This window comes from Haliotis cracherodii, unplaced genomic scaffold (genome assembly GCF_022045235.1).
Source record: "Haliotis cracherodii isolate W230 unplaced genomic scaffold, xgHalCrac1.p SCAF_2, whole genome shotgun sequence".
Lineage (NCBI taxonomy): Eukaryota > Metazoa > Mollusca > Gastropoda > Lepetellida > Haliotidae > Haliotis > Haliotis cracherodii.
Genome location: NW_027266275.1, coordinates 43,565,736 through 43,626,683, shown reverse-complemented (window position 1 = coordinate 43,626,683; position 60,948 = coordinate 43,565,736). Strand labels below are relative to the sequence as shown.

The window sequence follows — 60,948 nt, the reverse complement described above, 5'->3', positions numbered from 1 at the left end:
AGTCGATAAGTCCAATTTTTCTGATATGCCCTTCAGTAGTATTATTGTATATCTCTAGAGAGAGGTTTACATTGTAGTTCTCATTATTTGTGGATAATTCAAAAAGCAACATAGAAAATATATATTCTACCATTACGAAAGAATACAGAGTGTACAATAACTCGCAATTCTCCAAAAGAGATTTCAAATCACAATAACATATCTGATATAAAGAGAGGTGGTAATGATTTATTCTCTACATTGTGTCCTTGTTCGCGAGCCCTTGTTCTATTCAGAAAACAGCCCAAACCCGAAACTCCACAACATATCCGATTACGCTAACCCAGGCTGTCCCAGTTCTCCATGCGATACTGACGCCTTTATACGTCTCCCAGACCATAGAGAATAAATTTAAAATGAACCCAGCTCAAGTCTAGAACGATTTGGCAAGCCTAGATTGCCTCAATTCTATCCATGAAAGTATGCATTAATAAAAGAAATATTGTTCTTGGCTGCTTCAGATCATATTTTGTAGATACATATTTTTAACTACGAAAATTTTACTGACACCGGCGCTGTCCCTATTGAAGCTATTTATAAGAATTTCGAATTGTCGTCCATTGTCCGATGTCCAAACATCGATGACAAGTGAGGATGTCATTTAGTAATCGTTGATGCCGCGCTACACTATAATAAAAATTATAATCAAGTTGATTGGTATGTACATTACTACAGTGAACATGTACAAGACCAGGCCCTTCGTAATATCAAATACTGATATATTATTGTGTGATGAATTTAACTGGATAAGTGGTAACATGTGATATTAATATTCCATAAATTTCTTTCCTGGTTGGTCCATCCATGTCTACAAAATGAACATAATACAATTAGAATGGAGCACAGAACAATCTAGACTTTCCCAATCATTATAGACTTGAGTTGGTCTCATTTTTACATTATTCTCATGGGTCAACGTCACAGTTCACACCATACACTATCAAGACCAGTTTGCCCCCCGCCGGAGCTCCTGGATTTTCGTTATATAATCTAACATGGCCAACTCTGCTCTTAAGTAGACAAGAACCTAATCAGCGAGGGGTACTTTATCATCCCTATGTGACTGCATATAACAATCTGATATCTTTTCCCAAAGACCTGGTTAATAATATATTTTCTGCTGAATATTCGAAACAGAGTGAGTGAATTGGTACTACATATTATACGGTTCTATCTTAAATGACTGCAGCGCCCCATTATGAAAACAAATTGTTTTAACGCTGCTCTCGGCATTATTCCAGTGATATATGACGGCGGTCTGTTGTATAAGAAATAAATGCAAATAGAATCTTGAATCTTGAAAGTTGTAATATTTCCGCAAAAAAGTAACAGTATACAGTATATCACCTGCAATATACTGTATAAAACATGCAGTATACAGTGTGTCGCGAGCTCTGCGCTGGGCTGGAGCACACATTTCCTACCCCTCTTCCTTCGGCAAACACCTCATGGGGGTTGTAACGAGGTTACAGGTCAGGCGTGCACTCGTCAGTTGTCTTACACGGACAAGAGTAAGATCTTCCGGAAGACCACTGCACTAGAGGTATGTGGACTGTTGATGAGGTACTACGTGTTTGGAACTGAGAGTTGAACACTAAGCACTTTTAGAGAAGAGCTCACAATAAAACTTTATGGACTCGCGGACGGACTTGTTTTCATTTCAAGACGTACATGTATCAGGTTGGACTTCTACGACCGATCTAACTTGGATACCGCTTCCTAACTGTAACATTAACTGAACGTTACGCCTCTTATACACATTTGTGATGGGGCGATAATGCGACGAGATATATTTGGCCTTGAAAACGTCGCGTTACGGCATCGTCGCCCTTTTGTAAAATAAAGAAGAGGATTATTCAAAGAGCGACAATGCGACCACGCGACAATGCGACAAATGGCCAATTGTCGCACTTTTGTTAATTTTGACACGTTTTGCTTGTTTTTGTAATGCAAATGCAAATAAAACTGAGTTATGAAATAGAAGTCTGACATACCAATTAAAAGATAAAGTGTTGCAGCTTCTGATTTCATAGATCTTCAAGAAGGATTATCAATAATGGGATGGGTGATGAGGTCAACTGCATGCCGAGTCAAAACGCTGTGATTAACAATAATGCTCTGAGTCAGAACATTTTGTCAAATGTATGACATGTATTGTTTATATTATCGTCAATGTTTTTGACGGACAATATAATTTACATGCTCGGTAAAAGTGAGGACGAGCATCATTGTTTGTTTCCGTGCTTTGTTCAGGTGAACAATTGACTTGCCTTTGCATGTGTTTGTGACGGGTGCCACTTGTGTGACAGGATACGCTCACCCTTTCCCGACCACCCGTTGGATGGCCTGAACCACTTCGGATTTTTATCCCACATCAGTCTGATACACCGTGATATAACTAAAATACTGTAACAGTTGAAAATAGTGTTTAATGCGATAACCGTAGTGTGTTACTGCAACTGTTCAAATTTTGTGCAGTGATGTTATGTAATATTAACAGAAAGCATATTCAGTTATCCAATTGATTTGATTAGAATATACTTGCGTCAGTGTATTTTATTAACGCCCAAAACCGTAATTTAAACACATAAGTAGTATATAGTGAGGGCGCAGGAACCTTTTTTGGTTGATCCGGTTGATCCAGGCGGATGCGAAGGTGATTGGCTGATCCAAGTCACGTGATCGAATAGGATGACTCATGCATCAACAGCGCGTCACAGGTGAGGGGGAATGAAAGGTGTGTGTTTATAAGGCAGAAAAGAATTCATAAGAAAACAAAAGTAAAGGGTTATGAATAGAGCTATGCGTATAGCGTGCTGCCCTAAATAGACAGACCGTACCCGTCAGCCCAGTTTGAATTGAGCGCGCTTGACAACTCACGTGGCCTCGTCGTTTAACCCGCGCTCGCTAGAGCGTGCGACCTGGTTTTATGAATGCAGGGTGTGTGTTGAAAGTACATCATACCACCATAGAGATGGGTTGTGTCAACACGATATACGCCGGATAATGTAGGGAAAAAAATGTACGTCTAGCTGCATCAAATTCATCTTGTACGGTCTACACGTTGTACACCACGAACGTTAGACAACCTGTATAGAAAAAATATATAGACAAAATAGATAAGACTACGCAATCAGCAAGCTAGCGGTGTCGTTTAATTACATTTAGCGCGCAAGAACGAGATCGTCACGTCACCCTGCATTGACTATAACGCTGAAGGCAGCCGGATTTCGATTCACCCCGCGCTGCGTACTATTATGAACCATTTGTAAAGAAATATTCAGCCCTGTCCCGACTTGCATAGTTGATGTTTCAACGCTAGCGTTTCCATTTAACGCGATGACAAATAAGCCCTACGGTTTGAGTTTTAACCGTGTAACATGATGTGCACAGTTTTTACTTCAGAACGTGCTATTTTGAAAAAAGATAGACAACTTATAAGTGCCAAGACAATCCAGTGATCAACAGCATGAGCAGCGTTCTGTGCAACTAGGAACCGATGGCACGTGTCATCCGAGTCGGCGAGACTGACCAATGGATCCCCGTCGTCAGTCGCCGATAAGCATGGGTTACTGAAGGTCGATTCTATAACCCGGGACCTTCACGGGTGTAGTATGACGAAGACTATATACTAATATGCAAAAAAAAAACTGAGAAAAACCAAACCAATTCATTCGTATCATTTATTGATTCGAGTCACTTGGTTCCATACAAAGCTGTGATATACGAATGGACAATAGTATTCACTCTGGAACATTATTTAGTCACTCATATACACATGCTGCTGCTGCTGAAGGCCCTATTGTTTAAACAGCCAGTCCATGTTTTGAAACACATTTCGCACTGTTGAATGTTTTAAGGTTGAATGGTTGTCTATAGTTTATGCTTTATCCATTGCTTGTAACGATTTCCGTCCAGGGGGTCCCAGTTTCACAATTCCTCTCACGTAGAGGGAAATTCGGCGTTTCTTATCGTTCAAACGCCTCAGTTTACGAGGTGTTTTCAAAATATGAATCAAACTAGACGCGTGGCGTTGACTCGGCATTCTCTTCAGACTGTTAGACTGATACAGTAGTGATGGGTATTTATGCCTAATCGTTCTGCTCACGATCGTCATCCTCCTCCTCGTCATCACCGTCGTTATCCTCTGCAACGCTATCAGATTCAGTCTCACTTTCTATTTCCGGCATATCCATCAAAGGCAGGATCTCTTTCATCTTGGGTTTTAGGAGGAGTTTGATTTTATTTTTGAGAACGGATTGTTCCGTGGAAGGATTCATGTCTCCCAGGTTGTATAGCATGTTTTGAAACAGAGGTGCCTCTTTAAAGTACGTGGTATATTCCATAGCATAGTTGAGAGTACTACGCACTAGATCCTCCCACCTCAGTTTCATTCTTCTCTCAATCCATTCTTGCGTTCGTCCCTGTCGCTTGTACTGTTTTTTCTGCAGTTTCATCTTGTCATGAAACGTATCGTACACCTGCTTCCAGATGCGTTGTAAGCCTACATTTTGCCACTCCTCGGCTTCCATATTAGTGAATGTTGTTTTCCCACGTGGAGGTTTGACGGCAAGACCACTGCCTTTCTGGGAAGAGGCTAGGTCGTCAAAGTCACTGTCATCGTCATCACTCTCGAGTCTGGCACGCTTTCTCTTAGGTTGAAGGCTATTGGCCGGACACCAGTGTTTGATATGTCGCTGCAGATCGTGCATGTTATCTATCAGCACCCCGCAATCTGCGCAAGCCGTGGCCATAGTCAATGATGTCTCACTACTCGTGTCTGAATCGGTTTCAATTGGCGTGAGCTGATGTTGGGGCAATCTCTCTTCTTGTGTCAGAGGACTATCCAGAGATTCTGTTGTAGTCAACTTCTCCCTACGCAGATCAGGTTCAGACTGTGCTGCTGTTCTCCTGTTTTCCTCATTTATGAGGTTAACATGCAGTCGATCCTTATCTTTGGTGGTAGGTTTTAGATCGATGGTGAGTTGTCCATAGGGTGTTTCAGCAACCTTTTCATACATAGCCATAAAGTGATCCATATGTTCGGGGAAAATTCTACGAGCGAAGAGTTTGATTTGCTGTTTATCTATTGGGGAATGAAACAGGGTGACATAATGCGCGTTCAAAGCAATGTCTCTCGATTCCTTACCTCTCGGAAACAGATTTTGTATCAAGAGAAAGATCAATACATTCTTGTGATGTGAGGTTTGAGTAAACAGCCGCGAAATACGCTTGTCGTGCTTTGCTTCGGCCAGGAAATCATCCAGGACCAACACGTTCTGTTGACGAGCATCAAAGTAATCCTCGTCCAAGATATCGTAGGGAATTCCTTTTACAAAGGTCAGCTGAGGCAGCTGCTCACGGAGGTCCTGATATAATGGCTGCCATTGAGTATAACACCAAACGATGCGGGTAGGTTGGGGTTGGATCAGGCCATGCCGGAGTACATGAGAGGTAAACACAGACTTTCCACAACCACTGGGTCCCACAACGAGGGCATTTGAGGGAATCAGGAACTTGAATTGTTCTCGAAGATCAGATATACATGGTAAATGAGGCAGCCACGAGTGGACTTGCGATGGCGGCGGCGGCGGCGGCGGATGTGCTTGTAACGGCGGGTTGGCTTGACGCAGCGGCGGCGGTGGGTGGACTTGCGGCGGCGGCGGCGGCGGCGGCGTTAGCGAGTGGGCTTGTAATGGCGGGTGGATTTGCGGCGGCGGTAGCGGATGGGCTTGCGGCGGCGGCGTTAGCGGGTGGGCTTGTAATGGCGAGTGGACTTGCGGCGGCGGGTGGGCTTGTAACGGCGGCGGTATGCTATGTTTATTTCTCCTGTGTCGTAACATGACATCTCTCCTTGAAAACATTTTTTCACAGTCCGGACAGGTGGCAACCCCCATGGTGATCCAAATACGGTGTGCGATTAGAGGGTATGAAGCTTTCTTTTATACCCTTGACTCTGTTGACGCTTCAAGGCAGCAAGTGCCCGTTCCACCACAGCCTTCACCTCCGACACATGTTGTATTTTCACGGGTTGGGGTGTCATCGTTTTCATTTTAGGTGTTAACTGTGTCTTCTTTGTCTTCAGCGTCGACTTCTTGGCTGCTTGTGGTTTCTTTCTCTGTTGTGATTTTCTCAACGTAGTCTTCCTAAATATATCTCTAGGGTCAGGTCTAATCTCTGATGCTTTCTTCATGTTGTTCACGTCCAATCCCTTTGCTGGCGAGAGTAAAACTGTTTATCGGGCTACACTACTGTAGAGTTTATACTGTCTTACACGTGCAGGGAATCTTGGAAGACACTCTTTTCTTCACAGCACACTTGTGAGTATGTTAAAAAAGTGATCATATTAGTATATAGTCTTCGTCATACTACACCCGTGCAGGTCCCGGGTTATAGAATCGACCTTCAGTAACCCATGCTTATCGGCGACTGACGACGGGGATCCATTGGTCAGTCTCGCCGACTCGGATGACACGTGCCATCGGTTCCTAGTTGCACAGATCGCTGCTCATGCTGTTGATCACTGGATTGTCTTGGCACTTATAAGTTGTCTATCTTTTTTCAAAATAGCACGTTCTGAAGTAAAAACTGTGCACATCATGTTACACGGTTAAAACTCAAACCGTAGGGCTTATTTGTCATCGCGTTAAATGGAAACGCTAGCGTTGAAACATCAACTATGCAAGTCGGGACAGGGCTGAATATTTCTTTACAAATGGTTCATAATAGTACGCAGCGCGGGGTGAATCGAAATCCGGCTGCCTTCAGCGTTATAGTCAATGCAGGGTGACGTGACGATCTCGTTCTTGCGCGCTAAATGTAATTAAACGACACCGCTAGCTTGCTGATTGCGTAGTCTTATCTATTTTGTCTATATATTTTTTCTATACAGGTTGTCTAACGTTCGTGGTGTACAACGTGTAGACCGTACAAGATGAATTTGATGCAGCTAGACGTACATTTTTTTCCCTACATTATCCGGCGTATATCGTGTTGACACAACCCATCTCTATGGTGGTATGATGTACTTTCAACACACACCCTGCATTCATAAAACCAGGTCGCACGCTCTAGCGAGCGCGGGTTAAACGACGAGGCCACGTGAGTTGTCAAGCGCGCTCAATTCAAACTGGGCTGACGGGTACGGTCTGTCTATTTAGGGCAGCACGCTATACGCATAGCTCTATTCATAACCCTTTACTTTTGTTTTCTTATGAATTCTTTTCTGCCTTATAAACACACACCTTTCATTCCCCCTCACCTGTGACGCGCTGTTGATGCATGAGTCATCCTATTCGATCACGTGACTTGGATCAGCCAATCACCTTCGCATCCGCCTGGATCAACCGGATCAACCAAAAAAGGTTCCTGCGCCCTCACTATATACTACTCACATATAATAACAGATCATATACACACATGGTGCCTTGACTTGCTACTAGCTTTAATGGGCCATCCCGGAATAAAATAGTTCCCCCAAAAGCAAGGAACATATGTTTCATTATGTTTACAAGAAATATATTCCAAACAATATCCTCATTAGATGAGAAGATCATTTACAGAATTACCTCAGTAAGTCAATATGGCCGACACGATAAACGTGACGGGAGATATTTCAGAAGTTGTTAATTAACCTGTGGCTATTTCAAGCCTTTGTCATCACTGATCAATTGGCCGATGATTGATCATGATCATTATTTTTGCTCTGGGACGTGTTGTAGCGAGGGTATCCTTGATCGGGCATGCAATCACACTCTCTGACTTATCCCAGAGTAAGCTAAGATGCTAAATTCAAAATTAAAGGGTCTACATGATGAGTGACAACGCTTCTGTATGAATTCGTACCAGGGAATTCCAAGGGTTTTCCCCAAGAATGTGGAAGTAGTCAATGTTTACGCCATTTCAAGAATACAGTCACGTGAAGAACGTCATGTGACCGGCCTCTCGTCCAATCGAAAAGTCGTATATCTTGTATTAAAAAATTAGTTATTGTTATAACCAAATGAAACACAACCCAGTATCCGATAGAGGTAACTGTGCAGAGAGATATGTTACCACAATAACCTTGGTAAAATTGTTTGGTTTGACTTCTTGGCGCGTGTCTGAATTCCATTAACTTGTTACATATCCTAAAACTGGCTTATCAGCAAATCTCGCTGCACTGCACGCGACAGATACTACAGCAAGGCATGCCAGAAATAGGAAACCTAATGCTTCCGAAAGGAAGCCTTAGGAATCACGTGCGTCGGGGGACAAGCGCCTTCTGATTGGCCGTTAACAGTTGTACAAGGCGGAGCAAAAGGCATCGTTTTTCCGTCCATTTTACGCTTGAAAAACTCGACCCTTTTCTGGACACTTTCTAGACGCTCGCCAATTAATCAATTTTAATGAATTTTTAGTCGTTTTTCCGTCGAATGACCATATACGGGAAAAAAACGACGTTTTCGTGTTTGCAGTGTGTGGTTGTTGTAGAACACGACGATCCATCCCAGAGGTGTTCTATGGGGGACATGTCGGGTGAGCGCGCAGGCCACGAAAGGACGTTGACGTTGTTGGCTGCGAGGAAGTTAGTGACAATTCTGGCTGTATGGGCTCTAGCGTTGTCATGCTGATAAATGACACCAATTGGCTGCTGTTGGAGAAATGGTAGGACAACTGGACGAAGAATGTTATCCATGTAACGCTGAGCTGTCAAGTTTCCGTCAACGATGACCAGCGGTGTCCTCTCCTGCCCACAGATCCCTCCCCACACCATGACACTCCCTCCACCATATGGTACGACCTCCTGCACGCAACACGCCGCCGTTCGTTCACCCCTTCGGCGGTAAACACGTTGTCTTCCATCAGCCCTAAACATACAGAATCGACTTTCGTCAGTAAAGACAACCCTCTGCCAGTCACGTCGTTGCCAACGTCGGACAGTCCGAGCCCATCTCAATCGCAGGCGACGAGGTTGCGCTGTCAATAGCTGTCCTCTGTATGGTCTAAAAGCCCTGATTCCTTGAGCCCTGAGTCTCCTGGCCACTGTCTGTCGACTAACCCTGTGACCTAAGGCATTTGTCGCCGATGACGTCACTGTCAGGAAGCGATTTCGGAGGTGCAAGGTACGCAAGTACCGGTCATCATGGGGCGTGGTCACCCTGGGTCTGCCTGTTCTTGGCCTGTCAGCGGTCCGCCCTGTCTGTCTGTAAAGTTGCATCAAGTTGGTAACGGAAACACGGGAGCAACCGAAGGTTCGTGCAATATGGGCGTGGGTGGCTCCCATCTGTACCATACCCAAGGCTCGTTCAAGTTGTTCGACTGTGAGTCGTGGCATTTCTTTTGTGTTTTTTTTATCACTGTGGATGTCTGACTTGCCGTTGCAATCGTTTTATACCCTTACCCGCACGTGAATTTGCAGTTGTCCGTGGTGCACGTGTTTTACACTTTTTCGCGTGTACTCAAACATGTAACAGACGAATAACATTTTCTGCATACACTATTGTTGTATTTAGGTTATGTGTTTTAGATAGACTTCATCGAAAAAAATTTATACTTTGTCTGAAATTTATATTTTTCAGTTTGTAAAGTTTCTTTTGGACGTCAGTTTAGTAGTTAGGAATGTCAGGCTGTCTAACAATATTTTCAACGTAAATAAAATAATTCTTTCCATATCTTGTATTTGTTTAGTGACTTGTTTAATATCGTTATGGTTTGTTTCAATACCAGTGAGAGCGGATGACATGCGTTCATTTGTTTTAGCCAATAAGGACGACTTCTGTTGAACGTACTTGCAGCATGCAACAACAATTTTTTTGCATACTGTACCAGTCTTTCTACATCTTCAACTGGTGCAGTGACAAACACATAACTCTTTTTGTGCGAGGATCCTGGTGAAAAAAATTAAAATGAGGAATTAACATTTTAATGTCTTTATCGACATTTTTCCAATACGCGAGAAACTCTCGTGCGGCTTGCTTTATATATCCACCTTTCACCGAGACGGTATAACAATGCAATGTTAGACCTATTGCCTATTTCAGACAATTCGGGCAATTCATGTTGAAATACATGTATGTGAACTCATTTGTTTTGTGAAATGTCAATACGCGACGTATGTACAAATATACTGAACAAGAAAAGTTCCTGTGACATTGAATAGAATTTAATGCAAAGTTATGTTTTTTACCAGATCTGAAACAATTTGGTTTGCAACAGATAAAAGACTCCTGTAGGTGTTCAAATGGTTTAATTTGCCATAATGACTTCAGAAAATGCGTGATTTCATATAAAAAAAACCATATGAACATGCCAAAATGTCAATTTACAAGAATAGCTTGTGTGTCCACCTCTGGTTGCGATGCAAGGAACACATCTTCGTCTCATGGAATGGACCAAGCGTCGCACAAAGTCCAATAGGATATCTGTCCATATCTGCTGGAGCATGTTTCGAAATTCCTGGCGTGTCTGGTGGAACAAGTGGTTGGCGTCGAAGGCGCCGATCCATCTCATCCCACGTGTGCTCGATTGGTGAGAAATCAGGGGAGCGAGCCGGCCAGGGGGATGACATTAACGTTGTTTTGTTGAAGAGAATCCTGAACAAGTCGAGTAATATGAGGCCGGGCGTTGTCATGATGAAAGGTAATGCCTGGGCTATGACGACGCAAAAAGGGTAGAACAACGGGGCCGATGATCTTGTGGCGGTAGCGCTGTCCATTGAGATTTCCCTCTACCACTATCAAACGGGTCCTCTGTCTTGCTGTAATCACACCCCATACCATAACGCTGCCGCCCCCGAACCGATCTTCTTCCATGACACAATGATTGACGTAACGTTCATTTCGACGTCGGTACACTCGAATTCGCCCATCGCTGTGGCTGAGGTGAAAACGAGACTCGTCAGTGAATAGAACTTGTCCCCACTGCATGGCCGTCCAGCGTTAGACGCTGTCTGCACCACTGTTGTCTTGCTTGGCGATGGTTTCCTGGGACGTCTGGTGGGTCTTCTTGCGACAATCCATGCACATGTGAGGCGACGACGTACGGTTTGTGAAGATAGTCGTCGAAGGCTTGGGATGCTTCTTGCAGTCACTGTTGCTGGCTGGAATCGGTTTCGTAGGTGTATTGTTCGAATCCAGTTGTCTTGTCGATTATTGGTTACGCGTGGCCTGCCACTCCGAGGATGGTCTCTGACTGCATTCGTCTGTTGCAAACGTTGCCATAAACACCAAATGGTGTTTCTGTGGACGTTAGATTCTCTTGCAACATCACGTTGACTCGATCCTGCTTCAAGTATACCAATGGCTCGCAAACGCTCATTTTCGGATAGGCGTGGCATTTCGTAATGTTGAATAATTCCGTAATTTTGTTGTTTTTCTGAGTTGTTGTTGTCAGCACGATGCTAAACAATGCATATGGAATCCCGTTAACGCACATGTTCAATACCCATTCTTGGGTCGTGAAATGCATGGGGCTTGCATAAAAGTCAACTTTTGCATGGAATGCATGCTTTTCTGTAGCAGTTGCGTTTTTGTAACTTGATTCCATTAATGAACTACAATATTGAAAACCATACTTTACTTTGAAAATACACTAAAATAGGGGTGTCACTGAGGAACTTTTGTCTCCCCATGGGAGAACTAATTCCGCATCCACAGAATGAACTTGCTTCTGGACATCAGCATAAATAAAACACATACTTGTCGAAGAAGGCTCCTGGATTCTAGAATTCAAAGAAATACTTACATAATTATGAATATTAACTTGAAATGTATGTCTCTCCATTGACTAGTTTATGGGCTAGACTTTGTTTTTCTATGAACACGTCATCCTTCTGCGTACAGTACAGTATGCACTCGTGTTTTTGCCCACTAGGCGACTTTCATCATGCATCAGTCTCACCTTGCCATTGGCTTTAGATTTAGCCCCTATTGCACTGGTGAACAGCTTTGGCTGATCACATACCACATGGTATAATCTCCTCAATAATTTGAGCTTCCACTTTGTCGTCCTGTTCAAAGGCTGACTTGTAATTGTCAACCTCAACCCTATCCACTTGTTGGACACTCGTTATATCTACATTATGGAATCCCTCTTTTATTCCTGACAAAATCAAATCTTTATCCATGTCCTCCTCGGAAAAAAACTCCGACCAATTATCATAGTTCAAGTTAAAATGATCTCCGTGAATCTGTTTTTAAAATGTTAGAGGCTCCTTGTTAGCAAATGGCGCAATTTTGAGCTAGGCTGCAACTACATTCTTCGGTGTTGAAACGGCGACATCTGTCTCCCATCTGGTAGGAAAGGACCCCGAGCACCAGTAGCACCAGGTGTCGGCCTTGTTCCTCGGCCTGCCCAATTGTTCGTGTTAGGCACTATTTAGGGTTCAACTGAAAGTCATGAAGGTCTGGGGGATATGTGCCCCATTTGAAGCCCTCCTTAGACCGACTCTCCATGTACTCTCGGTCATATGCAAGGACACTTTGCCATGTGTCTTTGACAGTAAGGCGAAAACTATCAGTACAATATTTCACATATTCCTTAGTTTCTTCACTGCGCATTCTTCTCCTTCTCCCCCTTAACACAACAAAATACAAAACTACAACATATTGGATACGGTACGGTGCACTGACTGACCGCAGTTTATTCTTCAACACATATCATCAACATCGACCGCATCACGAACATCAACAGCATCATGACCATCAACCCACCGTAACTTACACAACGGGAGTGTTCGAGATTTCAACTATGGATACCGATCCATCTCACAACGTATTATCGTATCCAACACAACTTGCAAACAAGGCATAACATCCTGACATCATATGGACAGCAGCCTCTATTGGCTGCCACTTTGGCTCCCCCTGACCTCACACTAAGCAGACCGTAGCATTTTATATCAGGTACATAAGGCTTAAAGGCTTCAAGTCCCCATGATCCTCAGTGAGGTGGTCTAACTTTGGTTGCTATTCTATGTATTTACTGAAGTTTTTAATTTGATATGGTTTGTTTTATTGTTTAATTGTGATATTTACCCTACCGTTTTACTGTCCTTTGTTGACAGGAATATCGAAATTATTATCTTGTTCTCATCGCGATATGGCTGCAATATTGCCGATGCGATGTAAAATTTAACTCACTCACTTAAAGGCTTCAATAAATAACTCCCACAACCGAGTATAAGATATCGGTTTGTTTTCGGCTCTAAAAATATAGCCATCACTGGTCTCGGACAGATTTCTGAAAAGACAAGTTTCAGAATTAGTTTCTTCCTTTAATCCAGATTTTTCCAAGAAACATTCCATACACTTCACCGGAGACATCTTTGTCCCTGTTCTACCAATAATCAACCAAGCTCCATCTCTGTATACATCGGTCTTGGACCTTTCTATAAATACAGTCATGTGAGAATAAAAAACAAAACAAATCACCATGCTTAATATTATGCAACTCAGCAGACGGCATAAAACCTGCGAATGCAAGAAAACACATAGACACAGTTCTAAAAAAATATACATTTTGGTTTTGCGTTTTGCAATCAAACATTCTTTTAAGTACTTCAACCGTAATAGGCTCTTTCTTCTTAAATGGTTTAACTAACTTCCGTTTGGCGGCTCAAACAAATTTATCACGAATGTGTTGTCCGTGAGAGTGGGTAAACAAACAATAACATGAAAGTGTCGAATACTATAAAACGCTGACTGCACGGGCGAGAAAGAGCCCGACCGTTGAATAACTGACAGCAAATAAAGCGCGCAATGTAAGAGAGATAACGGTAACCCTACAGGCATACCGTTAGAAACAGCCCACTTTCTCCAAGCACGGAAACCATACTTGTACTTTCTGCACGTGGAAGTCGCTCTGGCATGATTAAGCAGTCCCGGTATTGCTTTGGCTAACTCCATCACACGCGGCGGTTGCTCTGCTATCTCCTCACCAAACACATGATCAAAAACACCTGTAACAGGAAATTCAAAACTTGACCCGAATCGCCATCATGTTAAAATTTAAATCCTAAACACCAAACAGACCATTGCTTTGTCTGCTTGGGACATATGCATCTTTGTAAATAGGCAAACAAACTATTTCCTTCACCTGTGAAACAAACTCTCCCCCAGGGCAATGCAATGGCCAAAAAGTAGCTGAATACCAAACAGGAACTATCAACGTAGCCCTGCCATGACACATGCTCAAATGTCGTCATGACGTAGATACCAAATATACTGGTGGCACTATCCAATTGTTGCCTTCAGACCAACTCATGGTAAATGCATCCACTCCACGTGATCCAGGATTCCAATATCTGGAATAAAACCTAGAACCTCGTTATTATAACACGAGGCAAATACATCTAAACTGACGTCCAAAAGAAACTTTACCAACTGAAAATATAAATTTCAGACAAAGTATAATTTTTTTTTCGATGAAGTCTATCTAAAACACATAACAGAAATACAACAATAGTGTATACAGAAAATGTTAATCGTCTGTTACATGTTTGCGAGATAACACGCGAAAAAATAAAAAAACACGTGCACCACGGACAACTGCAAATTCACGTACGGGTAAGGGTATAAAACGATTGCAACGGCAAGTCACACATCCACAGTGATAAAAAACACAAAAGAAATGCAACGACTCACAGTCGAACAACGTGAACGAGCCCTGGGTATGGTACAGATGGAAGCCACTCACGCCCATATTTCACGAACCTTCGTTTGCTCCCTTGTAGGGCTGATGGAAGACAACGTATTTACCGCCGAAGGGGTGAACGAACGGCGGCGTGTTACGCGCAGGAGGTCGAACCATATGGTGGAGGGAGTGTCATGGTGTGGGGAGGGATCTGTGGGCAGGAATGGACACCGCTTGTCATCGTTGACGGAAACTTGACAGCTCAGCGTTACATGGATAACATTCTTCGTCCAGTTGTCCTACCATTTCTCCAACAGCAGCCAATTGGTGTCATTTATCAGCATGACAACACTAGAGCCCATACAGCCAGAATTGTCACTAACTTCCTCGCAGCCAACAACGTCAACGTGGCACGATCACCCGACATGTCCCCCATAGAACACCTCTGGGACTTGATGGATCGTGGTGTTCTCCAGCCAACCGGCAAGAACTGATCTTGGCCCTCCAAGAAGAATGGCGTCAAATCCCACGTGACCTCATCAGACGACTGACTTTTTCTGTGCGTCGAAGTGCATGTATTGGGGCATTTGGTGGTCACACACGCTACTAATGACTTGTTATTGAACGTGAGCGATTGTTTATGTACTCTGCCTATTGTCCATGATTCTGAAAGCTCGAGTTTTGTACCACACCCAACTTTGGGGGGGGGGGGGGGGGGGGGGGGGCTTTGCCGTCATTCTCGGTCGCGTTATGATTGTCATTTTCAGTGTTGATTATGTTGATATATTGATCTTCTCAATACACTTTACTTCATGCATGTACGTTTTGTTGTTTTTGAGCAAGAGTGATTTCAAACTCTGGTAAAGTTTCTTTTGGACGTCAGTTTATATCATATGGACCCCATATACTCTGTAAGTGCTGAAATACAAAATCACTGATTCCCCAATCGTCCGTGTCCACAGGTTTGCTAAGATAATCTGATCTCTCATTTTCTGAGCGGGGTATCCACTGCATTTCGAACTGAATCTGACCTTGGAGACAAAGATTAAAAAAGGTCCATAGCAATGCTTTGCAACCCAAGTTTCATAGATCCTTTAGCTACAATCGATTCAACATTTTATTATCAGAAAACAATTTGATTCTGTGTGACTTCAGCAAAGGGAGAAAACTCTGCAGAACCCTGTACACTGCCTTTAATTCCCTGTGTGTAGAACTCAACGCAGCTTCTTCCACCGACCACTGCCCATGAGACTTCCCCTCACCAAACTGTACACAATACCCTCCGAAGCCGACACTACTGGCGTCACTGTATACCACTCTCGTTACTGTGGACTGATCACACCATGTTCTCTCTGTATATTTATTTATCTCATGTAACCAAAACTCCTACGAGGAATTGATCATTTCATACACCTCGTGTCAATTAATAGGCCTACCCATTCCATAACCTGACATGGAGTCCACAAAGATTTTTTCACTTTTTGATACAAAACCGGACTTTATAAGATCTTGCTTGACAGCATTTCCAATAAATGCCATAGCGTGTCCGGACAAGATCCCATCATCAAGAAGAGGAAATATGTCAATATGGTGATAAGCCGAGTGAATATCAAACTTTACAAGCCAATCATTTTTGTTTATGTACATCATGGCTGTCCTCCAATCTTCATATTTCACCGATTGTTTCCATACATGCTTGTTGACCAATGACAAGTCTAATATCAGTCTCTTCTTACCTGAAGATTGGATTGACACTGACAAAGGATTAACAGATGTAGGCTATATATCACACTGCACAACTAAGCTCTTTTTGAGTAATTGATACACAGTCCCTAATACAAAATCTTGGTGCAATCTAACAGACTTGTTGCCTAAGACAGTATTAGGTGGCATTGAATGAAACGGAATTTTGTATCCATTTTCTATGAAATCAGTGACGTAGTCTGAACTTCCGATTCTACCCCAAAAAGCAATGTTTTGTTTAAGCCTATCCTTCACAATGATTTCTGCATGGTCCTCTTCATATTTAAAATAATCATCAGTCAGTAATATATGATTATCAATATGACCTACGTCACACTTAACTTCTGAGTCAGTTTCTTTATTAATGGGCAGATCCTCCTCCTCGTCCTTTAGTCTGAGCGGGTTGTTGTTCTCCGGACATCAGACATTGACGTATGAAATAGCCAAATCCCCCACATGAGAAGCACGCCCCACTTTATGAGTTCCTCCGAAAGGTCTGATTGAACATGGAGAAGCTGATGACTGCCACTGGCTCTGCAGAAAAGACAGTAGAACTAGGCGCACGACCACCACGAGGTCTATAATTCGGACTGTGTGCAGAACGCCCCATCTTCGACTTGATTTTCTTGATAGCTTTATTATCTGCTCTTGTAATTTTCTTGTAGTCTTCGGAGTCGGACGCCACATCTCTTGCAACATAATTTTCACAGTCTCAGGTATTATCTCAGCAAGCTCCACTGCGTAGTCGTAATTCTTAGATTCTAAGGCAAACTTTCACTGATCTAAATTGTCCAAGATCTCAGTATTGAATGAGAGTCGTATTCTACAACCTTCTCGTTTCCACACAAATTCCTTATCAGCTTTCAACTTGGATATCTCTTTGTTCGTTTTCTCAAATTCTTCACGAAAAGCAAGTAAACCATTTTCAACTGATTGCGCTATTTCGGCTTTAGATCTTTCCAAATGACGAAGAATCTCGTCTAACTTCTCCGATATTGGCTTGTCACCGTCACTTGTCATGTTTAATAATAGCTAGCCCCGACTGCACCGCACCTGAGAATGAAGTTTAAACTTCGCGCCTTAACTTATATACCCCTTACGAGACCAAATTACCTCCCTTCGTTGTGCTTTCTGACGTTAGGAGAACATAATATCGTTCTAATTCCTCCCTCAAACGTAAGAAATTATATTTCCCATTTGTCACCATATATCCATTTTTTCCTGGAAGCATATCCTCAATGCTAAATATTTACTCTCTTGTCTCTCCACTGCCCGATTCTCAAGATTTCCCCATTTCCCAGTTCAAATTGCTCCTGATCATTAGTGCTATCTCTTGAGTAAAGTCGCCTTTTTTGCTTCTGGTCTAAGCAAATGCATTTGCGCTTCCAGATCACGACATTCATCCTCAAGAATAGTCAAAGTTTCTACCACTGTATAACCTGAGTTGTCTCCTTCGCACTTTCGACTTTAGACGGTTGTTCCCCTCTCAGCCGGTAAGATTTCTTTCATCCTACTTCCTGTTGTCTTTCGCTTTGGTTTAACGTCGGTTTATGGTTTATGGACATGTTAGCTGCTTTGGGCCAAAAAAAGACACCCGATGGATGTCGAGTAATTGTTTCGGACGCAAATTTTCCAAAGATCTGAAAAGTGAAAAGCAGCACTGGATCTAGCTCTGGCTATAAAATTGACGCAGATATGTAGAATACTAAATTTCCAATCTGACGTTGTAAATTTATTTGCAAATATTAAACCAATTTGAAAAAAGGACACTGCTAAGTGTTGTCCGAGAATTAATTCTTCGTTGAAAAAACAGCAAATTTCTCCGCTTTTTATCGTAGACTGATAATAGTACTGTGCGACGATTTTTTTTATTCAGCAGCTTTACAGAAACTGTGCGTGAAAAAAAATACTGCATAATATCTGAACGACAAAAATGTTAATCAAATGGATTCATAAGCTTATGTATAACATTCAATACAAAATATAGCCTGCCGTGAATGACAAAACTAATTTTCCTTTATGAGGTCAAACGACTACAGAGATGTTTCAAACGTACAAAGAAAAGGGGGCATAACTTCGCTAAGTATATTGAGCTGTGGATAAGCACAATATATTTTCGTTGTACCAACGTTTACGAGGAGCCAAGCTATTCCAACACAAATATCGATAATGAAACTGGATACGTTTAGGAATAAAAGAAACCCCATAAGTTACGCTGAAATCGAAGTTCATAAAAAAGGAATTAATAGCGAAACGGATGGCCCTATGTAACCTATAAAATAGTCCTTCAATTCTAACATTCTTCTCATTGTGCAAGTGTGATTTGTCTAATGTTGCACCATCATTAATGCAGCACACGCCTTCAAATGTAATGAAGTACTAAAACAATGACACCATTTTATTTGACGTCATGGCTGGTTTTATCTGGTATCAATTTAACGCAATGAAATACCAAAAAGAATATTTCAAAACAAACAAACTTATATTCAACATTGGACTTGTATTTGTTCATTATAATGTGAGTATTACTCTCCATCTCGTCTCAGAAGTATACAATAAAAAATGCGAAGAAAGCTCCTTTGGTATAGAATTATCAGGATAATCGTATAAGGTTCGACCAACGGGGTACATGGCACGGTTTATATTTTATCGTACTTTTTAAAATTCCTTTAAGCTCAGACGTTCATACAGTTTGACCCTCACTCCATGAAGGTTCATACTCCAATGAACTGACACAAAGTGAAATTCAATTCTTAAATGAACGTCAGTTTCGCGTGTCTGGAGGAGTGTTCACGAACACCATGCGAAAGTTAACGTAAGACATCATGACAGATTTGGAGGTGGATCAGTAATGGTGTGGTGCGGGATCACACCTCTGCATATTGTCCATGAAAGGGTTACTGCACAGTACTGCCGAGACAACGTACTGGCGCCAATAGTTTGCGCGTCATGTTGGTCCATATTTTGCCTTTCAAGGCCATAACGCTCGTGCCCACCATGCGCGTATTGCAGCTGACCACTTCCAGCCGCAAAACTTTAGAAGAATGCAATGGCCAGGCTTGAGGCCTGACCTTTCCATAGAGCAAAATCTGGGACTTGATGGAGTACTGCGTTAGCCGAACTGGACCAGGCGCTGCAAGATAAGAGGACAAGACATTGGCATCGGGAGATTGATGTCACATCCTATGACCAACGTGGGAGCCTGACCCATTATTGATGAAGGTCGTCTCAAACGTTCCTTTTGACGACACAACCGCGCCTTTCTTGGTTGTTTGCACAGGTACAATACACCGCCAACTTTAGGGGGACAGTATATAATGGTATTTATGGATTAACCTATGCCATAAATGGAGTCATGTTGATCGTGTTAAACTACAATACCTGTTACGGTTACTTGTTTCGAGTTCGTTTTCCCAACAGGCAGCAATTGGCGCTCTACTAATCCAGTCAGTCCAACTATTAATATAACAGCCATTGTGCTTGATTATTATTGATAATATTTTATTTGTGTATATTTTACCTGACAAAACAGAACAGAATACATATATAATACTCCATGTTTTGATATACATAAATACATACAAAAATAGAATATGCTCACATACCTTCAGTTTAATTGGATTTTATAGGTGTGGTGAGGTGTAATATGGTTTAAAGTCGCGTTCAAGATTATTGCACTTACATAGCCACATGCTCGCGAGCGTGCGTGCGTGCGTGCGTGTCTGCTTGTACCAGCCCGGCCAAATATCGGTTTTAGATACGATGCCACAGTTTAACATGGATACCTCTCTCGGACATAGTAAACTGACTCATACCTGACCTGACTTGTTTTATCTCCTTAATGCCGAAACAACAAGTACCATCTTTTAACATATTTTGGCATGACGCGGCCTTCAGCTCTGCAGGCAGAGGTTCTATCCACTACATCATGGAGGCGGTCGAATTTCATAGTGAGTGAGTGAGTGAGTTTGGTTTAACGCCGCTTTTAACAGTATTCCAGTTATATCGCGGCGTGTCAGCTTAATGTGGGAGGAAAGCCCGAAGTGATGCAGCTCTCAGACGTTTACCACTTCGGTGAAACCCACGAGCACAGGTATGGTGCTGACAAACCTAGAAACATAATCGGGGCGAACCGGGATTCGAACCCACAATCATAGGTTTCTGGCGTCCCCAAGGGACGCAACTCTGCACAGCGAATCGCGCCGCCTAAGACGACTGGGCCACCCGTGCCCCCTCTTGGTAGTATGTAACTGTAGTGTTTGTTCATAATGATAGAGAATGTAACGAATTACTTGTGAGGGAAATATTTGAGTTGTGGAATATATGGCGTTTGTCGCTAGCAGCGTTAGTCATTAGTGTACACATCGGAATCTGTCTTTTCATTTGGTGGAATAGGTTATTGTCGATTAGAAAAACTGTACGGTTTTACTGGTCCTACAAATCCAATTTACAATTAATACATATGGCTATGCACAACGCTATATATTATGTACGTATACTATCTGCGTTTGAGGTATATCACTAATATAATCCAGATTAATCATTGGAAAAATCGCATTCAGAACATTGTTTAGCCAGGGCCGGTTGTTTAGAACCCGGTTGTTTCAACGTCAGGTTAACTCCTAACCAACCATTAAATATTTAACCATACGTTAGTTAACCAGCCGTTAAATTACTGTTGCAGGATCAATAGATAACCATTATAATCCGAAGCGTTACCCCTATGCCTGTTATAAAATGTTACAGTCACATGATGCGATTGGGGCTTTGAACTGGGTTTCACATGTCAGGATGTTGTTATTTCAAACAGGTTTTGCTCGTGTCTGTATTGCTCAGGATTGTGGAAACACGAAGGGTTTCATAACTATGTTTAAACAGAGGTGTGGAGATATGGAGATACAGAAATGGTTTCAAACGATTACCAGCTCACATTTCCTGTCACATTATAATTCATACAAGTCATTACTAGCGCCAGAGATGTATATCACATCGGGTGTTTTAGATAAAGACTTGATCTGTGTATTAGCTAAGTTCCGCACTCTTTCGCATAGTTTGAAAATACAAAAACTGCGTTACAGTAAAAATAATGCGAAAACAAATGTTGATCAGCTGCTGCTATACTGTGACCATTGTGATGAATTAGTTGTTGAGGACGAGTACCATTTTGTACTAGTCTGTTCATACTATAAGCAAAGTAGAAATACATTCATTCCACAATATTACCATAAACATCCTTCTCGTCAAAAATTAATTGAACTAATGTCCTCTACAACACATTCAACAATCAAAGGTCTTGCTTTGTATCTGAAGAGAAATTATGTATTACGTCATATATCATGGAAAAATTGTCAACTGTGTGAGATCCACAATAAATTACATGTATGTGTAAATGTATTGTACTCTGGGCCACGAGGCCTCCAATACTGAAATAAAGAATCTTAAATCTTGAATCTTGAATCATTAGGTTAGCTAACCACTCGGTTAAATTTTAATATCTTGGTTAAATCACCGATTAGGTTAAATATTATCCCAGAATTCCTAGCATTAGTACTTCCGTCACTGTGTCGTATCGAATAATGGCCGAAACAGCATCGATGACTGAGGAAACTCCAAGCAAAATAAGAAAGAAAAGAAACAGGAAATTTTCTGTGGATGAAGAAATCCAGTCATTGGTGGAGAGTAATTCACAAGAACTTCATGAAAAACTGAGCAATGAAGTTACCAATTAGATGAAGTCTGCTATTCTGATGGCTATCACCAAGGCAGTCAACATGAAGGGCGTAGCGCTTCGATCTGTTGATGAGGTGAAGGAAAAATGGAGCAACATGACAAGAAAGGCCAAGAAAACCTTCACGGACTACAGGCTGCAACAGAGGAAGACCGGAGGGGGGCTCCCACCATCTGAACTGAGTCAGGCTACTTCTCGCATTATTGAGATAATGCAAGTTTCAGCGGCGCATCAGGGGGCTTAGAATCGGAAATTCTTCCAAGTAAGTGCTTTCATAGTAACATATTTTATAAAAGCTAACAACCTGTGCTGAAATAAGTGTATATCTATGGAATGTTACTAAGCCGCATACTCACTTTCATACGTTCTGTGAAAGTCGTTTGTTTATGTTGACACGGAATATCCCTTTTTTATATTTAGACATGACCTTGGTCATTTTCGAAAGAATGTGTTTGTCTTCCATCTCTACAATATTATTCACGTGAGATTCACGAGTATTAATATCATATCAACCCAGCGCACGATGCTGTAAACCGAAGAAACGAATATAAGATTGTTGAACACAATTCTGTGAACCTCCATCAGGCAACGGAATCTGACGCAATTTCTCTTCTAAAGTGTTAAAATCGAGCCCAACGCCTGTTCATTTGGCAAGAGCCGATATCTGCTCTGACAGTGGATACGGAAAGTAATGCTATTCCAAAAACTTATGACAAGCCTGACTTGTTCACGTTTATATTTCACAAATTCATCTGTAAGCAAAGATTATTTATGAGCACGCTTCCGCTCCTCCATATGTAGAGGTCCTGAGCAAATACTGCAACGTGATGATATTCAATATCACTGTCTTTAATTCTTGTGTTCTCTGTTTGTTGTTTTTTAGCTGGAGAAGAACGTATTGGCAATATGATTTCTAATGTCTCGTCCATCATGCCTGCAGCCATATGTGTCCACTGTTGTCTGTTCATCTGGGTTGTCGTTGTCATCTTGTAATGGCTCATTCAGTAATATGGATATATTGTGGAGGACAGCACAGGCAAGGACAATCTGACACCCACGGCGTGGACTCATCCTTATCTGTTGAATAAACATGAAATGTTTGTGTCAAATATATAAATACAGAATGTCACATTAAAATGGACATTTTAGAAGCAACTTGTTTGCTTCTTTGAATTATTGATATTACTAGTAATTGGATACGTTAGTTCGGATTCTTTGAATATTATCGTAAAACGTTAAGCATTACCTCAGAATGAAGTACATGAAACCATCTTTTCCATCGACCAAATGTTCTTTCTATTGTAACTCTTGAAGCACACAAGCTGTCATTGTATCTCTGCTGAGCATTGCCTTGTAGAGTCATGTATGGGGTTTGGAGAAAAGGCCTGCAAGGATATCCACTGTCTCCCAATAGAAAGCCATCTGATATTGAAGTGTGCGATCTCTCTAAGTATTCACACAAAGTGGAGGTTCTAAATATGTGGCTATCATGAGTTGATCCCGGCCATTTAGCACACACATTCGTAAATCTTCCCTCAGTATATTGGCATGTAGATGATAGATTCCCGCCCAAATCTGTACCTATCACGAAGTTCACTGTCTGTGCAGTTCATTAATGCAAAATTAACAGCTCGGAATCGCTTCTGTTGCCTCGAATTAACCTCTGGAACCATGAAAGCAGCGCTAGGCCTAACCATGAACGCCATTTTGTTTAAAAAATAATCAAGGTGTTAAGTATTTAACAGAGGTCGGGAGGTGTGTTCACTTTAACGGGTGTTTAACCAGTCGTTAAAGATAATCATGCTTTGGGAAACAACATAACCGTTTGGTTAAATTTAACGGAGAGTTAACACTGACTTAACGGCAGGTTAAGAGTTAACCGGGTTTTGAACAACCGGGCCCAGGTGGATAAAACTAATACACATTTCTTTGGTGTTGATGGCAATGTTGATCACGATGATAATTAAGATTATGACCTAGTTGAAATTCTAAACTCTGCTATAACAGGACATGCAGTAAAATCTGTCAAAACAAGAAAGTCAGCTTGAACAGATGAATTGATACCAGAATGTTTCATTCATATAAGGCTAGTGTGTTAACTTAGGAAGAAATCTGCCAAAACCATGCTGTACTATCAACTTTGGCTTTGGCCTGACTCTAAAACCTAAAGACATTTCCATTCCTCTTTTGTACTGGACTCAAGCAATGAAGGATACAACATTCAATTTCTCACCTTTTCGCGAATACCTGGTATCATCACTCTTTGATACTGATTCATAAACACATGCTTATCATACAATCGGAATCGTACTCTGCTTTTGACAGAGATTTCTTATGAATATGGAAAGGGTTTTGTCGTTCTTCTTTTGATGTTAGATGTTACCACACTGAAATTTTTTTGCTTAATCATATCTTTGAACATGAACGCTACCCTGATAGTTGGTTTAAAGCAATTATAATACCATCACATAAAGGTGGATGATCATATTATCTGTATCAGCACAGATGCAATTCCTACTAAGATATTTAGAGCAATATTACATAGAATAATAAAAGCTACAATATCCTTTCCATATTCACAAGAAATCTCTGCCAAAAGACTTCCACACAGTAGATAGGGGAACATTGTGAAATCTTTTGCTGAGATTAGGTGTGAAAGGTAATATAATGAAAGCGTGGCAAAGTGTTTATTAAGATGATGTTGCACATGTAAGAAGCAATAATTTATTCTCTGAGTTGTTTGACTGTCCACAAGGCCAGCGCCAGGGTTTGCGGACCACGTGCTATTGTTTTCATTTCATATAGGTTACAATCTCGGCAAGATGCCTAGTAAAAATATTTTATTGGAATAAGATTTATCTGTAATCTTCGCTGAGACAAAAGTAATGATATTTTTAAAAAGTTGGCTGATTAGCAAATTCAGAAGTATGGTGCTACCAAAACACTGCACTTGAATTGAACAATTATGAGAATCCTTGGCAGATATTTACTAGTTATATAAATTGGAAAGAAAGTGCGTTTCAACAATCATAAATGCTAAAGAACTTAAAACCGCATATTAACATTTTTTAATTATGTAGATGTCAAAATATTTCCAATTTTATCATGTGGTTTAGAGCAGAACTGTGAAGAAATTTAAAACTTTCTTGAAAAATACAGTTGCTTACGTGCAAACAGTACTAAATGTATCTAATACAACTTAAAGTAATTCTATCTTGGGTGAATGGTCGGTTTCCATTGTATATTGTTACTACGAAAGGAACTACGAATCGGTTGAACGAAAGGAACTACGAAATATCGGTTGAACATATCTAGATTACCAAAAGACAGGTATGTTAAATCATCTTATACGATGCGTTATGAACATGATTGTGGATAACATTCATGGGTAACAATGATAAGAACTATCTTAGTAATTAATGGACTTAAGTATGTATGAGATAACCAAGGCGTCAAGTGTATGGAAACTTTCATTGTTGACTGATACAGAAATTAACAGAGGCGTTTATTACAGACTGTAATTCAGTCCTGGATTACTCATCAATACTTTGGTATCTTAGAACAAAACTTTGGCATTATAGAACTTAAGAACATTTGTTAGAACCTGAGCGGTGTCTACAATATATAACTCTTAAACGCTATCAGCATATTGCATTACACTTTAGATGTGGCATGTTACCGCTGGAAACTGAAAAAGGAAAGGTATTTGAGATTGCAAAGAAGTGATAGAATTTGTAAATTATGCAATAATGGTGAGTAGAAGATGAATTTAACTTTTCGCTTGTATGTATTAGATTATTTTCTATCAGATATAAGTACATTCCTTTTATGAATTGGAAATATCCTAACGTATATAATTAAATCCTAATGATGGCTTCTATAAATAATGATTTAATGTATAACCTTGCCGTGTTTATCAAAGCGCGATGAGCAGGTGACCACGGTACGGCGTCTGGCCGGTGTGGCTGGATGGCTTGGTTGCCGTTGAGGGCCTATCCATGGATACCGTGCGGCTCCCGTATGGTATTGTCCTATGGTAGGGTAAAGCCTGCTGGCTTCTACCCAGCTGGTCGGCTGGCTGGTCGATTGGCTGACCGTACGGCTCAACTTGCTGGTCTTTTGTAGAAGTGCCTACGGCCGTGGGGGAAGATCAGATAGTCTTAGCCAGAGCTATCACCTTGATCTTTCCTATCTCTGTGTCCATAGCTTCGTCTCAAGCATGCCCTTCACCATCTCCTGTTGTTCTTTGAACAGTTGGTGGGTAAGACTCGTGGAGAGTGCAGGAGATAGTGGGTCGGTTGGAGAGGGAGGCGCTGGGGTGAAAACTAATTTCTCAGTCGAGAGGGTTTTCCACTTTTTTCTTGGCAGCCTCACGCCTCTTGGCCTTAGTCACGGCCTCGGACATCTTGGAGAAGATCTTCTCTGATGTGTTACTGCATTCTCACATCTCTTCTCCTTGCTGCAGGTCATGCCTCTGCACTTCGTGCAGTTTTCATGAGGATCTCACGTGACCATGAATCGGCCACACTTCTTGCACCCGGGGTAAGAGGGAGACGACATACGACCTCACAAACACCAAACACCAGCTATACTTAAGTGCATGTTTGTCTCTCCAGCAGCGCTATTACTTTAAATTCATATGTATGTTATTATAGAAAACTTATTAGAATAATCTCAGGTTAATACGACGTACTACCAGGTACTAGATTGGTACTTCTATTCTAGTAAGTGTTAACTCTAAGCTGGTTCCCGGCTCCCTATGCGCGTCGTCAACTTGCGCCAAGCTAGGAGCCGGTACAGGCCAAAATCAGAAAACACTCAGCGTGTTTATTTGACGTCACATCCGGTGATTTACGAAAATGGCTACGCTAATGCCGATACAGGGGAGGGACACACCTGTGAAAAGCGTGACATCTTGCGTTTGCTTTGGTAAACGAAAATCTGATGGCGGGCAATTTTATAGAGTGGAAAATAGACAAACAAAATCAACTGACAACAGTCTCGCTAATCTTTTGGAGCGCTAATGCGGATTAAAAGTGGTTCATGGGTTGAATTCTAAGTGAAGACAGAAAATACTTTAAAAAATGCATTTCTGAAATTCGATGATTTTGTTTGCGTTTGTATATTCTCATAAACCTAAAACAATTAGATCATGCCCTCTAAATGGTTAAAAGAACTGCATTGTTGACATATTTATTTACAAGAATTCAATTCTATATTTTGGTGCACCTTTAGAATACGGTACTGTATTCTAAAGGTAGGCCGAAGATTTTATAGATTTTCGGGCAACGAGGTCCATTTACACCTTGTCCAGAATGAAGGCTTACAAAATTCCTAAAATTGCTATGAAGTAGAGAAACTGCCACAGGCTTTCCCCTTGGATGAGGGGACATATTTGTCCCTCCTCTTCAACCCTCACTTTGAAGTCGAATAAAATTCAAACTGCAGCAGTCACAGAGACACTTCACAGTTTTGAATGCGGTTGGACATTCCCTGTTTTGTCATGTCATCCACTGGCATTTTTGGCAAAGCAAAATTACTGAAAATTAGGTGCATAGTAAATGTCGACATTTTTTTTTACACATTACTAAATTACCACTCACTGCGTTATTGACAGCATGTTTTGAAATAATAAGTTCGGCTATTCACTCGGCGAAATGAATTTCAAAAATAGCATAGCATCACCGGCATCTGTCTTTGATCAAATCCTCAATGATCATTCCAAAACGTCGCCGATAGCCTTAGAATCGTTTAGAATGTCTTGGAAAATCCGCAAACACGAACGCCGAAGTGAACTTTCCATCATATTGGATAGTGTTTACAAATTCACGTTTCACGTGTAGGGTCCGGGTTATGAGATGCCTGTAACATCAGGTATATTTCATACACAGGTGCGATACATACATCCTTGAATTCCTCATACAGAGTAGAATCAAATGACACATGGTCCTTGTCACCAATACAAAGTGTTTAGATGAAATCAATCAAATTATATTAGGTGTTAAAACGAACGCTGTGCTCGAAAAACTACACTTGTTTGAAATGTAAACAAAGCAAAATTCAGATTTTACACAGTGTAGCATTTTCTCCTATTTGGAACTATCCATTCGTCTATTCATTGAATACATTGGCCCAAAAAATTCAGAATATGCATGGGAAGAGAATCGTATGAAGAATTAGGGAACTAAAAACAGCTATGTTGCAATGGCTGATATTTTCAACAAAAATTGTCAAATTTTCCGTCCTGTGTGACGCCATGACTGACGCAAAATCACGCACAACGACAACGGTGTTTATCGGAATTTCTGACTATTTCCGTTGGTTTCAATGAAAAATATCACAACAAAAAATAGTACACTGATTGTCGGAATGTTTCTGATTACTTACATGTCACATTTATGCATGCACGATTCCTGAATCAACGAAAGTCCCATCTTAAAATCCCGCGTACTGTTGACAGTGAACACGCCATTTTGTAAAAGTCGGTCATCGGCAGTGATGTCATACGCCAACATGGTTGAACATATTAGGTAATTTCTTGGAGGTGAAGGTCCTTGAACAATGTTGAATGAAAGCACACACGATCATTGTATCCTGCTGTTTACAGTTATAATTATTATGTAGATTTTGCATATCTTTCATACATGTTTTCGCCTACTTTGGATATTTGTCAATGTTCGATATGATATTATACGTAGATCTAGGCCACAACGTGTATCTACCTTTGATAATCTCCTGTTTGTTTGGACAAGAAATTGATAAGTTTACACATATAGTGTCGTATACGATATTTCTTTAATCTGGACAGTGTTACATCATTACCTTACGTTGAGTCACATATTTTTGACAATGCAGTTAATAATGAACTGTACAATGTGCAGAAATGTTTTTATTATGCTTTTGACATATGCAGCAAGACAGCAATGCCCGAGACGAGGTAAGAGAACCTCTCCTCTCTGATTGTTTGGGGATAGTTGTAATGCATTAATAAAAGGCTCGATGCCACAGAGATAACTCCTTTTGAGGATGATGCCCATGTCTATCATGTTCAGTATGATGGAAAGCAGTTTTCTAAGAACGCATACCATAAGAACCCATACCATCTTCACAACATAATCACTTAACACAGGTTTGATTTATGTAAATAGTTACTAAATACCATCCATGTTTAAAAGAAAATCGACACCTGGTCGCACCCAGGTGCAATCTTAGACTACATTACTACTATAGTATTATTTGTAACACTTTGAAAGGAATGTCACCTTCATACTGCTGTCACTCAGCTACAACGTTGTACAAAGTTAGAAGTGATGACTGGGTGAATGAATAGAAACCATCCATTATGATTCTGCCCATTTGTTGAGTAACGGACATTGACTTATTTCGTTGGTATTAATAATTGTTTTGCATTTGAATGCTGTTTAAAAAATATATAGCTAGAAAATATCAACATTGGCCATGGTTAATTGCTATTTTATTCCAATTTCAATATTTTCAACAGAGGTTTCATCATTTTAAACGTAATCATCCAATAAATATATTGCAACCACATACGAGTCGTACAACACATTTCTATTTTGTCAGAAGAGTCACATCATATTTATTACGAGTTATTCTTTATTCCTTAAATGGAACACCAACCCACTTAAAAATATACATTTTCGACGTCATGGAATGGAAAGACAATGTTAGGAATATTTTCAATGCGACATTTATACTGTATGGGTGACTCTACATATGTCGAAATATGGTTCCTACATGAGTATCTCGTTCAAATACCTGAGTATATTTTATTCGCTCTAAGTTTACTGACAAGTGTATGATAAATATTTTTCTCGCATAGCACAATTTGGGGGTGTATTCGAAAACCTGCGAAATGTTCATGCAAAGAATACGCTAGACTATGTTTACTATCATTTCTCTTACATATTGATATCTTGTACGTAAAATATATGAAGATAATAATTTTGGAAATTTAATTTCCTACAATTAATTACAATTTACAGTTTGAAGGTCTTTCCTGCACCAGATGGTGGCACATCTAACAAAATGACTTAAAGTAGTTTGTGACGTTTCTCAGTGGAGGCTTTTGTAGAAGGGTAGCGCTTCGTCTAAAAATAGCGACCAATGAAAAATTACATAACATAGTGTATGTTTAATATTTCGAAGGCGCTCACAGCCATCGTCTCATTGGCCTGTACCGGCTCCTATATTGTGATATTGGAGACGGGGCCCAGCTTAGTGTTAACTCTAGCACACACAGGAAAAAACGGATGTTGCCGCCATTATGACGTCATGGCTTGGCAAGCTCCTCACAGCGATAGTACGTTCCCGGAGCTCTCTATACTATCGCTGCCACCAGTCAAAACTCCCCACTGTGAAGAGGTGGCTACAATCATGCTTGGAGTTGAACTCGTAACCGAATGACCGTTATGTTTACAAACAAGTGACGACTGTCTTGACGCCGAATACACTTATCGCTGCTAAATTACTTTCTACGTTCGTCAATTTGAATTTCTGTTTCATTAAAACTATCGAGTTATTGATATAGTAAGAATGTAAGGGAGAAGTTGGTTGGATTTCCGTAAGTCTGAAATCTCGAACCAATCTGATTAATAAAACAACAAAGTAAATTCATCTGGAAAACATGGTCAGTCGTAAACCTTTTCAAATTGAAATATGATGGCATTCCCAGAGACATAAAAAAAGTATAAACGTTACTACATATGGGGTTGGAGGGCAAATTTCAAGATTCTTGAAATGGCCGCGCCCACACTGGTGGCAGCGATGTTACCGAGAGTGTAACGAAGGTGTCACGCGCTGGGAAGGAGCTTGATGGCTTGGGTAGTTACGAGACTACTTGACGACAACTAATTGTGTGATTGAAAGTGAAGAGGACGTCTGTTGAAAATCTGAACATCTTAGTGTGATTGAAGCTAAATTATAGGATTTATGTCAAATATGTAATAGAGGTACAAGTTTCGTAGGAATTGTGTACATTGTCCGTGCCTCAGCAGACATGTTACGAAGCAAGATGACAATCCCAATCTATGATGTGGCTCAACATTAACCTGTAGATTCACTTGGAATGGGCCTGCGGGTACAATGTCATTACCAATGGAACTGGAGTATGACTGAACAGCCGCTTTATAGGCTGCAGACAAGCCGGCCATTTTGACAGAGGAATCTGCATGATTTGACATGTCAATTTGAAGTTTTCACGGATACAACGCATGCGTGTGAAAGAAAGTTATTGTGACAGTTTGGGCCCATAAACAGTGGTTCGTGTATGCCTTTCTTAATTGTGCGTGTTCTGAAGTGAATCTCATCAAGTTTGACAAGTTACTGTGATCAAGTGTGCTTTGACTTCAGTGATTTCGGGACATTGTTTCGCCTTTCGATGGGAGTTAGAGAATCTAGGAATGTTTTCTGGTGGACCCTTTAATCCTCTCTTGCCAAATCCTTACTGTGGTGGTAGACGGAGATGACAATGAATATCGATGACCCAAAAGGTTTGTAAACAACATGTTGTCATGAATAAAGTTTCTTCAAACTTGTTTTATAATGTTATATTTTACTGTCATTCTCAGTTGTTTCAATAAGAAAATAGCCTGTTCCGATTCTGGTCGCCATAGAATGTCCCTAACAGTTTCATAAACATTTCGTTTGTATGCAAAAGGTATGCCTTAGTTAAATCTTGTAATGTTATCAACGAAGCAGTCACGGTTGCGGCCCAGAACACCAAAAACATTCGATATCAAACTACCGTATTTCCTCTATTAGACGCTAGGCAGTCTATTAATTTCGTGAGAGCCGTTGACTCGGTGTGTATTAAGAGACCGGGCTTGTATCTGAGACCCAGCGTGTAGTAGAGGAAATATAGATACGTTTTACAGATCATATGGGGGTGATCGATCGGCAATCATTTTTTTTAATCGATATGTAGGCTACCGATATATTCATACGCATATTTTGTGTGTGAAAAGGCTTAATATATATAAACGGGGTTTCGGTAGCAAAAAGGATACCTCTTTTTAACTAATCAGAATCAAGCAATCATCAATGTCATGATAGAATCAATAATAACGCTGGGTATATATTTCGTATATATTTTGTGTATATTTTGTTTATATTTTGTTCTGGACCGGAGGCCGACATCAAGAAACGCAACACATGTGTTATCTAATGGGACTATGCAAATGGAAGAGAGGCTACATTAGGGGTTACACATGTGACAGAGAGGTTACGTTATTGTCACACATGTGACAGAGAGGTTACGTTATTGTCACACATGTGACAGAGAGGTTACATTAGGGGTTACACATGTGACAGAGAGGTTACATTAGGGGTTTCACATGTGACAGAGAGGTTACATTATTGCCACACATGTGACAGAGAGGTTACATTAGTGTCACACATGTGACAGAGAGGTTACATTATTGTCACACATGTGACAGAGAGGTTACATTATTGTCGCACATGTGACAGATGTTACATTGTCACACATGTGACAGAGAGGTTACATTAGGAGGTACACATGTGACAGAGAGGTTACATTAGGGGTTCCACATGTGACAGAGAGGTGGTTACATTATGGTCACACATGTGACAGAGAGGTTACATTATTGTCACACATGTGACAGAGAGGTTACATTATTGTCACACATGTGACAGAGAGGTTACATTATTGTCACACATGTCACAGAGAGGTTGCATTATGGTCACACATGTGACAGAGAGGTTACATTTTGTCACACATGTGACAGAGAGGTTACATTATTGTCACACATGTGACAGGTTACATTAGGGTGTTAGGCATGTGATAGAGAGGTTACATTAGTGTCACACATGTGACAGAGAGGTTACATTAGTGTCACACATGTGACAGAGAGGTTACATTATTGTCACACATGTGACAGAGAGGTTACATTATTGTCGCACATGTGACAGAGAGGTTACATTATTGTCACACATGTGACAGAGAGGTTACATTAGGGTGTTAGGCATGTGACAGAGAGGTTACATTATTGTCACACATGTGACAGAGAGGTTACATTAGTGTCACACATGTGACAGAGAGGTTACATTAGGGTGTTACACATATTATTGTCACACATGTGACAGAGAGGTTACATTGAATAAGATTTAATGCAAAGCTATGTTTTTTACCAAATCTGAAACAATTTCGGTTTGCAACAGATAAAAGACTCCTGTAAGTGTTTAAGTGGTTTAGTTTGCCACACTGGCTTCAGAAAATGCGTGATTATATTAAAAAAACATGAACATGCCAAAATGTCAATTTACAAATCATTAGCGTGTGTGTCCACCTCTGGTTGCGATGCAAGCAACACATCTTCGTCTCATGGAATGGACAAGGCGTCGCACAAAGTCCTGTGGGATATCTTTCCATATCTGCTGGAGCATGTTTCGAAGTTCCTGGAGTGTCTGTGGTTGACGTCGATCCATCTCATCCCACATGTGCTCGATTGGTGAGAAATCAGGGGAGCGAGCCGGCCAGGGGATGACATTAACGTTGTTTTGTTGAAGAGAATCCTGAACAAGTCGAGTAATATGAGGCCGGGCGTTGTCATGATGAAAGGTAATTCCTGGGCTATGACGACGCAAAAACGGTAGAACTACGAGGCCGATGATCTCGTTGCGGTAGCGCTGCCCATTGAGATTTCCCTCTACCAGCATCAAATGGGTCCTCTGTCTTGCTGTAATCCCACCCCATACCATAACGCTGCCGCCCCCGAACCGATCTTCTTCCATGACACAATGATTGACGTAACGTTCATTTCGACGTCGGTACACTCGAATCCGTCAATTCCTGTGGCGGAGGTGAAAACGAGACTCGTCAGTGAATAGAACTTGTCCCCACTGCATGGCCGTCCAGCGTTAGACGCTGTCTGCACCACTGTAGACATGCTTGACGGTGGTTGCCTGTCAAAATGGGACGTCTGGTGGGTCTTCTGGCGACAATCCCTGCATATGTGAGGCGACGACGTACGGTTTGTGAAGATAGTCGTCGAAGTCCAGAGATGCTTCTTGCAGTCACTGTTGCTGGCTGGAATCGATTTCGTAGGTGTGTTGTTCGAATCAAGTTGTCTTGTCGATTATTGGTTACGCTTGGCCTGCCACTCCGAGGATAGTCACTGACTGCATTCGTCTGTTGCAAACGTTGCCATAAACATCAAATGGTGTTTCTGTGGACGTTAAATTGTCTTGCAACATCACGTTGACTCGATCCTGCTTCAAGCATACCAATGGCTCGCAGACGCTCATTTTCGGACAGGCGTGGCATTTCGTAATGTTGAATATTTGCGTAATTTTGTTGTTTTCCTGAGTGGTTGTTGTCAGCACGATGCTAAACAATGCATATGTGGCAGAGTAATATTTTGTACTTACAAGTTAGGTTTTAATTCTATTTTAGCTATAGTTTTATACACATTCTATTTCATATTTGAATTAAGTAGTACATAGTTTATTTACTGTCTTACTTTTGCCATATAATTGTATTTGAACTTAAACATTAATACCATAGCTTATCTGTTTCATTCAGTCTATTATTTATCCAGCCTTGACTAACCATACCACTGCATGCTTTTCACCCACAGCACTTAGTATCCCACCCCGCGCATAGAGTACTCTATTGTTCTCTGTGGTCACTCACAGCTGACCACAGATATACCTTTGTTTGCTTGTGATCTGAGGCAGTTGCCAGATTACACTTGACATATGTACTTCATAGTCATTTTGTATATATTTTGAATGGATCTTGTATTCATGGATCCAATAGATGTGATTATTTCGTGGATTTGAAGGTTAGTCGTAGTATATTTCTTGTGTTATACTTTATATGTATTTCCAATTCTTTAAGTTAGAAATAAGTTGTGCTTGGTTTATTGCTAATTAGGTTGTGTATTGAATCCACAGTTCAGTGTATGCTGGTTACGACTATTTTATATGATAAAGTATTATAAAGCAGTTTCTTTAATTGATAAATAGCTAATTTATCCTAGGCTATTATTATGTGAACTTGAACATTAACTAAATAAAACTAAACCCTAAATAAACTGTAGTAATTCTATACCTCATATCACATTAAGGTAATTGTGTCAATTGTGTATAAGAATGTATAAGAATGTATGCGTATGTGTGAAAGTGCATTATTTAAGTAATTTGATCAATCCTTATTTTAAATACCTATTTTACTTATGTGTTATGTATAATTATAGTGTAAATAGTATCTGCATTAGTTTATACTTTGTCAATGCAGATGTAACTGGTACAATCTTGGAAGCCTTGGTGACACGGCACAGGTTTCACCAATCTGGTATGTATTGTTTATGTGTTACTGACATATGTGAATGTATAAATGTATGTATCTATGTTATATGCTTACGTATATCTTTGTAATTATCATGTAGTATTGTACTTGTCTAGTGTTATGACAGTAGACATGGTTTATGTTTAGTTTAAACTGATTATAGAGTCATAAGCAGATATAATATATATATCATTGTGCAGGTTACTTCCTACATGAGTAACATAGGTTTCTAGCTAATTGAATGTCCCTTAGATGTAAGGCCATTATGTTTATTATAATAATGTCAATGTTCTATGTCTTGTATACAGTATGTCTTATTATTTATACATTGTTGCAGGCCGTATTTATTCACCTTTCTCTTCTAAGAGAATAAACAGCCATCAGCTCACAACCTTTATTTATTATCATAATTTTTTTACACGCAGCCGAGTTGAACTGACAACTGCGAGTGTGTGAAATTGTGTAATCACAGAAGGAAACTTCTGGATATTGCCACACTTGTCTCTTGTGAATAGCATGTCGTATTTCTGTATTCTTTTGTATACCATAGTGATGGCAATGGTATGCTGTACTTGTCATGTGACATATTTGACATGTTGTCTTCCGAAATGACTTCTCACTTACATGTTTTGCCATCCAAAATGCTACATTTGTGTTGGATGTTTATGATTAAAATCTGTCCTGTAATCTGTGTGTTTATGCATATGTATTATACTATGGCCATTTTCAGGAGCGCTCCGTTTAGTATCTAAGCACTGTGTGATTGGTCTGTGTGTGTTGTGTCTAGGTAGTTAGTAAAATCAACTACTTATCTAACATAAATCATATAGCTATTACTTTAATTCCTAAATAGAGTGATAGGTTCATTTTGAGGTTAGCTCACTACATGTAGTTCATTAGCAGTTGTTGTCTTGTTAGATTGCTACATTCAGGGAATTGTTGCTTGCTTTTCTAGTGTTGTCTTTGGTGTTGGTTTGCAATTGGTGTTCACTTAGTTTTGTACTTGGTTACATTCAGTGTTCTACATCGTGCAACTAAGGTTCATTGTCTTTGCTTAATCATGTAGAATCACTTGACCCAATATCTGCGCGCGCCATAGTACACTCTGCACTGATGCACATTGCATTCTAATACTTAGATAGTATTATGTGATGTGGTAAGTCATCATTAGCATGTACTGAAGACAAGCTTTAGAAAGTAGCTTGTGGGGTACCTGTACACTACTTATCTACATACTTAGATTACATAGCAATTCTATTGACCTTGCCAATTATTTCTTATAATACACATGTAATGGGTATATTACCATAGAATTCCTACACTGCGTGACATCATTGTACTTTGATTTCACAAGTGTGTGTAGTTAAACACATTCATTTAGATAACTGTGTAGTTTCTTTTCTGTGTGATTACATTGCACTCCAAGATCACACATCCCAATTGTTTTGGTTGGTTTATTTAAGTCTCTTTCAGCCTTTTGTTTTGGTTTTTTTTCACTTTGCATTTCGCCTACACGTCACAATGGCAGAGGGAGGACTTTCTGAGCACGAGGTGCAGAAATTAATTTCTTCTTTTCAAAAACTAAAACTTCACCCGAAAGCTGACACACCAGAAGACTTGTTGAAGTGGATATCCGAAGTCGGTCAGGTAAAGCAGGAACATGGTCAACATGGTCAAGCACAAGCAGGTTCAGAGGGTTCTTTTGTGCCTACTACTGTCACCCTGGCCCACACTCCACAGCTTCCATACTCTTCTGGTGACAGGATGACAGGGGGATGCCGATTTCGATCAATGGAGGCACGAGTTTACATGTATGTCTACACGTTACTCTTCAAAGATCGTTGGTGAAGCTGTTCGGCGCTCGTTACGTGGTAGAGCTGCTCGAGTGGCTATGCATGTAGACAAGGATGCCCCATTGAAAACACTCATCTCCAAGCTTGGTAGCGTGTTTGGTGATGTTCACACGGAACACAACATTATGGCACAGTTCTACACAGCCAAGCAAGGGGATGAAGAAAGTGTAGCAGAGTGGTCATGCCGACTAGAGGATATTTTGAGCCAAGGAGTCACACTTGGCTCAACTACTCCATAGGACGAATTAGAAGTTCAGAGCCAGGTCGCAAGATAATTCCAGCTAATTCTGAAATTGTTATTCGTGGACATGTGATGCAGCCCCTACCTTACAGATCCACTTGCGCCATTATTCAGCCTACAAGAGGATCAGTCATCCCAGACGACCTTGACATTGAACCAATTTAGTATCATATGATGGAAGAGGACAGAAGATGTTTGTGGACATACAAGTATCAAACCTCACAACTCGTTCTGTTTCCATTCCAAGTCGTGCTCTCTTATGCGAACTACAAGTTGTTAGCACAGAAGATGTACCGGAGATTCATCCTTTTACTCCAAGTAAGGACTCGGATATCATGAATCTTATGGACTTTAAGGAAGCCAGTGTAACAGACAAGGAACTTCAACAAGGGAAACAAGTTATTTCTGACTACATCGACATCTTTTCAACAGGAGACACAGATGTTGGTCACACTTCTTCAGTGCAACATAGGATCGACTTAGTAGATGACACGCCATTTAAACAGCGACATCGTCGAGTCCCACCAGCCATGTATCAGGAAGTTAAGGATCACTTGCATCATCTACTCCTTGCTGGTGTCATAAGACGTTCTCACTCTCCATGGTCATCCAATGTTGTGCTTGTGCGCAAGTCAGGAAAATTAAGGCCATGTGTAGATTTTCGCCAACTGAACCAGAAGACGATCCGAGACAACTACGCAATTCCGAGGATAGAAGAGATGTTCGAAGCCCTCTCAGGAACAAGACTTTACAGTACCTTGGACATGAAGAGTGGTTATCACCAAGTAGAGATAGAGGAAACACACAAGGAAAGAACAGCCTTCACCGTTGGACCCTTGGGATTTTACGAATACAACCGTATGCCCTTCGGATTATGTAACAGTCCAGCGACATACCAACGGCTTATGAATGAATGTTTTGAAGGTCTTCACTTGAAGATATGTCTCATCTACTTGGACGACATCATCGTCTACTCGCAGTCAGTCAACAAACATCTCATCAGGCTCAGGCAAGTATTCCAGAGGATCAGAGATACAGGTCTTAAATTATCTCCAGAGAAGTGTTCCTTCTTCAAGAAGAAAATCAAGTTCCTTGGCCATGTGGTAACTGAAAAAGGAATTACAACTGATCCTGATAAAGTGGACAAGATATTGAACTGGCCTCAACCAACCAACCCAAGTGATGTCAGAAAGTTCCTCGGTTTCGCCGGATATTACCGCAAGTTTGTTAAGGACTTTGCCAAGATTGCTAAGCCTCTGTCATTACTGATGCCCCATAGTAAATCTGGAAAGTCCAAGAAGAAGGTAATGGAACAGCCTTGGACTTGGGGAGCTGAACAAGAACACGCCTTTGAGAAACTGAAGACACTGCTAGCTTCACCACCCATCCTTGGATATCCAAACTATGGAACACCATTTGAGCTCCACACCGATGCCAGCGGTCAAGGACTTGGTGCAGTATTATATCAAGAACAGGATGGTGTGAAGAGAGTCATCAGCTATGCCAGTAGAGCACTCACCAAGTCAGAAGCAAACTATTCAGCTCATCGTTTGGAATTCCTTGCACTCAAGTGGGCGGTTTGTGAGAAATTCCATGACTGCCTGTATGGAGCAAAGTTTACAGTTCTAACAGACAACAACCCCTTGACATACGTGCTCACAAGTGCAAAGTTGGATGCCACAGGTCACAGGTGGTTGGCAGCCCTTGCAGCATATGACTTTGATGTTCAGTACCGGCCGGGATTGAAGAATACAGACGCGGACACCTTGTCAAGGCTTCCGGAACTTGGTAGCAACGCCCCCACAGAACAACTCTCCATGGAATCTGTGAAGCCATTTGTGGAGTTCTACACACTCAGCCTTACGTAGAGTCTTTGTGCCTTTCTACAGCTGCAGTTGATGAGGAATTGCACCAAGAAGGGAAGGATCTGCAAGGAATGACAGACCGGGATTGGCGTATGACACAGGCTGCTGACGCAACACTGTACCCATGGATCCAAGCAGTAAGAGACAAGAGGAAACCCAGGAGACAAGACTATCCGCATACCCCAGCTGACACATCATTACATCGATGCTTCGACAACCTCACTCTCCAGCGTGGAATTCTATATCGCCAGATCAAGTCTGAAGGAGAGACAAAGTATCAGCTGGTGTTGCCATCACGATTTCTCCCTGATGCATTACAAGGCTTACACAACGAGATTGGACATCCAGGACGTGACCGAACACTATCAATCCTACGTGACAGGTTCTATTGGCCAGGGATGCAAACTGACACAGAAGACTGGATCAGGAATTGCAACAGATGTTTGAAAAGGAAGACACCAACAAATGCACGTGCTCCTCTCGTTAGTATCACCAGTACCCAGCCTTTGGAATTAGTCTGTATGGACTTCCTTACTCTGGAGACTTCAAAGGGAGGATACCAACATCTGCTTTTGATAACTGACCACTTCACACGATACGCCCAGGCAATACCTACTCGGAACTTAACTGCCAAGACAACAGCAGAGGCGTTCTACAACAATTTCGTTATGCATTATGGGATGCCCATGCGGATCCACAGTGACCAGGGTGCAAACTTTGAAAGCAGACTTATGAAGGAGATTTTTTAGCATTCTAGGCCTATCTAAGTCAAGGACCACACCGTACCATCCAATGGGGAATGGCATGACAGAAAGGTTTAATCGGACACTGCTTGACATGCTTGGTACTCTGCAGCCAAGTCAGAAGAAGGATTGGAAATCACACGTGAGACCCTTAGTTCATGCCTAAAATGCTACCAGGCACGAGTCGACTGGCTACACTCCTCTCTTCTGATGTATGGAAGAGAGCCTCGCCTACCTATTGATCTTGCATTTGGAATCGAAACGAACCGGGACAAGCACACTCTAACATCTTATGCTGAAGCCCTTAGACAGCGACTAGAACAGTCTTACAAGATTGCTTCTAAAGCATCAAGAACAGACCAAGGTCAACAGAAAGCAGGCTATGACTTGCAGATCAGAGGTGCTATTGTGCAACCCGGAGAGAGAGTCCTTGTCAAGATTCTAGCCTTTGAAGGCAAGCATAAGCTTCCGGACAAATGGGAGGAGGACCCTTACATCGTTACTTCTCAGCCAAACATGGGCATTCCAGTGTTTGTTGTGCAGAAGGAAAACGGAGAAGGCAGAACACGTACTCTGCACAGGAATCACCTCCTTCCTATAGGATCTTTGCCAAGGACAGATGAGCCAGACAAGCCAGCCAGACCAATTCCAACTCCGAGACCACATCGCAGGAAAGGACAAACATTGCCAGCCAAGGAGACAACAGAAGTGTCGGACCAGGAATTAAATCAAGTCGGTTAGTACAGAGAGCTTGACAGCTGGAGTACCCATAGTGGCTGATGACATCACAATCATCAGTGAAGAGTCTATGGAAGATGGCGCTATCTCACAGTCTGAAGGTGACGACTGGAGGGGTAGACAGTGCATCTTCTGATGGTGACGGCCATACACTGCAGGACAGAGATCCCCTCAGTACAGAAGTTGATGCTGGAGATGTAAGAACTGCAGAACAGGATCAGGAACCAGACTTACCTAGAGGAGCTCCCACCTCTTTGACACCTGATGGCCGACCAAAATCAAAACCACCACCAAGAACCTCTTCCCGACAGAGAAGACCACCGGAATGGCAGCGCTCAGGGGACTATGTCATGAACCAGGCTACTGCAGAGGATTGGAGACGAAAGACCAAACTCCTAGAGCAACTGGCAGAAGTTGGAGTCTTCGAGCAACTTGGTGGAGCCATGTCACAAATGATAGTATCCCTACTGGATAAACCCGGCAAATGACGAGGACGTCATTTGTGTGGAGGGGGAAGTATGTGGCAGAGTAATATTTTGTACTTACAAGTTAGGTTTTAATTCTATTTTAGCTATAGTTTTATACACATTCTATTTCATATTTGAATTAAGTAGTACATAGTTTATTTACCTGTCTTACTTTTGCCATATAATTGTATTTGAACTTAAACATTAATACCATAGCTTATCTGTTTCATTCAGTCTATTATTTATCCAGCCTTGACTAACCATACCACTGCATGCTTTTCACCCACAGCACTTAGTATCCCACCCCGCGCATAGAGTACTCTATTGTTCTCTGTGGTCACTCACAGCTGACCACAGATATACCTTTGTTTGCTTGTGATCTGAGGCAGTTGCCAGATTACACTTGACATATGTACTTCATAGTCATTTTGTATATATTTTGAATGGATCTTGTATTCATGGATCCAATAGATGTGATTATTTCGTGGATTTGAAGGTTAGTCGTAGTATATTTCTTGTGTTATACTTTATATGTATTTGTGTATTTCTAATTCTTTAAGTTAGAAATAAGTTGTGCTTGGTTTATTGCTAATCAGGTTGTGTATTGAATCCACAGTTCAGTGTATGCTGGTTACGATTATTTTAAATGATAAAGTATTATAAAGCAGTTTCTTTAATTGATAAATAGCTAATTTATCCTAGGCTATTATTATGTTAACTTGAACATTAACTAAATAAAACTAAACCCTAAATAAACTGTAGTAATTCTATACCTCATATCACATTAAGGTAATTGTGTCAATTGTGTATAAGAATGTATAAGAATGTATGCGTATGTGTGAAAGTGCATTATTTAAGTAATTTGATCAATCCTTATTTTAAATACCTATTTTACTTATGTGTTATGTATAATTATAGTGTAAATAGTATCTGCATTAGTTTATACTTTGTCAATGCAGATGTAACTGGTACAATCTTGGAAGCCTTGGTGACACGGCACAGGTTTCACCAATCTGGTATGTATTGTTTATGTGTTACTCATGAATGTATATATGTATGTATCTATGTTATATGCTTACGTATATCTTTGTAATTATCATGTAGTATTGTACTTGTCTAGTGTCATGACAGTAGACATGGTTTATGTTTAGTTTAAACTGATTATAGAGTCATAAGCAGATATAATATATATATCATTGTGCAGGTTACTTCCTACATGAGTAACATAGGTTTCTAGCTAATTGAATGTCCCTTAGATGTAAGGCCATTATGTATATTATAATAATGTCAATGTTCTATGTATTGTATGCAGTATGTCTTATTGTATGCAGTATGTCTTATTATTTATTCATTGTTGCAGGCCGTATTTATTCACCTTTCTCTTCTAAGAGAATAAACAGCCATCAGCTCACACCCTGTAGCCGTTTGTTGTGTTAACCACCCCGACAACTAGGTGCTACTACACATATGGAATTCCATTCTTGGGTAGTGAAATGCATGGGGCTTGCATAAAAGTCAACTTTTGCATGGAATGCATGCTTTTCTGTGGCAGTTGAGTTGATGTGACTTGATTCCATACATGTACTACAATATTGAAAACCAAACTTTACTTGTTTGAAAAATACACTAAAATATTGGTGGCACAAGAACTTTTGTTGCTGAGTATAAATTGAAGTATCCCGGTACGCAATGATTGGGTAACACCTGAAGGACCTTAAAGGGGCACTGATCTCTCGGCTGACTGACACTGCCCGCTGGGGCACACCAGCTGGCGTGAGTTGATTTGCTCGCTAACGCAACTGAGCGTGACAAGAGACTGAGCTACCGTTTGTAAGCACAGCTAAATAAACTTCGAGGCTATATCTGTTTTGCGCATTTTTGAACACTGATTGGTTACCCGTGCGGTATGAAGATTTTGAAAAAGGGCGCATGTTAATTAATTTCTTCAGGCTAAACAAACAGACAAAACTGACGGTGGAAGCTCATCGGATGTTTTTATTTGGAAATACCCCGATGGTTATAGTTGAATAATAATAACAATTACAACAACAACAATAATAATAATAATAATAATAATAATAATATTAATCCCTGAAGTGAAAGCATTTTCGTATAACCCTACGCCTGTGTATTTGTTGTCATTCACTTGAACCTCAGTTAATGAATTTATTACAAGTATTATTTGTGGTAGCGCCACTCAGAATACCCGACAAAGGTTCCCATTTGGCATTTCTGGTGTCTGGGGTAATTATTTAATCTAAATCCCGGTTTAAAGTTAGGTGAAATGTGCACGTGGCAGCCCAGCAAGAGAAGTGATCAGTTTATTTACTTTTTTTTGTAAATCAACAGATCATTCCTGGGCATCAAAGGATCAACAGAAAATACGTTGATTGATTAATCACTGTTATCTTGCACAGTGGATTTGTCAAAAGTAAGCGTGTACATGTGTATGTTAACAAAAGCAGACAGAATACCCCATATCTGGGCGTGAAGTGCCGAGGTAAAAACAACATACTTTGTTCAAAGGATTAGCCAATAACACGTTGATTGATTGTTCATTGTTATCTTACTCTATGGTGTTTTTTTAAGAGCCGTGGACTTTATGAAAATAGTTGCCACGTGGGCTGTCTCAGCTGACCTTTAAGGCTCGACATCTGTGTAAAACACCGCAAACAAACTAAGTGATCAGTTGAAAAACGAACACGGGTTATAATATCCCGAAAAGCTATATATATTTTAAAATATTTGATTGTTACAGAGACACGTGACATCGAATCGAAGTTTATTTCTACAGCTTCAGACGTATGTGATATTGTTACTATATGTGGATATTCACGGATACATTCCTCAAACAAAGTAGCTGCCTAAATATATACATATTACTGTGGTAGGTTGTAATTATGATATTTGCATTTTGTTTTCATTCATTTGCTGTTGCATTGAATGGAATCAATCTTGTTCCTCGACGTTTTTGTTCTTCGATGCGAGACAGACGTTGTTAGGATTGGTCTTCAGCAACCCATGTGTGTCGTAAGAGGGGACTAACAGGATCAGGTGGTCAGGCTCGTTTTGTTTGTTGTTGTTTAACGCCGCACTCAGCAATATTTCAGCTATATGAAGGCGGTCTGTAAATAATCGAGTCTGGTCCAGACAATTCAGTGATTGACGCAGTTGGGAAACAATGACATGCATCGGGACCACCCGATCCCGTCAGTCACCTCTAACGACAAGCAGTCTACGACCTCTTCAAATCTAGCTCTTACATCCCAAGTAGGTAAAACCGATATTTGCTTTTACTGCATGTAATTTATTTATACCCACTTTTGCATTAGGTCTCTGATGTAACATCTAATAACAGGTTTATAATCACTAAAGGGTATAAGAGGTGGTGTCACAGATTTGTTGATTGCTGCATCAAGCATAAGCCATTATGTTAGATGTTAACACGAAGTTTTTTATTGCCCGAAGACAGGATAGAGAGTCTGAAAAAAATAATGAACTCCTTATATTCTAGAGCAGTTAATATGGCCTTTGATTCACCTGTAAAGATTAGAGAGTCATCTGGTAATCTAAATGATATATACTCTTCAAAAAAAAGAAACTTGACATTGATGTAAAACCCCTTTTTGCCAAATATCTAAAATAATTACATTAAATGAGAACCAAATAAGTCAAACAGAAAGATGATGTGTCTATAATTCGCGAAAACACATGCAAAGCCCATAAACGTAGCGTTTGGGGATCAATTTTACAGCTTCATCCAAACGCAACCGCCTGTAAAAAACGTGCAGCACAGGATCCTGCATTTAGGCATGCAGGCCCCCCCCTGGTGATTGGGTATAAAAATCCACATCAACGGCTGTTCATACAGTCCTCTAAACGGCAGTAGAGGCGGTGACAGAATGCCAAGACTGAATGCAGCTCAACGGAACAACGCTATTGGAAGATTACAACTCAGCAAGAAGTGGCCAGGCACTTTGGCGTATCCAGACAGACAATCTCCGCACTGTGGACCCGATACAACAACACCAACAGAGTTGACGACAGACCAAGGTCAGTACGACCAAGGGTGACAACCCAAGCACAAGATCGATACATCCGGCTGCGACACCTCCGAGACCGCACTACCACAGCCACGTCTACAACCACACAGATCCCTGGGGTACGCAGAATATCAGATCAAACGGTACGCAACAGACTGAGGGAGGCTGGACTTTTTGCACGAAGACCTGTTCGACGTCATGTATTGACCCCACGTCATCTGGCGGACCGTCTGCTTTGGTGCCAACAGATGGTTAGATGGGCACGTGCAAGATGGAGAAATGTACTGTTTACTGACGAGTCCCGTTTCCTACTCACACGTGCTGATGGGCGCGCACGTGTCTACAGACGTCAGGATGAACGTTACGCCCCCAACTGTGTTCAGCAGGTTGTCCCATTTGGCGGCGGGAGAGTCATGGTATGGGCCGGAATTCATCACGGTGGTAGAACGCCTCTCGTGCATGTGGCAGGTGCATTGACAGGTGTGCGTTACAGAGACTTGATCCTACAGCCTTACGTTCTTCCTCACGTCAACGTTCATGGCGGACAGTTCAAGCAGGACAACGCTCGACCGCATATTGCACGTGTTTGTCAGGACTTTACACCACAACAACATCCAGACATTACCTTGGCCAGCCCGGTCACCAGATTTGTCCCTGATTGAGCATCTATGGGACGAGTTGGATCGACGCGTTCGCAGAAGAAATCCACCGCCCCAAACACTTCCGGCGCTTCTTGATGCACTTCAGCATGAATGGCAGCACATCCAACAGTGTGTTATTGACAACTTGATTGCATCTATGGGTCGTCGGTGTCAAGCGGTGATTGATGCACGTGGTGGGCACAACCGATACTGACATTTTCTGTACCCATGTGACATTATCTGTATCATGTACGTGTGTCTGTCTAGGTGACACGATTAATGTTTTGAACATTGTGTACATTGATCTTCAAACAGTGTTTCAATTATGGTTTCTGTGTCCTATTTTGAAACAATAGCATTATATTACAATTTGAAAGTCAGTGTCAAGTTGGTATTTTTTGAAGAGCATAGTTCTGGATCCAATAATGGTGGCGCCGTCAACAGCACATCCATCCTTGGATCCATCTGAAAAGATTGATTTGTATGTATTATATTTGTTTCTTAACTGATTATGTTCTTGTTGATATTGCAGTTGGTTAGTGTCAGATTTCTTTAGTTTAGACAAGGTAAGATCTACCTGTGGCTTCACCAATTGCCAAAGAGAAGAAAGCAGGCGAAAAGGGAGATACATTTTCGAGTTCAGTTTTTGCAGCAGAAATGAAAGGTTTTATTCTGATTCCTAGGGGTGGAATAAGGGATGGCTTTATAAGGAAAAGATCCTCATAAAGAGGATTAAAAACGCAGTTGTAAGCTGGATTTGACTCATTTGAATATAATTTAGTTGTGTATTGTAAAGTTTTATACGGCGCTCTTTTAGAGAATGTTCATTAAAAATAGCTGGTGAAAGGGTTTTGAGAAAAATCCTCGTCCAGGGATCTGACCATATCCTTTAACACGGGGTCATGTGGGATGGATGTAGGGTACGACCAGATCGTTTCCCGTTTGTCGACCTCTGAGCCAGGGAACGGTGCTACCGCTGAAAGTCGGTCCGCCATCCAATCTGGCATCTGAGCAAGGCCAAGGTGCGAGTTGCACTCTGGGGTTTATCCAGCGACTCAGCTAGCGACGCCTCGGAAGAGCCCGAATAATAACCCTGTTGGGATTTAGATGCCTTGGAAGATCGTCCAGAAGCCCTGCCGGGAGACAATGAGTCCCATGACGTGGTCCGAGATGATGACGGAGTATCCAAGCCAGTCCTGCTGGAATAGTGTTGATTGCGGCGTTAAACAACAAACCAACCAATCAACCACCTGCCATAGCCATATTCTTAGGACCGTAAGAATCGCCGAATGCGCTATCGGCACATGGGGTTCGTACGAGCTTGGGTAAGTGTATTCGTCGGAAACGTTGGCGGTGTATAAGCCACCGAAGACGATACAGAATTGTGCTGATAGGCAGGCGCAAACGTCTGAACAAAAGGAGGCGTATGCGCTTGTTGATACATGGCTTGCATAAAGGATTTCATCCACGTTGGGTCCATAAAAGGCGTCGATGGAAAGAGCGCTCGGGATGTTGCCGGGAAACCGGGAGGCGCCGATAATGACTGTCCTTGAAGGTTGGATAGGGTCTTGAGGCGCAAACACTGAGTCTGTAGCCGGCGTAGACGTGAAGGTGGATACACCCGAAGGCGCAGAGGCAGTAGATGTGCTCTGAGGTTCGTAGGCCGGAGCTACCGTAGATATAGCAGGTGTAATACTTGGCGTTTAAGGCTAGGACGCCGATGCAGACGCTGTTATAGCGCTCTGCGCTTGGGACGTAATAGGCCACTGTAAATGTCAGCTTCCCTCAGGGGCGTAGATATGGAAAATCTAGCGTAATATGAGAATAAAATTACACAAATAAAGTGGATAAAATGTGAAGGTATTTATACACAATACTAAATACCTGGTAGCCTTGAAATACAAAACGATATTTGCGAAAGGACCGCGACACGTCAACATTTCAAAATGGCGGAACGGAACAAGAACACGTGAACATGTATGACAACTGTCACCTCCACGTGCTAATAATACATACAAGTAGAGATTGCTGCAGAGCATCAATTGTTCCCCGCAATATAATGTTATTTGCAGAGGAAGGAAGTGTAAGCTATAGGAGGAGAGAATTGGTGTAAAGTACAAACTGGTTATTATTAATGTAGTTATCTTCGGAAAGCACAATAAAAGAAACAGTGTCTTTAAATGGTCAGCGCAAGGAAAACCCAGGCATGAAAACTGGGCCTGTCAGGCAGAACTTGATATATACCCACTATTAGTACCAATAATTCTTTTTTAATAGATCACAAGTCATATATAGATAACACAACAAACGTCATTCTTAAACATGCTTTTACAGCAAACATCAATATTTCTGGTCAAAATGTTGGTTGGGTTAAATAAAACATACTTTTAAAATCGTAAACACAAAATAATTTAATGAATCCACTGTAAATAAACTTCAGATCAAATGTAAAAAATCACGCAATTATTAAGGGATTCCTATTTGTCTAACAGCAAGTTAAGAACACACAATTTGGTCAAGTCATCTGTCAAAATTGAGAATTATCTTACATATTGTACAAACAAAGGTCATAAGTAACTTTCCTTAAAACTTCGTTTAAGTAATCACGAACTAAAAATTGAAAAATTGGTAGATATACAAAACACCAACCCCATTGGAACAACGTCTCTGTGATGAAACATGCGATGTCTCAGAAGATGAGCAACCTTACGCACTGTCTTGTATAAAATACAACCAAGAAAGATAATCACAAATAATCCTCAATCATGATAAAGAATTTGGTGCTCTCTGTTAAAAGGAACAGTACTTAATAATTTTACCAACAGTTATCCAGAAACAACTTCCAAGATCTGTTTTCATATCAACAATTACAAACAAATTCCTTGTATGTACAACATTACCATAGTTTTGCTCAATTCTCATATTGTTTCCATATCATTATAATACACTTGTTTTGAAATAAAATTGTTGTAATGTTTGTATGTTGAATGTACCATTGTTTTGTAATTGTCGTTTATTGTGCATGTATTTTGTAATTTGAGTGTAATATTGCCACTGTTTCTTCATGGAATGTTCCGGAATACATATCTCATCTGAAACATCCTTGTTGTATGATAGTTTCTTACAGTCGTGTACAGGGGCAAGGTCACCTAAGACGCTGTAATTAGCTATGCAGAGTTGGGCTCTGCCAGAAACCTATGACAGTGTGTTTGAAAACCGCTTCGCCCCGATTTTGTTGTCAGCACAAAACCTATGCTCGTTTGTTTCACCAACGTACCCTTGTATCCGGAAGTGGTTCTGCGCATGCGCGAAAAGGGGCATTGTGGGTAATGCGTGCTCATCAAAGATGGCGTCACTTCCGGGAGGGCGTGCGCCTCCAAGATGGCGTCACTTCCGGCTCCGAGAGACGTGCGCCTCCAAGAGGGCGCCACATCCGGTTCCGGGGAGGAAGAGGACATAAGAAGCGCTCGTAAATGAAAACAAAAATGAAAAAAGGAACAGAAGCGCACGTAAAATCCTCCACTTTCATTTTTAAAAAAAGCGAAAAAAGTGGTAGCGGCGGCGGTTGTGGTGGAGGGAGGAGGAGGAGGGTTTTTTTTGTTATGGTTGGTTTTACATTACTTTCCTTGATCTCAAAACTAGTTAATAATAATACGGACCACTCCAACAGTCAGGGACGTCAATTCTGCGTTGCATAGTTCGTTGTAATGCTGCAATAGCCTCAGATTTGTTCTTAAACCAGTGCGGGCTGTGTTAAGATCATCTCCGATTCATCAGGTGGGTAGGCCGCTATTGACTTTACTCATCCACGGACATTGTTGACTGTTCCTCTGGCACTTCATACAGTTGTATCGAGACGAGATGGTTGATCTCTCATTCAGTGCTAGGACTGTGACGGTGCGCATGACTTCGTTCTCTTTTTTATAGGAGAGGCACTGAAACCCTGATTTCTGATTGGTCCAAAACCCAAGCTACTGATTGGTCAGATTTTCAATCCTGTTTTTCCTCGGGTGTGCATGTCGATCCACATCCTAAAGACAACCCATATTTTTTTCAACTTTTTTAATTCCCCCGCTCACATGAACAAACCAACATCTGTGTTGACCATGTATGCTTTGGGGTAAAAGGGGTCTTCTTGCTGCGATCCCAGTCTGGCAAAGTCATCTTTGGCAAGGGTGCCCCGGTAGATGGCACCAAGTGGTTCTTCCATGGTCCCTTGTAGGAGGGGAATAAGTGAGGCATGACTGTCTGTCTCTGCTCTTTTTATACCATCATCGCATTATGGAAACGATCTATTTCCAGAACATTTTCGCATTCCTCATAGCAGGTGAGGGTGACCAAGTTCTCAAGAGCATGTCCAAACTGGATTTCCAAACCCAACTTGCCAGTGTGTCGAGGATAGTTGATGCCTTCATCAGCGCCAAGGTCTGGTGTGAGATCTACCACCCACAAGGTGTAACCTTGAGCAAAATCCTTGAGAGACACCTCACAGGTCTCAGGTCGCCACAGCTGCCCAGTGTTTCGGAACAGATTCATGTAGATTTGTTTCAAATGGGCACTGTTGTTGCTGAAGTCGCTTTTCATTTCCGTGCCATGGACTTCCTGGCCATTGAGTTTCAGCTTCATCATGGTGACATGGTAGTGTTTGAAGTTGTATGGATTCTTCTCTTTGCTTCCTACATAGGCACTATTGTCCACCAGTCCCAGGACCACTCGTTTTGGTAATTGGCCATCGATGAGCTGATCATTGTGAAAGTCTCTACCACCTATGGGGATGTCATGGGCTGTCACTCGCACACGGGAAAGGGGATACTTGGCAGTCACACCTGCGTTCAGACTGGACACATGTGTTTCTTCGACAGCAGGATCAATGTTGAGTTGACGAACATAAAATTCGGCTTTGGTCAGGGCTAATTTGTAGACACCATCAGCAGCACACATGAAGAAGAACTCATCAGGACTTTGTAGCAATTCCAGTTTCATAGGGACACCATCCAACAGATAGCGTTCTTGAAGAAACAGGTCAGAGTGTAGACGTCCTGTCAGTTCCAGTTCTTTGGTGGGCACGATAAGATTACGCCGAGTTCTGACGCCCGTGTTTTTTGCATCAGCATTTGTATCAGGATTGAAGGCGTCCATTTTACCAGCATCATCGGCATACCATCCAGGACATCAAAGGTGAGATGTTTTGGACATCAAAGGTGAGATGTTTTGGCTCCTGCACCATAACTCAGAGGGTTTCCAAGTAGGCTCTGTAAGGGTAAGTGCCAATGGAAGGTGTGATCTCCAACTGATTGTGTCCCACTTGCAGCCGCGAAACAGGGAATGCATTAAGTTGTTGACTGTCGATACAGGGTTATCAGCTAGAACGGTATCTGTCCCATCTTCTTGAGTCACTCGAACACATACCCTCAGGTAACACTGGTTCAAATCAATGTAAGCGTTCACAGGATTGGAAATGTTAAACTGGAGTGGTCCTGCAACAGAGGGAGGCGCCAAGGGACTATAGTGAATCCATTGACCCTCTTGCACAGAGGTGGACACAGGGGGTACAGTAAAGAGATCCAACTGGGCCTTTGAACATTCGCAAGCATCTCGGCGCATCATGATGATGGATGTTCCTCCCTTTCTCTGCCTTGAAGGACGTCTGGTCAGGTTGAAAGTTTGATGAGGACTGACCTTTAAACCATTTTTCTTTTCTGGTGGGTGGTGGTGGTGGTGGTTGGGATGACTTTATGTCTTTTAGATGGTCTCGGCTCCTCACTTTCCTCCAAGGCATCCATCAGGGCAGCTGTTCCACGATGTTTCAGACTCTCTGACAATTTGCGTTTGCCTGCAACCACATCACTCACCAAACCCTGGTAGGATCTTTTTACCCATCTTGAGCATCGATGTTCCAGCAGATTTAAGGAAAGGCAATGCAATCTTCAAGATACCACCGAGACCACTGTCACGTTGAAGATACCGTCCTTTGTATACTTTGATGCCACTCTCACGCTGGCCGAACTGTCCTTGATTAAACTTGTGTGCCAACGGCTGTCCCAACATGCTGCTTCTGCATTATTGGCAGTGTCTGAAGTGAAGTGTCACGATGGCTTTCCCCATTTGAAATGGCACTGGGCGCCCAATGTCGTCCATGATATAGAGTTTAATACTGTCGAAGGAACCATGACGCACTCCAAGGTAGCGAATGTGCCTAGGACTTTTAATCACCACACTGTCTTGCATCATCTTCTTTGACACAGGCACGTGGATCAGCAATGGGGACATCATATTGCCCACAATTTGATCTTCGACCAGGTTGGTGTAAATGTACACGGTATCAAATCCTGACAGGTGATTAGCTTTTGTATCACCTGTGATTTGTTTAAATTCACCTCCCCCCACTGTCATGGGTTGAGCAACTGGGCAATGCACTCAAGAGAACAGCAGTCTCTGTGTAGCTTTTATATTCATCATCATCATGGATCGGTAGTTGAACAAATCCAAGCATTCTCGAAAGTGGACTTGGTAAGATCACTTCTGTGGCATAGAGTACCTTGGCATAGACTAGAGGGGCTTGGAATCGCACCTTTCCATCTTCAAGCATGTCAAATCGAAGACTATCTTTGGGATACTTGACATCAATGTCAAATCGTCTGCCATTACTTTGGATTTTGTCGGAGGACTGTTCTTTCAAGACACCTGTAATATGCTCCTGAATCAAACAGTTGAGGGTTTTCGCCAAATCTTCAGATGAATAGGCTCCTTTCTCGATAGGAATCTTCTTGCTGTCATAATTGACGACACCATGCTGTGTCTGTGGTACAGTGGCCGACACGCTTTCATACACATGGGTGTCTTTTTTTAGTGAGAGGTTCAGAGCAAACCAGTCAAAGGGTGGGGCGACGTTGTACCATGTCACTGGAAAGTGAATTTCACTGACTCCCACCTCCCACTGTTGACGGTCCAGATGCAGAGGATAAGGCAACTTGATTGCATATGCAATGACTCTGTTTTTTGGATAGATATCCATGGAGGCATCACTGGGCAGGGTCATGTAAAAGTCTTGTTTCGAAAAAAAGACAGCAGCCATGACGACGTGAGCTAGGGTAGAAAACTGTGCGTGGATGAGGTATCAAGTTGAAGACTTCTGGAGGTGGGGTGGTCGTGGTGAGGCAGTCAAGGTGGGTGGTGGAAGTATGTATCCCAAACAACTGGAAAGCTGTCCACAACTGTTTCTCTCCGTGATAGAAGGCCAACTGAACCATGCTCATGATGACCACACCATATATCACAATGATCTGAGCAAAAAACACGACTTCACTGTGTGGTAAAGTCATGCCAAAACAACACCAAGGTGAGTGTCAGCGCTGGTGATGATGTCGTGCAGCAGCAAGGGGAGGTTCATCGGTACCCACAGATGCTGAGAGGTTTCTCTGCAGTGATGGTGGTGGTGGTGGTTCTGTCATCGCATGTGTCCACCTTCTGAATGAGTGACAGAATGCACCTTACTTTATCTGTAAATGATCTGCAGGGATCCACGAATTAAAACTAGCAGGGTAGCCAGTCCATTTCACCAAGAACTCTTCTTGGCCCTGTTTCGCCCCTTGACGTCTTTTCAGCGCGTAACCCACGGCATACACATCATCTGTTTTCAAGATGGGCTGTATTTCTTCAGGGTAAAAGGTTCCTTTGAGGACTTCACCATGATCATTTTTGATCCGATACACAGGAGGTGTTCTCCCTGTGACCAGCCAGTCCACAGTAAACAGTTCAGTGGTCCAGTTGGGGTGCCTTTGGTTTTGTTCAGACGTACACAGGTGCCCGGCAGTAAAAGAGAGGGGGATGTTGTCTTGGGGGACAACAGTCTTTGTGTTGTGGCTGCTGCTGTTGTTGTTGTTCCTCCTCCATGTAGTCTAACACCCAAATTTTCTGACTGGGGATCTCCTGGGAGGACGTCCACAGGTCGCTGAACAATGGTCCGATGCACACGTCGGTTGTACGACTTGACCAGCTGGGGTAAGACTTTCAAATAGTGTCTGGTCCCATGCTGAGTAAAGAATCGCCACATTATATTTTTCAGAGTCCTTTGAAACCGTTCCATCACTGCTGCTTTCGTTTCAGGATTTTGACTGGTGTAGCCGTGCTTTGTCATGAGTGCCTCGAAAGGGCAGTTGACAAATTCTCTGCCTTTGTCTGTTTGCATTTGAGCAGGTAGTCGACCTTTGGCTTGTTTGCATCAGCAAGGTTTGAAAACCTTCCGTCAAAGCAGAACTGCTCTTGGCCTTCAAGGGTTGCCCCTATGCCATCTTTGAAAACATCGATCACGCACAGCAGATATTTGAATCATTTGTTGTCGTCTTGAAAGGCAATCATGTCACTCAAGTCTGCTCGATTCAATTCAATTCATCGACGCCTCCCACACGATAGTGGTCTCTTGGAAAGGAGCGTCTGGCTGGTTTGTGCAAGGTGTAGGTACTTTGGGTTTGCAACCAACGCTTGATTTGACTTTGTAATGGCATGGTTTTCTTCTTGCTTTTACTGGTTCTTGCATCTTGAGCGTGGATGCATGCTGCTTTCCACAAAGGTCGACAGCCGCCAAAACTTGCTGGATGTTCAGGATGAAAGTAGTTTTTTTCCAACCAGGCCATCCAAAGGGAAGTAGGAAATCCTTTGTTTTGTTTCCCTGCAGCAGCAGAGGGAAGAATGCACCGTGAAGTGTTGGTCTGTCGCTTCATTTCTCTCAGACTGATGCCACTCGGTACACGGATAGCCTTTTTATAGAGAGGGAGAAATGTTTTCTTATGTGGTGGTAAAGGATATCCATGAACCCCGCCTGTTGATGAATCTGTCCTGTTTGGTAATAGAGGGAGGTGGGGTCATCAACTATGGGGTTGGCATCTCATCTTTCTCCTTCCCTTTTTGTGACTTTGTTTGGAGGGGGAACTGGGTGTTGGGTGTTCTTGGTGTTGAGTGTTGTTGTTGTGGTTGCTGCTGCTTCTGCATCCATTGCCATCGTTAAGGATTTCCAATCATTTCATTGGGAACATGACTGTTGGCCAAATGGTGACTCAAAATGGTCCAACCTGCAGGCCCAGTTTTCCATTGACACACTAAATCGTTGATCAAGTCCACCATGTGTGTGCCAGGGACGGGTTTCCCTTCCACGGTCAGGGTTCCCTCTGGAGTCCAACTCAAGTCGGGATTGTTTTGAATCCTTGTCATCAAATTCATGGCTTTACTGGACATGGCTTTAGGAACACTCATGACCACTTCGTCTATCACTTGTTGAGGAGGGGCAGGTCTACCTGTGGTGTCTATCGTTGATGGTGATGGTGGTGGTGGTGTCACTTTGGGTTGTAGTGGTTTGATGGTGGTGTTGTTTTTGTTGTTGTTGTTGTTGTGCTGTTGGCACTGCAACTCTAGCATGTGTTGCAACAGTTGGTTGTATTCTTGTTCCCGCATGCGAAAAGGCTGCTGTGACCTCTGCATCAACATGTCCATCTCTTCCAAATTTTGGAGACGTTTCTTTTCCAAGAGAGAGGTGTGAAGTGTCTGACGATGACGTTGTTTGGTGGCCTGTAGACTTTGCCATGTTTCTTCAGGCACCAACACCATCTTGTGTGCGTACTTCCTGGTGGCACACCACACACTGATCCCAACCTTCCTGGTGTCAGACCATTTATTACTTTCCTGCAAACGAGGCAGAACCAATAAGAGGAATGAACCCTCCTGATAATCCTCATCCATGTTGAAGAATTTTACGTTTCTTGCTTAGAGGTACTTGTTTTTTCATGAGTGTATTCAAGACTTTACCATGCCGTTGCAAGTTTTGACGTTGAGTTGTGGTCATGGGAATATTGCCTAAATACAAGTTCACCACACACATAGGGCATGGATGAGATCGGTAGGAGCATGTTTGAGAATGACTTTGCACATCGCGGGAGTGGCAGCACACAAATGACACAGAGCATGTTTCTGTTTCCTGAGGCACCGAGACATCTTTCCTGCATGTCAGTGTTAGCCTGAATGAGGCAGCAGCTCTCTTTTATCAGGCAGTGGCAAGAGGGAGTTGCAACTGTTGATCTGCCTTTTTGGACTTTCTTTTGGTGCACATTTGCACCATTCGCACAAGTGAATCAGCTTTGTACGCTTTCGTTAGATTTTCATGAGCCTTTACTACTTTTGGCTTAGTAGTCGTTGTTGTTGTTGTAGGTGGGTTACCCTGTTTTTTGAGGACTGGTGCTTGAAGATAATGTTGCCATTGCAACAGAATGCGTTTCAAAACATCTGCAAGTGTTCCACTACCACTGCACTGCATCAGGCAATCTCATTAAAATCAGATCTTAGTTCTCGCTACAGCTAAACATAGATCTGAGGACACCCTATTACGGGTCACATCAGACCGACCTTGTGCGAACTTTGACCGACAAATGGAATGACCAATCAGAAGGCAGCTTTCTCATGCTTTACGGCACTAATTTCAAATTGGCGACAATGCTTCGAAATATACTGAACCATTTTTTACTTTGGTTCAGTATATTTCGAAGCATTGTCGCCAATTTGAAATTCACAATCCTAAAATTTTAACATTTTGACCAGTTATCATTGTGGGCCCTTACTGTGTATTAAACAGTTAAGGCCACGTATTGTCTTCAGATAACACCCATTTTTGTGCAGGTGAATCGATCAAAATCATGTGCACAGCACTATAGTGGCAAAAGTGGTTTTTCACATGCAACTGGTCACGTGGCCATAATACAGCACGTGTTTTCAGCCATACTTGTTAGCAGTCATTAACAAAAAAAAAGAAAAACACAAAAAAACAAAAGTCTTTACGGCCTTTTGTCATGCCACGCCTTTCAAATGTTCAACGTGAACGTGCTATCGGCATGTTGCAGACGGGAACGTCCGTAGCTGAAGTCGCAAGGACGATGGGTTGTAGTCGACGGACTGTTTATGATTTACAGACGAGTCTACAGCAAACGGCTACCACCGCTGATCGCCCTCGGCCAGGTCGACCACGTGTGACATCACATGCAGTGGATCGTCAGATTGTCTTACGTCACCTCCGTAACCGATTTTTGATGGCTACATCAACCAGAAATGAACTGTTTAGGGGTAGACTGAGTACGCAAACTGTTCGAAACCGTCTGAGAACTGCTCACCTTCAAGCACGACGGCCATACTGCGGGCCGATTCTGACTCAATTACAAAGACGTCAACGTCAATTGGGCGCACAGCGACACTTACGGTGGACTCAGAGGAATTGGAATCAAGTCGTCTTCAGTGATGAATCCTGATTTAATCTTCGATTTGCTGATGGACGGGTGAGGGTGTGGAGGCGCCGTCATGAACGTTACGCCCAGTGTTGTGTACAGGAAGTTGACAGATTTCGAGGCGGAAGTGTCATGGTGTGGGGTGCTTTCTGTGGCAATGCACGTTCCAGGCTTCTTGTCATCCGTGGCAACCTCAACGCTGCTGCTTACCGCGACCAGGTACTGGCACCAGAACTTCTGCCATTTATGGCAGCACATGGACCCGGTTTGATCTTCCAACACAACAATGCCAGACCCCACACAGCACTTTTGACAAGGAATTTCCTTCAGAATGCGGGAGTCAACATCATGGACTGGCCGTCCAGGTCTCCCATCCTCAATCCCATTGAACACGTCTGGGATGAGTCTTGGCAGAACCAGAACCAACCACAGAATTTGCAAGATCTTGGCACCATTTTGCAGCAACAATGGCGGCGTCTTCCCAATCATTTGTTCACAAGCATCACAAGGTCCATGTGGAGGCGTTGTGTGGCAGTTATCAACGCACATGGTGGCCATACACGCTACTGAACTTGTGTGCCATCAGATTCTCGTGCTTTGGACTTATGATTTAAACTGTTGATGTTATTACCAAATACTGTAGGTGCTTGGTTACCACCGTTTATTAAATTCCTACTTTGGACATTAATAATTAAAAATTACCTTCTCTGATACAATTGTCCGTTGTATATCATATATGGGATTACTTTTAAAAATGTGAAGTTTTTAATTTGACTCAGTATATATTTTGACAAATTCTCGATTACAAATTTGAAACCTGAACAAAAGAACATTCTGGAATGGCTAATAGATGGTCTAGATTGTATGGATTCAGTCGTTAAACCCGTAACTATCGTTCGGAGTTAAACTTTTCAAGGTTGTATGATTAGAAATCACATTCCGACTGTCTCTTTCATAATCTGGTAAGCAACTTCTGATTAGTCGGATGAAAGGTTGTTCTGACGTGACCCCTAATGGGATGTCCTCAGATCTTTGGTTTGCTGCATCAAGTGGCCAAGACGTTCATCCATAGCCAAACGTGGATTTTCAGTCCAGGGTATCTTTATGTCTCTGCAACCACATCTTATGTTGAGCTTTCAATGGAACTCGTCCTGCTCTCAGATTCCGCACACCAATCGCAAACCACTGCAAAAGCGGATTTCTTCCTTTGACAGCAAGGATTGTCGCATCCCTTGTCGGAAAAATAGACAGCCTCTTGTCTTTTTTCTTCCTTCATGGGGACTTCTGCTGCTGCTGCAGAGGTTGAAAGCTTTGAAGATCATGTGGTGGTGAGGGTGCCGAGGTGCTAATGAGGAAGGGTTTTGTTCCTGACGATGCATGTTCACAGGTACCATCGAAGAGGGAGACGGCCCTTGCCTTGTGGTGAAGGGTTCTTCTGAAGTGCAGATGACACAAGTCCCCGTAGCGACGTGGGAGAGACCATACTGTAGAGCTCCTTCATGATCATCTCTTGGTCTTTGTTCTTTCCCTTCGTATGATGAGCCTGTTTCCGTCTTTGCCCCATGATGACTGTGGCTCATCTGAATGCTTTTATGAAGTCTCTCCTCATCTCATATGAGGCCTGTTCCTATGGAAAAGAAACACAAGGGTCGGGTCGGTTTGGAAAACCGAGGCTCAGACCAGGCGCCGAAACAGACCCATCAGCGTGTTGCGTTTTTCGACCAATCAGGAAGCTGGGTTTCAGTACCCTGCCCGTCACGCACACCGTCACAGTCCTAGCACTGAATGAGAGATCAACCATGTCGTCTCGATACAACTGTATGAAGTGCCAGAACAACAGTCAACAATGTCCATGGATCAGTAAAGTCTATTCGTGGAAAATAGTGACCTACCCACCTGATGAATTGGAGACGATCTTATCACAGAGCCTGCACTGGTTTAAGAACAAGTCTGAGGCTATTGCAGCATTACAACTAACTATCCCTGACTGTTGGAGTGGTCCGTATTATTATCCAGTATCGAGATCAAGGAAAGTAATGTAAAACAGAGACTAGCCTCGTCCAGCTTGTTTCCAGTTTGTTTCCAAACGCCCTTTTCAGGGCCACACCACTCTCCCGAAAGAATGCTTTCATAATTGCTTTACCTACACCACAACAACAGAAACCTCCTCCTCCACCACCTCCGCCGCCCAGCATGCCCTCTTCGCGCATGCGCAGAACCACTTCCGGATACCAGGGTTCGGCCCTATACTACTATTGTGAAGATATCATGCAACCCTATTATCTTTTAGGAAAATAATTGCCAACTAAGACCAACCTGTTGATATTCCTATGTATCCAGAAGCAAAGAACATATCCGGGTGTATAATCTCTGCCGGAAGTTTAAAAAAATGTATATAGAAGCCTGGTATTTAATCGTGTTGAACAATATGTTGCAAGTTGCAACAGCAATGTGAAGTTGAAAGATTGAGTGCGCGCGACAGGCTTGACCTAAATTCCTCTGTGGAACCTTTCTTGATGGCTGCCTGAATAACATATGATACATTGCAAAGGTAGTGCGCAATAGAGCTGTTCGGGTAAGGGAGATAATCACTCACTCTCAACGATACAGCTTGAAAAAGATACGATGTACAGCAATGCTAGGTCAGTGATTTTTAAAAACAAAATGAACAAATGTCATGGGTTATCTGCATTACGAAACATGACTAAGTCTCAGAATAGCAGGAAGATTTTGAAGTATCTCTTATTGCTGGAAAACAATAGCATAAACATGCCACGCACGTGATTTGTATGTTTCGTTTCGGTAAATGCGTGGCTTGAAATTTCAAATAAACCAACATGTCGACATACATGCTACAAAATTAACGGTTCCTGTATTTTTCCCCGCCTTCCCCGGTCACAGGGTGAAAGGATATGGTTCTTTATATACTGAACACCAAAAGAAACGTGAATCAAGAAGGTATAGGAAACATGATGTACTTTGTTTCAGCTGGTATAAACATAATAATGATGGATACAACACAATTCATTAGCAATAAGAAAGAGTCAGTTCTCTGGACATCAGACATCTTCTGTATCCATGAACACAACACCACGTGACCATGCTGAAGTCAACTGAAGTATGGGTACACCTCAATACCTGGTATGGCCCCCATTTGCATTCACAAGCGCGACACACCGTCTGTGCATGGAGTGAATAAGACGGTTGATAGTGTTCATGGGGATGTGACGCCACACCTGCAGGATGGTAACCTCGAGCTGTGCAGCTGTCCTTGGCCTCGGACGTGCCATGTTCAAACGTCTGCATTTCATCCCACAAGTGTTCAATAGGGTTGAGATCAGGACTAAGAGCCGGCCAGGGCATGGTGTTGATATTGTGCTGTTGCAAGAAGGCTTGAGTAATCCTGGCGGTGTGGGGACGAGCCTTATTCTGTTGAAATTGGAAGTTGCCATGTCTTGCAAAAAACGGTACAACCCGGGGCCTCAACACCTGATCGATGTAACGCTGAGCAGTGACACCATTGCCCCTACCAGCTCCAACGTTCTGAAAGATTACAAGGTCAGTTCTCTGACTTAACCCTATTCCACCCCAAACCATGACACTAGGACCACCCCACGAGTTCAGTTCAAGGACACACTGGTCA

General features: G+C 41.9%; 1 protein-coding gene and 2 pseudogenes across 1 annotated transcript; 1 reads left to right on the top strand and 2 right to left on the bottom strand.

Annotated features, from left to right (window-relative positions):
- Nucleotides 1–13,992: 13,992 nt before the first annotated feature.
- Nucleotides 13,993–19,346, bottom strand: LOC139467621 (uncharacterized; annotated as a pseudogene).
- Nucleotides 19,347–21,971: 2,625 nt separating this feature from the next.
- On the top strand, nt 21,972–22,441 carry LOC139468570 (uncharacterized; annotated as a pseudogene).
- A 27,866-nt stretch (nt 22,442–50,307) lies between these two features.
- LOC139467620 (uncharacterized protein F54H12.2-like) lies at nt 50,308–51,183 on the bottom strand. Its single transcript, XM_071249150.1, has one exon. The coding sequence runs from the start codon at nt 51,181–51,183 to the stop codon at nt 50,308–50,310; it is 876 nt and encodes a 291-aa protein (XP_071105251.1).
- Between the last annotated feature and the right edge of the window lie 9,765 nt (nt 51,184–60,948).

Excerpts from the sequence above, each read along its gene's own strand:
- LOC139467620 (XM_071249150.1), bottom strand. The coding sequence starts at position 51,183 with ATGGACGCCTTCAATCCTGATACAAATGCTGATGCAAAAAACACGGGC.